This window comes from Salvelinus sp. IW2-2015, linkage group LG26, assembly GCF_002910315.2.
Source record: "Salvelinus sp. IW2-2015 linkage group LG26, ASM291031v2, whole genome shotgun sequence".
In the NCBI taxonomy this organism is placed as follows: domain Eukaryota; kingdom Metazoa; phylum Chordata; class Actinopteri; order Salmoniformes; family Salmonidae; genus Salvelinus; species Salvelinus sp. IW2-2015.
This window is the reverse complement of record NC_036866.1, coordinates 41,643,113-41,715,201: the sequence shown is the minus strand read 5'-3', so window position 1 is coordinate 41,715,201 and position 72,089 is coordinate 41,643,113. Positions and strand designations below refer to the sequence as shown.

The 72,089-nt window shown below is 42.0% G+C and overlaps 1 protein-coding gene across 1 annotated transcript; it reads left to right on the top strand.

Moving 5' to 3' along the window:
• The first annotated feature begins 16,664 nt into the window (after nucleotides 1–16,664).
• On the top strand, nucleotides 16,665–66,919 carry LOC111952355 (terminal nucleotidyltransferase 4B). Its single transcript, XM_023970941.2, has 12 exons — nucleotides 16,665–17,541; nucleotides 35,401–35,524; nucleotides 47,658–47,704; nucleotides 47,804–47,933; nucleotides 48,387–48,494; nucleotides 48,628–48,756; nucleotides 50,366–50,579; nucleotides 50,917–51,043; nucleotides 58,699–58,802; nucleotides 58,956–59,125; nucleotides 59,425–59,571; nucleotides 64,427–66,919. Exons 1-12 carry the CDS (start codon nucleotides 16,961–16,963, stop codon nucleotides 64,610–64,612), a joined length of 2,067 nt encoding a protein of 688 aa, XP_023826709.1. The 5' UTR covers nucleotides 16,665–16,960; the 3' UTR covers nucleotides 64,613–66,919.
• The last annotated feature ends 5,170 nt before the right edge of the window (nucleotides 66,920–72,089 follow it).

Genomic DNA, 72,089 nt, shown 5'->3' with positions numbered 1-72,089 from the left:
GACATGGCAGGAGATTTTTTGAAACAATTACTCCTTCGCATATAAGCCATATAATTATATGCGTTACAGCTCGATGAGTCAACAGACGTGGCGGGTCTGGCACAGCTCCTGGTACAGCCTGTTACGTTTATGGGGGGTCAATTAAGGAAGACATCCTCTTCTGCAAACCATTGGAAACCAGGACAACTGTCACGTTCCTGACCTGTTTTATGTTATTTTTGTATGTGTTTAGTTGGTCAGGGCGTGAGTTGGGGTGAGCATTCTATGTTTTGTGTGTCTATGTTTAGGTCACTTGTAATTAGCCTTATATGGTTCTCAATCAGAGACAGGTGTTTGACGTTTTCCTCTGATTGAGAACCATATATAGGTTGGCTGTTCACACTGTTGGTTTGTGGGTGATTGTCTTCCGTGTCTGTGTATGTTGCACCACACGGGARTGTTTTCGGTTTGTTCGGTCGTTTGATGTAGTCTGTTCCTGTTCGTGAGTTCTTCGTGTCTTTATGTAAGTTCCATGTTCAGGTTTCGTCTACGTTGTTTTCTTATTTTGTAGTTTGTTGAAGTGTTTTTGGTTTTCGTCTGTACTTTAATAAACTTAATTATGTATTCACAACCCGCTGCATTTTGGTCCTCCGATCCTTCTCTCCTCTCCTCGTCCGAGGAGGAGGAAGATCTAGACACCCGTTACAACAACACGGACTCTCCGCAACTATATTCAATGTGCGGGACAAAATTGAGGCTATGATTAAGAAATTTGAGCTCTTTTCTGTCTGCATTAACAAGGACAACACACAGGTCTTTCCATCATTGTATGATTTTTTGTGTGCAAATGAACTCAAGCTTACGGACAATGTCAAATGTGATATAGCGAATCACCTGAGTGAGCTGGGTGCGTAATTACACAGGTACTTTCTAGAAACGGACAACACAAACAACTGGATTCGTTATCCCTTTCATGCCCTGCCTCCAGTTGTCACGACTCCTACCGAAGGTGGCTCTCCTTCCTGTTCGGGTGGCACTCGACGGTCGTCGTCACCGGCCTACTAGCTGCCACTGATCTTTTCCTCCCCCTCCTTGTCTCTTTATTAGTTACACCTGTTTTTAGTTAGGTTAATTAGTTGGGCTTTATTATCCAGCCGGCCTGCCTACTGGGTGTGCGGGATTGTTTTATGTGTACTCGTGTACACGCCTGTAAGTCACGGTTGTTCATGTACGTGAGTTATTTTCGGGACTGTTTAGTTCCCCTGTGTTTTTGGGTATTTGTTTTGAGTGGCGTCGTTTTCACCTGTGTGGTGAATAAAGAAGTAGCGCTACTCTGAACTCTCTGTCTCCTGCGTCTGACTTCTTCCTCCACTACACCCCGGGCATTACACCAGTCCACTTACCAATATCTGAACAAGAGAGCCTCTGACATTGTAACAAGCGGTTGTGTGAAAATGTAATGTAATCAGAAGCCACTGCAAGATTTCTGGATAAGGCTGCGCTCAGAGTTTCTTGCCTAGGCAAACAGAGCTGGGGGGGTTATCTCAAGAAGAAGAGATCACTATTGGAATTTTAGCTGCCACCCTCGCCTTCCTCGCCATCCTCGTTGCATGGCGCTACGAAGGCCAGGTTAAGTAAGCAGGCGGTTACATGTCCCTCTCTATCGGAGAATACAGGTTTAACACTAATGTGTTATACAGTCACTAAGCCTGGCCACCTAACTTGACTCTTTCATCATTTAACAATAATTGTTTCCCTCTGCATTTTTAAAGAGCTGTATGAGTGATTAACACATTATCATCAATGTGCTGTCTTTTGGCAGATTTATTTGAATGATTGTCTTTTCAGGTGTCTTCCAGGGGCCCCTCCAGCAGTCAAATCAGGGGAACCCCAGTGCTATTCAAATGAACTGAAGAAAGAGTGTGATACTGTCAGCCGAGGAAGAGTAGGACCTGCAGGGAAGAGTGGTGTGCCAAGAGGTGAATATCTCATCCAATATATTTCTAACAAGGTAAATGTTGTCTAGGTCCTATTTAACCCTATGGTGTGTGTTTAACCTGCAACTGGAGGGGACAGTGTTCTCCTTAAGTTCAGGTGACCTTCAGCTCTATCAGTCAGGTTGCTTACTGTAGCAGTAGCACAATGTGTCTCCCCATCAAGCTGGGTTGTTACAGTATGATAGCTTCAACTCTGCACATTTACGACAGGCAAGTTTTAAAAACACTACTTCAAACGAATCATGGTCTAGATCAGTGGTTCCCCTTCAAACATTCAACCTCCAGCAACGTACCCCCTCTAGCACCAGGGTCAAAGCACTCGCAAATGTTGTTTTCTGCCATCATTGTAAGCCTGCCACACACACACTATACGATACATTTATTCAACATAAGAATGAGTGTGAGTTTGTCACAACCCGGCTCGTAGGAAGTGACAAAGTGCTCTTATAGGACCAAGGCACAAATAATAATATAATAATAATCAATCATGTTGCTCTTTATTACATATAAAACCTTATTTGTTCATCAAAAATTGTGAATAACTCACCACAGGTTCATGAGAAGTGTGTGTTTGAAAGGATGAACATACAGTTGAGGTCGGGAAGTTTACATACACCTTAGCCAAATACATTTAAACTCKGTTTTTCACAATTCCTGACATTTAATCCCAATAAAAAATCCCTGTTTTAGGTAAATTAGGATCACCACTTTATTTTAAGAATGTGAAATGTCAGAATAATAGTAGAGAGAATGATTTATTTCAGCTTTTATTTTTTTTATCACATAACCAGTGGGTCAGAAGTTTACATACACTCAATTAATATTTGGTGGCATTGCCTGTAAATTGTTTAACTTGGGTCAAACGTTTCGGGTAGCCTTCCACAAGCTTCCCACAATAAGTTGGGTGACTTTTGACCCATTCTTCCTGACAGAGCTGGTGTAACTGAGTCAGGTTTGTAGGCCTCCTTGCTCGCACACGCTTTTTCAGTTCTGCCCACACATTTTCTACAGGATTGAGGTCAGGGCTTTGTGATGGCCACTCAAATACCTTGACTTTGTTGTCCTTAAGCCATTTTGCCACAACTTTGTAAGTATGCTTGGAGTCATTGTCCATTTGGAAGACCCATTTGTGACCAAGCTTTAACTCCTGACTGATGTCTTGAATGTTGCTTCAATATATCCACATAATTTTCCTACCTCATGATGCCATCTATTTTGTGAAGTGCACCAGTCCTCCTGCAGCAAGCACTCCACAACATGATGCTGCCACCCCCGTGCTTCACGGTTGGGATGGTGTTCTTCGGCTTGCAAGCCTCTCCCTTTTTCCTCCAAACATGACGATGGTCATTATGGCCAAACAGTTATATTTTTGTTTCATCAGACCAGAGAACATCTCTCCAAAAAGTACGATCTTTGTCCCCATGGGCATTTGCAAAGCGTATTCTTGCTTTTTTATGACGGTTTTGGAGCAGTGGCTTCTTCCTTGCTGAGCGGCCTTTCAGGTTATGTCGATATGGGACTCGTTTTACCGTGGATATAGATACTTTTGTACCTGTTTCCTCCAGCATCTTCACAAGGTCCTTTGCTGTTGTTCTGGGATTGATTTGCAAATCTCGCAACAAAGTACGTTCATCTCTAGGAGACAGAACGCGTCTCCTTCCTGAGCGGTATAATGGCTGCTTGGTCCCATAGTGTTTATACTTGCGTACTATTGTTTATACAGATGAACGTGGTACCTTCAGGCATTTGGAAATTGCTCCCAAGGATGAACCAGACTTGTGGAGGTCTCCAATTTTTTTTCTGAGGTCTTGGCTGATTTCTTTTGTTTTTCCCATGATGTCAGGCAAAGAGGCACTGAGTTTGACGGTAGGCCTTGAAATACATCCACAGGTACACCTCCAATTGACTCAAATGATGTCAATTAGCCTATCAGAAGCTTCTAAAGCCATGACATCATTTTCTGGAATTTTCAAAGCTGTTTAAAGGCACAGTCAACTTAGTGTATGTAAACTTCTGACCCACTGGAATTGTGATACAGTGAATTATAAGTAAAATAATCGGTCTGTAAACAATTGTTGGAAAAATGACTTCTGTCATGCACAAAGTAGATGTCCTAACTGACTTTCCAAAACTGTAGTTTGTTAACAAGAAATTTGTGTAGTGGTTGAAGAACAAGTTTTAATGACTCCAACCTAAGTGTATATAAACTTCCGACTTCAACTGTAACTATGCAATGATGGGTTGTATTGGAGACAGTCTCAGTCTTAAGTCATTTTCCACACACAGTCTGTGCCTGTACTTAGTTTTCATGCTTGTGAGGGCCGAAAATCCACTCTCACATAGGTATGTGGCTGCAAAGGGCATCAGGGTCTTAACAGCTCGGTTTGCCAAGGCAAGAAACTCTGAGCGCTGCCCTATCCAGAAATCTTGTAGTAGTTTTGATTAAATTCAATTTTCACAGAACCGCTTGTTGCAATTTCGATCAAATCAAATCAAATCAAATCAAATTTTATTAGTCACATACACATGGTTAGCAGATGTTAAGCGAGTGTAGCGAAATGCTTGTGCTTCTAGTTCCGACAATGCAGTAATAACCAACAAGTAATCTAACCTAACAATCCACAACTACTACCTTATACACACCACAAGTGTAAAGGGATAAAGAATATGTACATAAAGATATATGAATGAGTGTTGGTACAGAACGGCATAGGCAAGATGCAGTAGATGGTAAAGAGTACGGTATATACATATGAGATGAGTACTGTAGGGTATGTAAACATAAAGTGGCATAGTTTAAAGTGGCTAGTGGTACATGTATTACATAAAGATGGCAAGATGCAGTAGATGATATAGAGGTACAGTATATACATATGAGATGGGTAATGTAGGGTATGTAAACATTATATTAAGTGGCATTGTTTAAAGTGGCTAGTGGTACATTTTACATAATTTCCATCAATTCCCATTTTAAAGTGGCTGGAGTTGAGTCAGGTATGTTGGCAGCGGCCGCTAAATGTTAGTGGTGGCTGTTTAAACAGTCTGATGGCCTTGAGATAGAAGCTGTTTTTCAGTCTCTCGGTCCCTGCTTGATGCACCTGTACTGACCTCGCCTTCTGGATGATAGCGGGTGAACAGGCAGTGGCTTGGTGGTGGTGTTGTCCTTGATGACTTTATGGCCTTCCTGTGACATCGGGTGGTGTAGGTGTCCTGGAGGGCAGGTAGTTTGCCCCCGGTGATGCGTTGTGCAGACCTCACTACCCTCTGGAGAGCCTTACGGTTTGTGGGCGGAGCAGTTGCCGTACCAGGCGGTGAGTAGCAGCCCGACAGGATGCTCTCGATTGTGCATCTGTAGAAGTTTGTGAGTGCTTTTGGTGACAAGCCGAATTTCTTCAGCCTCCTGAGGTTTGAAGAGGCGCTGCTGCGCCTTCTTTCACGACGCTGTCTGTGTGGGTGGACCAATTCAGTTTGTCCGTGATGTGTACACCGAGGAACTTAAAACTTTCCACCTTCTCCACTACTGACCCGTCGATGTGGATAGGGGGGTGCTCCCTCTGCTGTTTCCTGAAGTCCACAATCATCTCCTTTGTTTTGTTGACGTTGAGTGTGAGGTTATTTTCCTGACACCACACTCCGAGGGCCCTCACCTCCTCCCTGTAGGCCGTCTCGTCGTTGTTGGTAATCAAGCCTACCACTGTAGTGTCATCCGCAAACTTGATCAGGCTCTCTTGTTCAGATATCGGTCAGTGAACTGGAGGCAGGGCATGAAATGGATAACGAATCCAGTTGTTTGTGTCGTCCGTTTCGGGAAAATACCTGCGTAACTGCGTACCCAGCTCACTCAGGTAATTCGCTATATCACATTTGACATTGTCCATAAAATTTAMTTCATTTGCACACAAAAAATCATACAATGATGGAAAGACCTGTGTGTTGTCCTTGTTAATGCAGACAGAAAAGAGCTTCAATTTCTTAATCATAGCCTCAATTTTGTCCCGCACATTGAATATAGTTGCGGAGAGTCCCTGTAATCCTAAATTCAGATCATTCAGGTGAGAAAAAACATCACCCAGATAGGCCAGTCGTGTGAGAAACTCATCATCATGCAAGCGGTCAGACAAGTGAAAATGATGGTCAGTAAAGAAAACTTTAACCTCGTCTCTCAATTAAAAAAAAAAAGGTGTCAATTCTTTGCCCCTTGATAACCAGCGCACTTCTGTACGCTTTGAAAGCGTTACATGGGGGAAAAAGCWAGATTTTTTTTTTTAATGCTAAACAATCCAATAGTACCGACATCACAAAAACGTTCTGCAGAAAAATCCACAAAAAATGCCTACGACTGTGAAGCCATTACCGTTAAACCTGCGTAGACTACAGCTAACCAAGTAATGTTTTTCTTTTTAGCTGAACTTTGCGTCAATCAGAGAATTGTGTAATTGTCTAATATAAACCTTTTTATTCATATGGTTAGCCAAATGGGCATATGGTATTTGGTCCGTCATCCACTTGTTGGTGGCATTAAGTTGAAGACTTTTGTATGGTTGGACATTGGCCTACAGTAGGTGTAATTAGTACTGTTCTTAATAACAATTACAGAGGTTAACAAATACTAACATATGTGCTATTGTTAATTATCATAAGTTATTGTCACACCCTGATCTGRTTCACCTGTCCTTGTCTCCACCCCCTCCAGGTGTCACTTATTTTCCCTGGTGTATTTATCCCTGTTTCCTGTCTCTCTATGCCAGTTCGACTTGTTTGTTCAAGTCAACCAGCGTGTTTTTCTATTCTGTTTTACTAGTCCTCCRGGTTTTGACCTTTGCCTGTTGTTCTGGACTCCATTCCCGCTTGCCTGACAATTCTGTCTGCCCTGACCTCGAGCCTGCCTGCCATTCGTTACCTCTGGAACTCTGAACTGGTTTTGACCTTTTGCCTGTCCACGACCATTCTCTTGCCTACCCTTTTTGGATTGTAAATAAACATCTTGGACTCTAACCATCTGCCTCCTGTGTCTGCATCTGGGTCTAGCCTTGTGTCCTTATAGTTATATTAATAGACATAGAACAGAAGTAACCTCGCATCAGTACAATAGTATTTCTCACTCAAGCTTATAGAAAATAAATATTGATAAGCGTTACATAAATGGTCCACAGGTAAGACGTGTGTGATCTTAATGGTTATTCGCTGTTGTGATGGACAGTGTGAGCAGTCCTTATGATCAAAAACAAACCAATCGTATTTGATAGTTTGCCAAATTCAAAAAGGCCTATTCCGAAGAGTTGCATTTTCCCCAAAAGTTTATTTTCACTCTGAAAAGCTGGAAAAGAACTTGTCCTTGACACATAATATAATATTAACTTTCTTGATAGGTTTGACATTTTCAGAAATGCGCAGTCGCAGAGTAGACCTGCTCGTTCCAGGACAACGCAAAGACGAAATGTAACCGTTACATTTAGGGTGAGTTTTCTTAAAGCAGGAGTCCAACGCTTCACTGCTGCAGGCGGTAAGAATATTTTAGTGCTATAGATTCATTTGCCACTGTTGTTGTTGTTGTTGTTACATTCGTATGCAGTATGCCCTTATTCAAAACCATATTTTTTTTATGAACATTTGCCTTTTAGATGTCACTACCGCTCAGAGACTAGTGGTCCCAAGAGCACAATCTGATGAGCTGATGAGGGTGGTCCCTCAAGAGAATTTCTCTGGCTGCTAATGAGTGCCATCCATTCCTCTGCAATATTTGAGGGACCTGATTGGCAAAAATGCCTTTCTTGCAACTCTCAAGGTGAGTTACACTTTTACACCAACAAAGGCACGTTTGTTTATGGCAATATGTAGGACTTGAGTAAGACATGATTTTTGTATGTTATGTAATGTGTCCTTTATTTACTGTTTGTCTTCTGTGTGACAGCACTCTATGATGGCGTATACAAGCAGGTGGGCCGCATGATTGCTGTCTGTATGATACATGGGGTGTAGAGCCACAATTTTGTTCATAGAGGCTATACAGGCAGGTGTGTGGCCTACAACCTCCTGTGCCAGAACTGAAAGAAATTGTGGAATATGACTTCAGAGAGAAGTTGGAGAAGGTAAGTCACTTTATACTGTGATGGATGTTATGTTACCGTTAATTTGCAGTAAAACAAAATATTAGGGTTGTAGTTGTTTATGAATACTTTTCCACATTGATTTGGTTTCCTTTTGTTGGCAGTCAATCTTTTTAAGGATAGTGTTAATCAGTTTAGTGTTTTGCTAATTTGTCAAAAACACTGTTATTGAACTATCGAAGATCCCGTTTGCACAAACTGTTGACGAGCCACAGGAAGCGGTCATGGAGGCCTCCGAACAACTGGTCATGTTGGGTTCAGTGCGATACATTTGTACATTGGAGGAGAGGGATGCCCGAGTGGAGTCAGCCACAAAGTTCTACTTAGAAAGCAGGCTCCGGAATGCTCTTGAGCAGTGAGTTTCCATATATCTAAGGAATCTCATAAGCTGAGTGAAATTCTTCAGGGCAAATTCATTATGTGACTTTTTTTACTTTATAGATTCAAAGAGGGTCTGGAGTGTCTAGGGCTCCTGCCTTAGATGAATAGACACTCAAGCCTCTTCAGAGAGGTTTTCATCTACGCTGAGAAACCTCTTTTGGCCAAAGACATAGCTACTCTCTGCAAAGCAGACCTCTCCCCACCTGGTAGCAATCAAAAAGCAATAGAGAGCAGAGTCATATGTTTCTGGAGGGAATGGCTGCTGGAGGTGGAAGGTTAGATGCAAAACCATGATCATTAACGGCCCACGTCAATAAAGTGTATCACCTAATCACTCTCACAGCTGTGGGACAGCATTTTATAGCCTTGTCCTTTCATGGGCCCCCTAAGAACGTAATAGATTAATTAAATCCCAAACTACTTTCACTTAGAGTATCGTGTTCTCCAATAAGTGTTACTTATGGACTTTAATGTCCCCCCCCCCCTTCTTTTTTCAGAGGGGAACGCATACCATTTAACGTTGGAGAAGGTTCTCATTTTCACTTCAGGGGCTTTGGCCATTCCTAGGCTGGGATTCCCAGTGGAGCCACAGCCACAGTTCTTACACAAACAAGAGAGTGAGGCTGCCAGGATCTTCCCGGAAGCAAATACATGCAGCATTGTTTTAAGGCTGCCAATACACCCAACTTACGCAACCTTCAGGGAGAAAATGGAGATTGGAATTCTACAGTCACCAGCATTTGGTGTCACTTAAAGGGAATTAATTTAAGGGGAATTATCCTAAATGTTTATTGCATGACTACCTAGTAAAGTTCGGAATACTGCAGCCAATGTTAATTGGTGATGTGTCCCAAGAGGATTGATATATTATGAAAGTTTCAGACAGGATCGGACATCAGCAAAAGAAAGTTGTTTAGCGAAAGTTTTTAAAAACATTATAACCAGCCAGAATCAATTGGACACAGTAATACATAATACAGCTTTAATATTTTCTTCAAAGAACCCTTTATAATGGATCCTCAAAGAACCTTTTGAAGAACATTTTGGAGTAATTTTTTAAATACCCCACCAGCCCAGTTATTATTATGCATAATAATATGCATAATAATAACAACAACACAATCTTTTAGATCTCAGTGTTTGTTATGATTTTAGTAGACATTTACATTTAAGTCATTTAGCAGACGCTCTTATCCAGAGCGACTTACAAATTGGTGCATTCACCTTATGATATCCAGTGGAACAACCACTTTACAATAGTGCATCTAACTCTTTTAAGGGGGAGGGGGGGGTTAGGAGGATTACTTTATCCTATCCTAGGTATTCCTTAAAGAGGTGGGGTTTCAGGTGTCTCCGGAAGGTGGTGATTGACTCCGCTGACCTGGCGTCGTGAGGGAGTTTGTTCCACCATTGGGGTGCCAGAGCAGCGAACAGTTTTGACTGGGCTGAGCGGGAACTGTACTTCCTCAGAGGTAGGGAGGCGAGCAGGCCAGAGGTGGATGAACGCAGTGCCCTTGTTTGGGTGTAGGGCCTGATCAGAGCCTGAAGGTACMGAGGTGCCGTTCCCCTCACAGCTCCGTAGGCAAGCACCATGGTCTTGTAGCGGATGCGAGCTTCAACTGGAAGCCAGTGGAGAGAGRYBAYGAGCGGGGTGACGTGAGAGAACTTGGGAAGGTTGAACACCAGACGGGCTGCGGCGTTCTGGATGAGTTGTAGGGGTTTAATGGCADAGGCAGGGAGCCCAGCCAGCAGCGAGTTGCAGTAATCCAGACGGGAGATGACAAGTGCCTGGATTAGGACCTGCGCCGCTTCCTGTGTGAGGCAGGGTCGTACTCTGCGAATGTTGTAGAGCATGAACCTACAGGAACGGGTCACCGCCTAGTAGTACAAGTAGTAGCAAAGCAGAATAAAAAAAATCTAAATATGAGGTAAACTCCCAGCAGAGCCCCAAGTCCAATAGGTATATCCTCTGGCATGTTGATGTTCTCCGTATCCATAGTCTGAATGATTTTGCAGCGAATGGTGATCGAGCAGGTTTCCTGTTATATTCATCAGAGGTGTAGGTATATGCCTCCTTGTCTGTATACCTGCAGACACAGACACAAAAGTAAGCATTTTTMGCAAAAAAACGATACCGATAACCGATATTTAAAATTTTAAGCATTCTAGTACAGTTAAATAGTTAACACACCCACATGGACGCAGCGGTCTAAGGCACTGCATCTCAGTGCAAGAGGCGTTACTACAGTCCCTGGTTCGAATCCAGGCTGTATCACATCCGGCCGTGATTAGAAGTCCCATAGGGCGGCGCACAATTGGCCCAGCGTCGTCTGGGGTAGGCCATCATTGTAAATAAAAATGTGTTCTTGCCTAGTTAAATAAAGGTTACACACACACACATACACACACCAAAAAGTTATTTTGTTGGCATTTACCTATGTCCCCATTACCAGTAACACATAATCAAAACCTATTTCTTTCACTTACTTGCTGTGCTGTTTCGTTGTTCATTTGTTCAGTCGTTTCATTCTCAACCAGGATGTCTATGGAATGCCGTTTGGGTCTTTGCATGTAAAAAAATATACTATAACACTATTGGACGTGTCAAATAACYCTATTTGGTGTGTCAAATAAGCTTGTTGATCAATCAGGACATGAATATAGTTAACTATACAAAATAGGTGTCATCATCTAAAATAGCCCTAATTTACAAGACAGTTCTTATTTGATTAATGGTGGTCGGACCCGTCTATGTGAAGCTAGCCACAATAAGGATTAGCCACAATAATGGACTTTGCGGTTYGCCTTTAAAATAAAAGTATGGCATAATTCTACTATTTGTATTCATTTGCATCACTGTCAATGACATACTTTTATTTTGAAGGCAAACCACAAATTCCACTATTGTGCCTAATCTTTATTGTGGCTAGCTTCACAACACATAACACGGTCCGATCGAGCATCACTAGCCAGATGACGCAAGCTGGCTGCTTATTCGGGTTAGATTTGGGCAACAGGGTTAAGTAGCTGGCTAGCTTTTTATTTTCATGAACTGAAGTTCAATTTCAATAGGTGAACAATAAGTGGCAACCTAGCTAATACTTACAAGGATTCTGAAATCATTGCTAAGAATAATGAAAATGACTGCAGTTCCTACTGGTCATTGTTTTCAGGCTGGTTGTATTGGTACTAGCTAGGTACCAAGCTAAAGCTAGCTACCCCAGAAGTTGCGGTCGAACAAATGATGCTTTATTACCAACGCGGTATTGTAAACACATAGTTCGTGGCCAGTGTTTGCAGACTTTTTTGTACAGCTTTGACAGTGGTACTGTATCTTTTTTGACACGCAAAGACCCAAACGGCGCTCCATAGTATGTATGTTGTGAAGCAATTACTGTGTAACTCCGGTAGGGCAACATCTGAAAAATAGCGCACTTGGTAGTGTGTACCTGTGCTCGACCAGTCGGTGAAAGCCAACATCACCCACGACAGAAAACGGTTGATTGTCAAGGGCAATGAATTCCATTATCTTGGCTTTAATGGATTTTGCCTTTGAGTTGTCTCGCTGAAAATGTGTTCCTTTTTCAAAAGACTGCTTGACTTGTTGACTACTCGATCCACACAGCAGATATTGTGGGCTAGTTTAGGAATGCTGGATTTTGCACATCGGCGTTAAACTAGATGTCCACCGATATAGCGTGCATCCCTAGTTCAGAGATCTGCATGCAATACAGCTAGCCTTCAACATATTCTTATAGCCTACATATTCTTACCCGTTGATATCTGTTGAATTGTGTCCATTTTCTGTTTTAGAAAGATTGGCACAAATATGAAAAGATAGATGGTATCATATTAAACAATATACATTTAGATTTAGGACAAACCTGATATTGAAGAGATCTTTACATTTTTCAGTTAAGTGCCTGCACCTGTTGTCCTTTCAAGATGCGTCTGTTACTTGCACTCTGTGAAGCATTTATTTGGGCTGCAATCTGAGGTGTAGTTAACTCTAATGACCGTATCCTCTGCAACAGAGGTAACTCTGGGTGTTCCTTTCCTGTGGTGGTCCTCACGAGAGCCAGTTTCATCATAGCGCTTGATGGTTTTTGCGACTGCACTTGAAGAAACTTGCAAAATTCTTGACATTTTCCGCATTTACTGACCTTCATGCCTTGACACACGCATACCAACAAACGGGTGAGATTATTCTACAGTGGTCCCTGCAGCYTACGCTCAAACCGGTGTGGTTAGAATGTCAAGTTTCYGTTGATGCAACAATCAGCATTTGAGCTGGCCACACTTTTTTCACAGAAACATTTTGCACAAACACAGTCCTTACAAAGTTATGTCCAGAATGTGACCAGTTTATTTTTGGATGCAATGTTCAGACATTCACAGAAGTAGCTACAGCATAACACAATCATCCAACCTGGAAAATATAGGCTACATTTGTCCTAGCGCTAACTGAGAAAAAAATTGACTTAACAAGTGGTCATAACTTTCGTCTGACAGAAACTACAATATGAATTAGCTAATAGCAATTACTATTTATAATTAATCACATCACGGGTGAGCTCACCATTGATGTAAATAATTGAGTAAAACACTTTCTAGAAATCGAAAGTAATCCGACGATGGGTAGTTTGTGTGTGCCACCATGTTTGTTTTTTCGCATCAACCAAAGATAAGAGGAGACAAGATGAGTTTGGTCTGCTTATAGTATGCATGTTGAATGGGGTGTGTCTTCTACGATCATTCACTTCCCTTCATTCACTTCTGGAAGTTTACCCGAAAGATGAGTGAACCATTCCTTCAACTCATTATAACATCTTTGCTCTGACAGATGTTTACGTGACACCCAGAATGGATTGTATAATGTCAACAAACATAGCACCACACATAGCTGGCAAATAGCATAGCATTATCTCATTATAATCAGTACAACCTAAAAAAGTATTTTGCACACATCATAGGTGTCCATTACAATCTATGCAATAATCAGGATGCATTATTTGTCACAAGTACTTGAAAACATGTGAATAAAACTGTAAATACATTATGCTACATACATATATACTGTATACGCCTACAGTAGAAATGACAACACGATATACAGAAAATAAGGAACTTACTGTGATAGGAACGCACACGTATCCAAAGTTATTATTTGTAAGGAAAACAACAAGGAGGGCAATGTGAGTGCCAGCCAGAACATTTTCCAATTTGTGCAAGACTGTGCAAATGTCTGCAGACTTGATCTGCGCAAACATTGGTGAAGTGCGTGGGCTCTCATCGAAGAGAGAAGTTTGTCCTGCTCAGTAAAAGCCTCAAACATAAATTGTCCGTAACACTGAAATGGGCTACTTCTATGTGAATTAATGAGGAGGCGGAACACACCTTAATTCAAACTGTTGTTAGAAAATACAACTGGTTAGAAAATATTTTGAAATTGACAAGTTGAAACACAGCTTATAGATAATTAGCAGGCAGCGCGTGTTAACTGTCCTGTTGCGTAATAATCACAGTTTGGAACAGTGAGTGCATTCTGACATCACGTGCATAAAACAACTCACGCTGGGGTGACCGTTAAAGATATTTGGAACTCACATATGAAAAGGTTAAAGTAGGGCTATCTTCTGTATACCACCCTTTATCTTGTCACTACACAACTGATTGGCTCAAATGCATTAAGAAGGAAATAAATTCCACAAATTAACATTTAACAAGGCACACCTGTTAATTGAAATGCATTCCTGGTGATTTCCTCATGAAGCTGGTTGAGAGAATGCCAAGAGTGTGCAAAGCTGTCATCAAGGCAAAGGGTGGCTACTTTGAAGAATATAAAATATTTTTCGATTTGTTAAACACCTTTTTGGTTACTACATGATTCCATATGTGTTATTGCATAGTTTTGATGTATTCACTATTATTATACAATGTAGAAAATACTAAAAATAAATGAGTGAGTAGGTATGTCCAAACTTTTGACTGGTACTGTACATAAATACAGTCTACTATCAATGAGGAGTGCACGAACAGCAAAAACACTGCAACAAAACCGGGACACAGTGCCCTTCGCTCCTGCTTGACAAGCCCTACTGTCTGGCAACGGCATGGGAAGTAGCTAATATCAGGGTGACAGTCACGGTAAGCACACGCATAAAACACATGAAGCAACAGTACACCTATCAACAATAGTTTTAATAAAAAATTGCCAGTTTTATAACTGAAAATGTACAATTATTTGTGTAAAACTAAGTGAAATAGGACTCAGAGTCATCCTCTGGCTTAAAAACTTAAGTCCAAACTGTCGCGGTACCGTAGCTCAATTTATGGTAGGTGCGTGGTAAGAAACGGAAGAAAAAAAAGAAGCTCAATCAAAACCGTCTAACTATAGCAGAGCGCGCCCACATTACATTCAACACTCCCACTACTTTCCCTAAGATCTTTATAACTAAACCAAGATAGACCACAGCCCGTCGTTTCAAATTTGAAGAAATTAGCCATAGTGGGCAAAACAATTAAGGAGGTGGGCAGAGCCCAGCACGAGCTAGCGTGATCCTATTGGCGCGTTCTAGCATATATTTTCATATTTCCGTTAGGGAACGCCTACTCTGTGAGGAGCGAGTGTGCTGTCTAGCTCCCGCCTATCCTTTCTTTGGATTGGTGGATACTTCTCATTATTGTATCTTGTTTTTAATATTCGATGAGGGTTGTTATTTAACTAGGCAAGTCAGTTAAGAACACATTCTTTACAATGACGGGGGCAAGGGGCAGAACGACAGATTTTTACCTTGTCAGCTTAGGGATTCGATCCAGCAACCTTTCGGTTACAGGCCCAACGCACTAGGCTACATGTCGCCCCCATTTTCAGGCAAAACCTTCTCAAACCTCAGTAACACTGATAAATTTACACTTCTTCCTATTTTCTACAGATCAACCTTTTGGCCTCAATCACTATGCCTACCTTCACATTTGCTTTGATACCATAGTGTGACGGACCCAATACTCGCTCATTTCCACTATATATATATATATATATCTATAAATTCAGACTCTACCAATCGATCGAAGATTTATCTTTGCAGCTCTCACATTGGAGAGGAAGTTACCACTATAGATACTGATCTAAAATAATTTTGCATGTTACTACCACACGGTGAAGGTTATGATTTCTGGAGGTAATCTGATCTGTGTCTAAAGCCCTATTCGCACGGGACTAGTATTACTAAATCATTTTGGTTATGTAATTATAACTCAGGAATGTCCGTTATTCGAGAGCACGATTCGGACGGGACAATTTTTTCCAAACTGCCACCTCTAATTCTTTCTCTTTTTTTCAATAAACTGACAGTTCTGTCTGAAGCCTGGAGGTTCCATCAGCCTTCAGATGTGAGCCAAACAGCGCACTTGCACTTGATATGCATTTTTAGGCTATGGATGAGATAGCGAACTTGTCATTTCCAAACGTTTAGCTGAGTTGTATGCTGGTTTACGATCTATTAACAGCAAGGGTTGCATTAAATAGACGCAATATTTGTTTATGATGCATTTGGCTATGTTCAAATCATTCGCACAAAACGTATTTACACAAGCATTCACTGTGAAAGTTGATACATGTACTATAGGCCCTTCATATATAGACTATATGCAGCACTTCGTTTAATTTATCGAATCAGTTACTGTTTTCTTACTCAAACCGCGAGCAACACCTGTCAAACTCAGACATTTCTCAGGGATGTCGATTCGCACGGGACTAGTATTATCAGAGGACTTTGGAGTTTGCCAAAAAAACAGTAGGTTATTCTGTCTGGAATTGTTACTCTCCTACCATGTAAAAATTACTGACATGGCAAATTCGAACGGCACTAAAATTACAGATGTACTGTTTTGTGCTTGTGCACATAATTACGTTACCCCAGTAAAACGAATCCCGTCCGAATATGGCTTTAAAGCTTGGTAACTACTCCAAGTAGTGGAGAAATGAAATGGTTATTGCCATTATTGGCACAGCCAAAACAGATAGCAATAAATAGTTGTGGAAATATTCAATAACGTCAAATATAAGATTAAACATAAATGTATGTCTATTTTGTTCATATTTTAAGTAGATATATTGTTTCCCAGCAGCCAGAGTGATATAATTTGTCAAGCTCGGTGACTTCGGAAACACCCCTCTCCGCCCACCTCCAGTCTACTGTCCCGAGAGTGGAGTTTGCGCAATGTTATCAGCTCCGCCATTGACGGAGTCGCTGGAGAAAACTGCACATAGCCTGTCACGTTTTGTTCTTAGTAAGTATTCGACGTCTAGATAATGTATTCTCACAACTGAATTTAGTGTCGTTAATACATACGGTTGTTTACATCTACATGATTGGATTTGCATAAATTGTACGGCAGAAGTTGTCAATCCTCCTGCATCGRTAGCTAGCTTACGCACACCTAGCCAGCAGCGAGCGTGTCGTGCACGGCTGCGTCGCCCGTGTGCTCCACTCCATGGATCCAAGAATCGCCTGGTTCCAGCCAGAACAGCTCGGCCCTGCCAATAGCGCGTGGATGAATATTTGGGAAACGACACAAGGTCTGGGCAATTTGAGTTTGAGTAATCATAACAACCACGGCTCTGCTGTGTGGAACACGCCCACCACCAAGACGAGCCCTAGTACAACGGTATCCGTGAACTGTGGCACGGGAAACGTGATTCAGAACGGAGTCCCCGACGCTGTCACGAGCYGCAGTGAGACGAGGATGCAAGGGACGATCAATCCAAAAGGCGATAATGAAATAGAACATAAATTRGACTTATTGGAAGCAAATATCAACCAACATCCTGCGGGGAGGGGTAGTAGTGGACCTTGGGTTGTGGGTGGCACTGCGTTCGGTAGCTGGAGAGAACGAGAGKGAGAATGTGGACTTGGGAACAGACGGAGAAGAGACAACCGAGCGAGCACTTTCGGATTTAACCGCAGTTTATTGAGTATTGGCAGTAACTCTGCAGTGGACGACGCTGGGTGCCGTGGAGTTGGTTACACAGGCACGCCTTGGAAAACCAGGAACTACTCTGCAGGGATTTTGGGGTAAGGAAGGATGCCTGGGGCAGCAGACCTCCTCTACACACACGTGTCATGTTTGAACTGGCAGGATGTCAATGTATTACAGAACACAGGGAGGGACATTGGTGTGTGTTGCCAATACGTTGATCTACATGAGGAGATTTCTCACACAGAATGATCACACATTGCCTGTCTTTTCTAGCTTGTCAGTGACAAAGATGACTTTCGCTGAACATCATATGTACTATTCAGCAGCAMTTGTTTAGAATATGTGAAGTCTTATCATAAGACTCATGCAAACACACATTTGGGATCATGTGAGTTGAAAGAGTAGGGGTCCACATTGGACTAGACCACTATTATTAMCCTCKGTMTGGTTTCCTTCCTCAGAACATGACCAGGTAGATCTGAACCCGCACCACACAAGGCTAGCTCAGCTCTGTTACATTCCAATGACTCATCTGGTTCAGACRCTACAAACTCCTTCCTACTTGACATACTGAGAAGTTCGTGGTACATGTGTTTTTCAATGAGAGACGTGCATTCCTCAATTTTCCATTTATGATTTTATAATAGTTTGGGCACCTTGAATTATGAATATTTCATTGCTGTCCTCTCCGAAACTATTAAAATGGCTAAGGGCCCATTCTATGAGCTMTTCAGTTAACCCCACGACTGATCTGAGACCTGTACATGTAGAACTTTAACCAACCTTTTCATTTTAATCTTATCTCCTCTGCTGTATTAATAGCCTAGCGCAGGGGTCTCCAACAYTACCAGTAGCTCGCAGCACACCTATGAGTAGCTTACCAAACAATTCTGTTCCACTTGCAAACTGTCATAAAGAAATCTCACAAGTATCAGACCCCGCAAGTTCCCAGCTACTAACTAATCAATGCAACACTGACATTATCCAGGGCTTGACATTCACTTTTTTTTAGCCTTTGGGCAAGTAGGACTGATTCTTTACTTGTCTGYCAGCTCAAGTCACTTGTCTCCTGCTGTTGTGYCCTTGAGCAAGGCACTTAACCCCCCACAAATTAAAATACTACACTGATGGGCAACTGATTCAAAACCATGTGGGCTGTCAACCCTCCATTTGGAGAGCTACTATCCAACCCTGCTCAAACACACCAGTCAGCTTATCAAGGTCCAGTTGATTGACAGATGTTTTTTTGTTTTTTTATTTAAAAAAATTATACAATGTGATGTTACCACAATCGTTCTCCTTAATGCTGAGAGCTAAACTGAGATGCGTCATGTCCCATTTTTACAGTCTGACTCACGACCTTCCAATCTCAGGGCAGACACTCTAACCACAAGGCCACTGAGTTGGTCAGTTAGGCTGTTCTAATATATATATATATATATATGTAGTTTTTTTTATATATATATATATATATATATATATATATATATAAAAAAAACTTTGTCAGAATTACATGGCCAGTATTGAATAGAGGAGAATCCTAGCCAATTTTGAGTGCTGCCCTATATGCACCACCATCAAGCAGCTTAGGGAAGAGATCCTCTGTCTSTTAGCTCAGCTYRGAAAAAGGATAACCTGKTTTCTAAGTACACCTACCTTTCTGTAACCCAGGCAAATCGAATCTCAGTTTTAAATGCCCCCTATAGCAAAGCTGTTGCTGAGTCGGGCGACGTTGATCTGTCCCWYTCCAACGGACGGATGTAAAAGCTCAACTCCGCGGCCCACGGGAGACTGGACACTTGCAAGGCGTAGAAGATTGGGGAGGCCACACTTTCATCTATCCGATAAGATCCYATCCATCTATCTAACAGCTTTGCCCCTCTTGAGACGGACCTACCAGCCCCAGGAGTCTGCACYGATCCTGGGTGTATACTAACAGCRGGCGGCTGCCCAGTGGCACCCTCCCTAACAGCCACCACTGTTCGGCAGATCGCTTCCCCATCAGATTCCATCACCACCATTATTGTGGGCAGCTCGACGGTGAGCGATTTTGGCCTGCTTACGATCTGTGGACTGACCAAGGTCCACTGTCACCCAGGAGSCTGTGTCCATGACATCAACTCCCTCCTGCCCACGGTTCTGGCRAACTACTCCAATATTGACACCATCGTCACTCACACCGGTTTTAACTATCTTTTTTCCTAGGCGATCTGAGAAACATTTTCGAAACTCCCTCGCTGGCACAGGGAAGATAATAATTATCTCTGGCCCCCTCCCGTGTTGCCGAAGGGGTTCGTAACTTTTCAGCCGACTCTTTGCCCTGAACGAGTACATGAAGAAACTTTGTAATCACAGGAATGTTTATTTTTGTGACAACTTTGATTTGCTGTGGGAGCAACAAGCACTTAAAAAAAAAAAAAACAGACAAGATTCGCCCTAACCGCAGCGGTTCCATGATTATTTCCAGCAACATCGCAAACTGTTTTGAGACTGACGGACAGAGTCTATTAAGTGCTCCAGTTCGCCCTGTCAGAATAAGCAACAGAACTTGGAAAGCATATCCACTCCTGTTGAAATGGCACTATGGTTATTGTGAGTAACCTAATTTTATGTGCCTTTTAACTTTGCCTTCTAGTGAGTGTATACACTGTCATCTCCTACCATTCTGATAGAWAAGAGACTGTCAGAAAACATGGTTGTAACGTTAATAAGTTATTCCAACCCACCCCCCCCCCCACCCGGACTACAGCTTTTCATACTCCATCAGAAAAGGGAAAATGGGTGGGGGGGACAGCCTCTATTTTTTTCTAATGCTCTCAGCTGTAAGAGCATTTTGTTTGGCGACTTTGAGTCTTTTGAGCATCATGCTGTATTGTTTAAATTTCAGCCACCCGTGCTTGCCATAACCCTGTATAGGCCACCAAAACACAGTGGTGTTAACTACTTAAGTAGAAATACTTTAAAGTACTACTTAAGTAGTTGTTTTGGGTACTTTACTATTTATATTTGACAACTTTTACTTCACTACATTCCTTAAGAAAATATTGTACTTTTTACTCCATACATTTTCCTTGACACCCAAAGTACTCGTTACATTTTGAGTGCTTAGCAGCACAGGAAAATGGTCCAATTCACGCACTTATCAACAGAACATCCCTGGTCATGCCTACTGCCTCTGATCTGGTGGACTCGTCAAACACACATACTTTGTTTGTAAATCATGTCTGAATGTTGGAGTGTGCCCTTGCTATCCGCAAATTAAAAAAAATTACGTTTAGTGCCGTCTGGTTTGCTTAATATAAGAAATTTAAAATTATTTTTACTTTTACTTTTGATACTTATGTAAATTTTAGCGATTACATTTTCTTTTGATACTTAAGTATATTGAACCAAATACATTTAAACTTTTACTTAAGTAGTATTTTACTGGGTTACTTTTACTTGAGTCATTTACTATTACTGAAGTATGACAATTTGGTACTTTTTCTYCCACTGCCAAAACACTGCRCCACTTTTCTTTACTGATTTAACTGAACTATTGTCTTAGAACTATGWTAAAATAACTGTTGGGTGCTTTTAATATTCATGTTGACCAAGATACTGACTCCATAGCCATTTKATTTCTGAATCTTRTGAGCTCTATGGACTTTATCCAACATGTTCCTAGGCCCACCCATAAATGCAGCCATACTCTGGACCTGGTTATTACCAAAGGGCTTTCTACTGACATATCCTCTATTGTTGATGTTGCTTTATCTGATCACCACTGTGTATTTTTTACTACCTTGTTGCTTATTGCACAGGGTAATACTGAACGCATTATTAAGAAARGCTATCTTACCTCTGAAGTTGCTACAGATTTTGAGTGTATGGACAATACTCCATCACCTATTCTGCCTTCCTCTTGTGATGATTTAGTTGATAACTTTAATTGCAAAATATGGGCAACTTGGCATATATAACAAGGCAATTTAGAAATGCCAGACGGGCTCATTTTTATAACTTGCTCACTATCAGAATAATCAGAGAGCGCTCTTCTCGACCATTGATGGCTTGATAAATCCTACCCCCGCGAACCTTTGAACTTTCCTCCACATCTAAATGTAATGAGTTTGCGACATATTACAGAGATACCCAGCCTAATGTTAGTTATCAGTCAAGCAAGACCCGGTGAGAATTTTGATGTGTCCCAGGCTACCACGCAAAAAGGCACTATGGATTTATTTTCTCTGGTTGGCACAGACGTGCACCGGAAAGGGATATCACAACTTAAGCCTTCTACCMGCCTTCTCGAGGCTATCCCCACCACCTTCTTCATATCTGAAGAAGTGCAAGCTGTTGTTAATCTCTAACTGTTCACAGGCACTTTCCCCACTGCACTAAAAACTGCTATGGTGAAACCCCTTCTGAAAAAAGTAATCTAGATTCTTCTGATTTTAGCAAATTTTCAGCCAATTTCCAACCTTCCATTGTTAAGCAAAAAAAATCTGGAGAAATTTGTTATTTTTAAGTCCGAACTTTATTTTAGAAAAATTCCAATCTGGTTTTCGTAACAACCACAGCACAGAGAAAGCCTTAGTTAATGTGATCTTAGAGCCAACACAGATGCCAAACAGCTATCTAGTTAGTCTTGTACAGTGCATTCAGAAAGTAGTCAGACCCTTTCACTTTTTCCACATTTTGTTACATTACAGCCTTATTATAAAATGGATTAAACCGTTCTCAGAAATGTTAGCAAATTTATAACATTTTTTTTTTACTCTCAAATTTACATAAGTATTCAGACCCTTTACTATGAGACTTGAAATTGAGCTCCGGTGCATCCTGTTTCCATTGATCATCCTTGAGATGTTTTTACAACTTGATTGGAGTCCACCTGTGGTAAATTCAATTGATTGAACATGATTTGGAAAGGCACACACCTGTGTGTGTGTGTGTATATATATATATATATATATATATTACACACACACAAGGTCCCACAGTTGACAGTGCATATCAGAGCAAAAACCAAGGAATTGTCCGTAGAGCCTAGAAACACGATTGTGTCGAGGCGCAGATCTGGGGAAAGGTACCAAAAAATGTGTGCAGCATTGAACGTCCTCAAAAACATATTGGCCTCCATCATTCTTAAATGCAAGAAGTTTGTAACCACTAAGACACTTCCTAGAGCTGGCTGCCAGGACAAACCGGGCAATCAGGGGAGAAGGGCCTTGGTCAGAGAGGTGACCAAGGACCCGATAATCACTCTGACAGAGCTCCAGAGTTCCTCTGTAGATATGGGAGAACTTCCAGAAGGACAACCATCTCTGCAGCACTCCACCAATRAGGCCTTCATGGTAGATTAGACAGATGGAAGCCATTCCTCAGTAAAAGTCACCTAAAGACTCTCAGACCATGAGAAATACGATTCTCTGGTCTGATGAAACCAAGACTGAAGTCTTTGGCCTGAATGCCAAGCGAAACATCTGGAGGAAACCTGGCACCATCCCTACGGTGAAGCAAGGTGATGGCAGCATCATGCTGTGGGGGAATGTTTTTCAGTGGCAGGGACTGGGAGACTAGTCAGGATCAAGGGAAAGATGAACAGAGCAAAGTACAGAGAGATCCTTGATGAAAACCTGCTCCAGAGTGCTCAGGACCTCGGATTGYGGCGAAGGTTCACCTTKCAACAGGACAACAACCCTAAGCACACAGCCAAGACAACACAGGAGTGGCTTCAGGAAAAGTCTCAATGTCATTGAGTGGCCCAGCCAGAGCCCYGACTTGAACCTGATCAAACATCTCTGAAGAGACCTGAAAATAGAGGTGCAGCAATGCTCCCCATTCAACCTGACCGAGCTTGAGAGGATCTYCAGAGAAGAGAAACTCCCCAAATACAGGTGTGCTAAGCTTGTAGCGTCATACCCAAGGAGAGTCGAGGCTGTAATCGCTGCCAACGGTGCTTCAACAAAGTATTGAGTAAAGGTTCAATGGAAAGGGTCTCAATACCTACTGTTGAAGTCGGAAGTTTACATACACTTAGGTTGCAGTCATTAAAACTCGTTTTTTTTCAACCACTCCACAAATTCCTTGTTAACAAACGATAGTTTTGTCCAAGTCGGTTAGGACATCTACTTTTTGCATGACAGAGTCATTTTTCCAACAATTGTTTACAGACAGATTATTTTCACTTATAATTCACATTTCCAGTGGGTTAAGAAGTTTATGTACTAAGTTGACTGTGCCTTTAAACGCTTGGAACATTCCAGAAATTATGTCATGGCTTTAGAAGCTTCTGATAGGCTAATTGCATAATTTGAGTCAATTGGAGGTGTACCTGTGGATGTATTTCAAGGCCTACCTTCAAACTCAGTGCCTCTTTTGACATCATGAGAAAATCAAAAGAAATCAGCCAATACCTCAGAAAACAACTGGTTCATCTTGGGAGCAATTTCAAATGCCTGAAGGATACACGTTCATCTGTCAAACAATAGTACGCAGTATACACCATGGGACCACGCAGCCAGACCGTGCTCAGGAAGGAGACACGTAATGTCTCCTAGAGATGAACGTACTTTGGTGTGAAAAGTGCAATCTATATCCACAGTAAACGAGTGCTATATCGACATAACCTGAAAGGCCGCTCAGCAAGGAAGAAGCCATCCTCCAAAACCGCCATAAAAAGCCAGACTACGGTTTGCAACTGCACATGGGGACAAAGATCGTACTTTTTGGAGAGATTGTCCTCTGGTCTGATGAAACAAAAATAGAAATTGTTTGGCCATAATGACCATCGTTATGTTTGGAAGGAACCCAACATACGATGGGTCTTAGGCAACAATTCTATTTTTGCTCAGTCGAAGAACACCATCACGTGAAGCACGGTGTGGCAGCATCATGTTGTGGGGGTGCTTTGCTGCAGGAGGCCTGGTACAGGAGGAAAATGATGTGGATATATTGAAGCAACATCTCAAGACATCAGTCAGGAAGTTAAAGCTTGGTTGCAAATGGTCTTTCAAATGGACAATGACCCCAAGCATACTTCCAAAGTTATGGCTTAAGGACAACAAAGTCAAGGTATTGGAGTTACCATCACAAGCCCTGACCTCAATCCTATAGAAGATTTGTGAGCAGAACTGAAAAGCGTGTGAAAGCAAGGAGGCCTACAAACCTGACTCAGTTACACCAGCTTGCCGGGTCAATTTTGGCCATTCCCTCCTAACTTATTGTGGGAAGCTTGTGGAAGGCAACCTGAAACATTTGACCCAAGTGAAACAATTTAAATGCAATGCTACCAAATACTAAACTTCTGACCCACTGGGAATGTGATGAAATAAATAAAAGACGAAATAAATCACTCAACTATTATTCTGACATTTCACATTCTTAAAATAAGGTGGTGATCCTAACTGACCTAAGACAGGGAATTTTTACTAGGATTAAATGTCAGGAATTGTTAAACTGAGTTTAAATGTAATTGGCTAAGGTGTATGTAAACTTATGACTTCAACTGTATGTTTTTAAGGTATTACTGTTATAAAAAGAAAAAAAAAGAAATTAGCAATAAATTCGTAACCTGTTTTCGCTTTGTCATTAATTGGTCTAGTATGTAGATGAATTTAAAAAATCTTTAAATGTATCCTTTATGTAACTAGGAAAGTCAGTTAAGAAAAAATACTTATTTACKATGACGGCCTAAGAACAGTGGGTTAACTGCCTTGTTCATGGGTACAACAACAGATTTTTACCTTGTCAGCTCGGGGATTCGATCTAGCAACCTTTRGGTTACTGGCCCAGTGCTCTAACCACTAGGCTACCTTCCACCKCTTGTATTGATGAGGAACATCTTTTTATTTAATTCATTTCTGAATAAGGCTGTAACATAACAAAATGTAGGGAAGGGGTCTGAATACTTTCCGAATGCGTTTTAAATGTAGGTATTAGAGGTCGACCGATTTTTAATCGGAATGGCCGATTTTTTTAATTAGGGCCGATTTCAAGTTTTCATAACAATCGGCATTTTTGGACACCGATTATGGCCGATTACGTTGCACTCCACGAGGAGACTGCGTGGCAGGCTGAATACCTGTTATGCGAGTGCAGCAAGGAGCCAAGGTAAGATGTTAGCTAGCATTAAACTTATCTTATAAAAAAAACAATCAATTTAAACATAATCACTAGTTAACTACACATGGTTGATGATATTACTAGTTTATCTAGCTTGTCCTGCGTTGCATATAGTCGATGCGGTGCCTGTTAATTTATCATTGAATCACAGCCTACTTCGGCAAACGGGTGATTTAACAAGCGCATTTGCGGGGAAAAAGCACTGTCGTTGCACCAATGTGTTCCTAACCATAAACATCAATGCCTTTCTTAAAATCAATACACAAGTATATATTTTAAACCTGCATATTTAGTTAATATTGCCTGCTAACATGAATTTCTTTTAACTAGGGAAATTGTGTCACTTSTCTTYCGTTCTGTGCAAGCAGAGTCAGGGTATATGCAGCAGTTTGGGCCGCCTGGCTCATTGCGAACTSTGTGAAGACCATTTCTTCCTAACAAATACTGTAATTTGCCAGAATTGTACATAATTATGACTTAATATTGAAGGTTGTGCAATGTAACAGCAATATTTAGACTTAGGGATGCCACCCGTTAGATAAAATACGGAACGGTTCCGAATTTCACTGAAAGAATAAACGTTTTGTTTTCGAGATGATAGTTTCCAGATTTGACCATATTAATGACCTTAGGCTCGTATATCTGTATGTTATTATATTATAATTAAGTCTATGATTTGATAGAGCAGTCTGACTGAGCGGTGGTAGGCAGCAGCAGGCTCGTATAAGCATTCATTCAAACCGTACTTTCCTGTATTTGCCAGCAGCTCTTCGCTGTGCTTCAAGCATTGCGCTGTTTATGACTTCAAGCCTATAAACTCCCGAGATTAGGCTGGCAATACTAAAGTACCTATTAGAACATCCAATAGTCAAAGGTATATGAAATAGAGAGAAATAGTTCTATAATAACTACAACATAAAACTTCTTACCTGGGAATATTGAAGACTCATGTTAAAAGGAACCACCAGCTTTCATATGTTCTCATGTTCTGAGCAAGGAACTTAAACGTTAGCTTTCTTACATGGCACATATTGCACTTTTACTTCTCCAACACTTTGTTTTTGCATTATTTAAAACAAATTGAACGTGTTTCATTATTTATTTGAGACTAAATTGATTTTATTGATGTATTATATTAAGTAAAAATAAGTGTTCATTCAGTATTGTTGTAATTGTCGTTATTACAAATGTGTATATATAAAAAATCGGCKGATTTAATCGGTATCGGATTTTTTTGGTCCTCCAATAATCGGTATCGGCCTTAAAATCATAATCGGTCGACCTCTAGTATGTATGTCTCTCTGGGTTTATCAGCCCTTTCCTTGCTGTGTTCGGTCCTCTCCTTCCTGCCTCCGTCTGTCTGGTGCAAGCTGCAGCCACCTTATGACCAACTTCTCCATCTTGTAGCCTTGAATGTGAAAGTGTTTCTCCTAACAGCATCTTTTGAATAACAGAAAAAAAGTTACAACAATTACTACAATTTTGACTCCACACACAAATCCTTGGAATCACAATCCAGACCTGAAATGGGAAGCACATCAACACAAAAACCAGAGGTTTTTAAATTCAAAACTGAGTCAAACAGATCAAGAGATGTGCCTATTTGTAGCGCCACCGTGTGTTCAATCTGAATGTGCTTGCATGTGTTGAATCTTGACAGGGTTTGGAACTTGTACCAAGTTTGGTTACAATACAAGTATCTGTGTTTGATTTTGTATGCATTTATGTGCCAGACCACGCCCACATGAATGTTTATTGGTCAGTTTTGACATACTAGCATGGAAAATATTGCGTTGAAAGACCTTGGTCAAGTTTCATCCAGATCGGCCCTGTGATTCCGGAAGAGATGTCATTTAAGTGTTTTTCAAAAATAAAAAATGGCGGAAAATCCATCATGGCAGACCTTGAGGGTCCTTGAGGTACATTTGTTCCTTGTGAGAACAGGGACCGATGCACAGAATTTCAGGACTCTAGGTCGAGGATGGGCAACTGGCGGCCCATGGGCCACAAAGGCCTCGGATCATTTTCCCACTGAAAAAAGTATTCTCTGTGATCTATTGTCAGGCTATGTTATAATAGTATCCTAATTCTATGGTCAGGCCACTGTCTGTCTCTCACACCAGTCTTGTGTCCCCTGCCCAGTATTCATGGCTAAAGCTCTCAGGTGATAAACATATGGTCCGTGCTATTCAGAATCCTTTGGACTTCCCTACCCCATTTGAAGTTGACATTTTTCAAGGGTTAGGGTTATGATTTAGGGTAGGGATGTCCCAAGGATTCCAGATAGCACTGACCATAAACATGTAGYAGCTATGGATGCAAGGACTGGCTAACCATTATATACAAATGCTAGTTTTAACCATGTTTTCAGTTAAACAAGCTTATGTTTGGTTCTGATGCGGAAGAACAGTTCAACTAAGCTCAACATGCATTTATAACTTATCTTCTTCAAGAATCAATGGGTTTACAGTGCCTAGTGAAAGTCTACACACCCTTGAACAGTTTTCACATTTGAGATGGACTCCTTTACTGTCCAGCCACACCAGCTGAAGCTCAGGGTGCCAGCCTTCAGATTCACATTTTGAGTATTTTTGTCGCACGGTGGTGGAAGGTAGAGAGAGTCCATCAGAGAGGCTGAGGGTGGAGAGACGGTCTGCTGGCAGGAAGACAAACAAGAAGACATGTATTGTGGGGCACATCACTTTACGTGGGGTTCAAGTGAGGAATGGGGTCAGCTGGAAACACTACTCATTCAACCTATAGAATGTTATTTTACAGTATACTTATAGTATTTTTTTTTTTTTTTTTATAGATTTGCTTTTCAATGAAAGAAGACAGCAGCTGATTGACCCATTGGCTGTATAGGGTCAACCATGAATAGTTTCACAAAACTATTTATTGTTTTGTGGTCGACCACTACTGTAAGCTAACGCACTTCTGTACATCGCGCTGTAACGTACATTTGACCTTTTATTTTAGAGTCCCAAAAAACGTAATACTTCCAGGTCAACTGTAAWATGAATACCATTGTAAAGCACAATCAATGACGAGACCATCATGCTGCCCGTCTCTGCATGATTGAAGAAGGCGATGAGCTCCGTCAGGTCTTTTTAACAATGGAAGGTGGGGAAGCGAAACCTACTGCGTGATAGGGAAAGGGGGGAAACTGCATTCTTCACCCGATCTGTCCAACTTATCTCCTCTAAAATGTAAATAAAACACTAAAGAGTTTATATAATGTGTCATTACATACCTACAGTTGAAGTCGGAAGTTTACATACACCTTAGCCAAATACATTTAAACTCAGTTTTTCACAATTCCTGACATTTAATCCTAGTAAACATTCCCTGTCTTAGGTCAGTTAGGATCACCACTTTATTTTAAGAATGTGAAATGTCAGAATAATAGTAGAGAGAATGATTTATTTCAGCTTTTATTTATTTCATCACATTCCCAGTGGGTCAGAAGTTTACATACTCAATTAGTATTTCGTGGCATTGCCTTTAAATTGTTTAACTTGGGTCAAATGTTTTGGGTAGCCTTCCACAAGCTTCCCACAATAAGTTGGGTGAATTTTGGCCCATTCCTCTGACAGAGCTGGTGTAACTGAGTCAGGTTTGTAGGCCTCCTTGCTCGCACACACTTTTTCAGTTCTACCCACAAATCTTCTATAGGATTGAGATCAGGGCTTTGTGATGGCCATCCAATACCTTGACTTTGTTGTCCTTAAGCCATTTTGCCAAACTTGGGAAGTATGCTGGGGTCATTGTCCATTTGGAAGTCCCATTTTGCATTTACCTTGCTCATGATGCCATCTATTTTGTGAAGTGCACCATCTCCCTCCTGCAGCAAAGCACTCCCACAACATGATGCTGCCACCCCCGTGCTTCACGGTTGGGATGGTGTTCTTCGGCTTGCAAGTCTCCCCTTTTTCCTCCGAACATAACGATGGTCATTATGGCCAAGTAGTTCTATTTTTGTTTCATCAGACCAGAGGACATTTCTCCAAAAAGTACGATCTTTGTCCCCATGTGCAGTTGCAAACCGTAGTCTGGCTTTTTATGGGGGTTTTGGAGCAGTGGCTTCTTTGCTGAGCGGCCTTTCAGGTTATGTCGATTTAGGACTCGTTTTACTGTGGATATAGAAACTTTTGTACCTGTTTCCTCCAGCATCTTCACAAGGTCCTTTGCTGCTGTTCTGGGATTGCACTTTTTGCACCAATGTACGTTCATCTCTAGGAGACAGAACGCGTCTCCTTCCTGAGCGGTACGTGATGACGTGGTACCTTCAGGATGAACCAGACTTGTGTAGGTCTGCAATTTGAGGCCTAGCTGATTTTTTGATTTTTTGATTTGTTTTCCCATGATGTCAAGCAAAGAGGCACTGAGTTTGAAGGTAGGCCTTGAAATACATCCACAGGTACACCTCCAATTGACTCAATGATGTCAATTAGCCTATCAGAAGCTTCTAAAGCCATGATAACATTTTCTGGAATTGCCCAAGCTGTTTAAAGCGCACAGTCAACTTAGTGTATGTAAACTTCTGACCCACTGGAATTGTGATACAGTGTATTTAAGTTAAACAATCTGTCTGTTAACAGTTGTTGGAAAAATTACTTGTGTCATGCACAAAGTAGATGTCCTAGCCGACTTGCAAACCATAGTTTGTTAACAAGAAATGTGTGGAGTGGTTGAAAAATGAGTTTTAATGACTGCAACCTACGTGTTTGTAAACTTCCGACTTCAACTGTGTTTGCAGGTTTGTGTCGAATTGAATCAGGTTTTTAGGGCGGTGCTAAAGTTGTCTTCAGAAGTTAACAGCGGCTTTTGAGAGTCATGATGGCTTGCAGTGATGACGCAAGAAATGTATGCAGTCAGTTGTACAATTGACTAGGTATCCACCTTACCCTGTCCCTTCTTTTTTTAAACTGCGAAAGAAGTGCAACACCTGGTGGAAGAGGCTGTACAATACAGATGAGTTGCATTATGCGTGCTGTATTACGTCATGACACGCCACAATTTAACGTACAGCGTCGGAGGGGTGAGTTTCCCCCCCCCCCCCCACTTTTCTCCAATACTATCGGGCCATTACATTTCAATCAACGCTTGAATAGACACGTAGTTCACACCCCAGATTTTGATTACACATAACCATTGGGACCATATAAACAAACATATATACATATTTTATGTGGTACTGTAATTCAGCGTTTAGCTGCCATAGTACACATGAAACTAAATAAACTATTACCCTTGAATCTTGGCGCGTTCTTTGCCAGTTGGGGTCGCGCAAGTCCTTTGACTCACTAGACATAGCTAACTAGCTAGCAAGCTAATGATAGCTAGCTAACTGTCACTGTTAGCTAGCTATGTTAACCATGTGCTTTCCTAGTCTTAGCTAGACTACCAATGTTTTACAAATAAAAACACTAGCTAGCTTAATTAGCTACATAATATCACATAGGCTAGACACTAAACAAAATTGACTTAGCTAGCTCGCTCTGCTCTAACAGTTAGCTAAGATAGCCAGCTGGCTAACATTAACATTATCTGACATTAACGGAGAAACTTTGACAACCATGACCAGTCCAGAAATTAAGCTAGCTACAATGTCACAAACTAATTAGCGACAGCGACGAAATACACTGCTACAAATACAATAGCTACAATTACCTATTTTGAACTTTTTTGGTATCTTTTCCGGCTCAAGCAGCAGAGGCTCAAGCAGCAGAGGCCACCGCTGCTGCATCGTGTGTTTTTGGTTCCTTTCGAGGTAATGCTAGTTACCTATTAAGGGTACTTCAGCAAGCATTGATGAGGGCAATTGACGATACATGTATGCTGCTATTTTCTATGTTGAAAATTACAATCACAGATTTGTAAAACAGACAGGAAGTAGTAGCCTATTGTTGACTTGGTGATGTGAGGTCTCAATCTTGAATTAAACTTTGTCTATGTTCAGGTTCAGCAAAAATGTGGCATGCAACCTTGGGTTATGACAAAGAAACACTGTCAAAGTTACACAGTTGGTGATGCAATTCATAACTTACCCTGTTTAGATACAGTTATATTTTCTTCTGTCTTCTCAGAAAGCGCAGGCAACCCATAACTACTGTCCAAAGATCCATGCAGGAAATTGTTCGATATCTCACACATGAGGTGTGCAAAAGTAATACATGTGACATTAAGCAGACACTTTTATCCAAAGCGACAGTATGCATGCATTCATTTTCAGTTCGTGGCCCCGGGAATTGAACCCACAATCATGACGTTTCGAGCGCCATGAATTTTTCCCATTGACTGTTATGGTCGTTATTTATTTGGCTATTTTAATAGGCTGTAGACTACAGTAATTTGCAGTAATTCAACATGCATGGTTGAAGGGTCCATCACTCTTTCAGCCAAGGTAACAGATGATCAAATGGAAGATTTTGGCCTACGTTTTTAGAAAATAAAATTATTCTACGTCCTAGGCTACAACAACCCAGTGTAATGAGGAATGTATTATTGTTAGTACACAATTTGTCTAGGCTGTAAACTGCAGTGATGTAGGCTAATTTGAATAACCGCTCAAATGTCCTTTTGTGTTTCATGCCGAAATAAAGCCCTGATTTTATACAACCATTTGGTCAGTTATGGGTTTATTCTCGACAGTTTACAACGTCCAGAAAGTTACACTAGTCCACTCATATGGTGTATTTTGTCAGGATGTATCAGCATTTACAGATGGGCCTACCATAGAAAAATAGGCTATAGCCTATGACATTGTGATGTCTGTCGTGTATCATGTCGTCCTATAATTAACGTGGCCTCCAGCATATGCATAAAAATTGTCAATGSCATTTCATATTAAGCCAGCGTTGGCTGAATGACTGAAATTAATAGAATTGGTGTGAGTGGGGTTCCAAAAAACATGTGTAGTAAAATCAAATTCATTTATATCAGATTCTCTAGGGGCCTTCTCCATCTGATAGCCTATAGGCTGAACATTTGCTAGCAAATTTGACTTGAGATTATTACATTAATTCGTTTTTTTGTTATTCTTCCATCACCTGCCGAATAAAAACCTCATATGGCCCTACTATTGTAAACGTTAATTGTGCTGATGTGGACTTGGCCACGAGTACCATAAGTTGGAACCAAGAGTAATATGATTCTGCCGTACTCGGGAAGAGCTCGGACCGTATGAAGCATGCCAAGTCGATGCAGAGTCCCACGAGTCTCAAACAAAATAGGCCCGAACCCACCAGGTTGATTGGGTATTAATGCCCATGATTTTGGAATGAGATGTTTGACGAGCAGGTGTCCACATACTTTTGGTCATGTAGTGAATTTCATGACTAACTTTAATGCCTTAAAGTATTCAGCCCCCTTGACTTTTTCCACATCTTGTTACGTTACAGCGTTATTCTAAAATGGATATAAAAAATGAAATACTGCAATCTACACACAATACCCTGTAATGGCAAGGCGAAAACAGCTTTTTAGACATTTTTACAAATCTATTTAAAATCAAATACAGATACCTTATTTACATAAGTATTCAGACCCTTTGCTATGAGACTTGAAATTGAGTTCAGGTGCATACTGTTTCCATTGATCATCCTTGAGATGTTGATACAACTTGATTACCACCTATGGTAAATTCAATTGATTGAACATGATTTTGAAAGGCACACACCTGTCTATATAAGGTCCCACAGTTGACAGTGCATGTTAGAGCAAAAACCAAGCCATGAGGTCGACGGAATTGTGCGTAGAGCTCAGAGACAGGATTGTGTTGAGGCACAGATCTGGGGAAGGGTATCAAAAACATTTCTGCAGCATTGAATGTCCTCAAGAACACAGTGGCCCCCATCATTTTTAAATTGAAGAAGTTTGGAACCACCAAGACTCTCCTAGAGCTGGCCACCTGGCCAAACTGAGTAATCGGGGGAGAAGGGCGTTGGTCAGGGAGGTGACCAAGAACCATCTGTGGAGATGGTTGTCCTTCTGGAAGGTTCTCCCATCTCTGCAGCACTCCACCAATCAGGCCTTTTATGGAAGAGTGGCCAGACAAAAGCCACTCCTCAGTAAAAGGCACATGACAGCACCTAAAGACTCTCAGACCATGAGAAACAAGATTCTCTGGTCTGATGAAACCAAGATTGAACTCTTTGGCCTGAATTCCAAGCGTCACGTCTGGAGGAAACCTTGCACCATCCCTACGGTGAAGCATGGTGGTGGCAACATCATGCTGTGGGGATGTTTTTCAGCGGCAGGGACTGGGAGACTATTCAGGGTTGAGGGAAAGATGAACGGAGCAAAGTACAGAGAGATCCTTGATTAAAAACCTGCTCCAGAGTGCTCAGACTGGGGCGAAGGTTCATCTTCCAACAGYACAATGACCCTAAGTACACAGCCAAGACAACGCAGGAGTGGCTTCAGGACAAGTTTCTGAATGTCCTTGAGTGGCCCAGCCAAAGCCCGGACTTGAACCCGATCGAACATCTCTGGAGAGATCTGAAAATAGCTGTGCAGCAACACTCCCCATCCAACCTGACAGAGCTTGAGAGGATCTGTGGAGAAGAGAAACTCCCCAAATACAGTTGTGCCAAGCTTGTAGCATCATACCCAAGAAGACTTAARGCTCTAATCGCTGCCAACGGTGCTTCAACAAAGTACTGAGTAAAGGGTCTGAGTACRTATGTAAATGTATATTTTATTTTTTTGTATAAATTAGCAAACATTTCTCAACCTGTTTTTGCTTTGTCATTATGGGGTATTTTGTGCAGATTGAGAAACTATTTAATACATTTTAGAATAAGGCTGTAACGTAACAAAATGTGGAAAAAGTCAAGGGGTCTGAATACTTTCCGAAGGCACTTTTGTAGCATTTGTACCTATTATTTGTTGTTTGATAACTTTGTCATGAAATGAGCAGCAGCAGTACAGAGCCATTGCTAGACTGACACATTACTCACTCGCTAGATATGCAATTAAATGGCCAAATCAAAAAAACTTTTTTTTCCAGATCTAAAACAAATTGTGTGCTGATGTGATTTAAGCATTGACATGGACTCAACATTCCAATTCCATTGTTTCTTTATGAACAATTGTCATTTTGAAAGTGAAAAACAGAAAATGACAGAATTTGGGGGGAAAATCTCAGATTTTTACAGTTTATTAACCATTATTTTCCCAGGTATATTGACAGAAAACAACAGTGCGCTACTTTCTCTGGGGAGGAGTTGCAAGGGAAAGGATAAGAATCTGCCTATTTGAAAGAAATTTAAAATATGTAAAAAAATAAAAAAAATAAACTAGCTCTCATGCTAGAAAAGGTTGGAGACCCATGGCCTAGCGTAATGCAGCAGATAACCTTTCCTGGTACACCATGCAGAAGAGGGTTATTCTAAAGTACGTTATTACTCTGGATGACATATTGAAAAGCAGCTGGCTGGGCTGGCGCACATTACATGTCCCCCTGGGAATACACACTGCTGCTCTTTTGGTATAGTTGCATGTGTCCACTAGAGTGTATTTATAGTAACTCCCTGCTCTGTAATCACAGGCTTCATAGCACACTGACAGACTGAAGGCCACTTCTAATCTACATACTGTAGTGCTATGGGATTAGTTGGCTATAACAAACATATCAAATGTAATGGGTGTCTAGCCTATTTGTTTCTCAATAAGCTCTAGACTTGATATTATAAACAAATTCAAATGAATGAATCGTGTGAAAAGTTGTAGGTTGTTTGTGCTTTTTCAGTTTCATAGCTTTGCCAGGGAACCCCTGACTGCATTACTTTTTAGGGATTTCACACGTGTTCTAACCACGGTGTGTGTCTCTGACTTTGTAGGCTCCATGAGGAGATCCAGGATTTCTATGCCTACATGTCTCCACGGCCAGAGGAGGAGAGGATGAGGAGGGAGGTGGTGGAGAGGATAGAGCGGGTCATTAAGGACCTTTGGCCCACTGCTGACGTAAGTCAATCACTTTCACTGTAGTAAAACATGTAAACCCCTTGACCATTGACTTCCTTGTCCAGTTATTTATTGGATTTGAAATGGTGTAGTATTTCTGATTACATTTGGATACAAATGGATACCAGTATGATAATGTTATAGCTTATGGTTGTTGTTAGGGATGTAACGATTCACCAGAACGCATTGGTCTCCGGTTCAAATGTTTAAAATGCGAGTGCATCGGTCCGCGGGAGCCTAAAACGATCCAAATGAAGCATACATCGGTAAGAAAACCAACTAAAACATTAGGAATCACAGGTTCGCAAATGTTTTTTACTCATTATTACGAAATACCTCTAATCTGTTGTGACTGAATTCATGCGTCCTCTCCTTCAGCCTATCACATTTTTATGTATGTTAACACCGTATGACATTGATCTACAAGTCAGATGAGAAATGTGCGCACAGTGCGGGAGACTCAGCTGCTCTCACCAACGAGAGGTAGGCTTACCCTATCCCTGTTTTATATTCGTAGGCTACATCTGCGCGGKACCTTCAGCATTCAGATGTTTGTCAAATGGCTTTTGTAATATTAAAAATAGGCTTTATTAATTGAGGGGCAACCCCATGTAAGTTGTTGGGCCATTGTTACCAAATGCGCTGTGGAAAATTGTGTTTTATCGGCAGAGCTGTGTAGACTACCGGAATGAACACAACTCACGTCTTGCTGATTGCACATCTAACTGCTGATTGGGTCTTTTCGATTGTCAGGTTCACCGTACAAAATATTTTTGGTAGTTCTGCTTTAAAGAGTCATTGCATTTGGTAACGTTTACATGAACAGTGTAAAGGTGGAATTTCATAACAAGGACAGCAATCATTTTTGCAAGCAGGACTGGTCGGAACGGGAGAAGCAAGCAGCTCTCCTCAAAGTTCCAAACGGTCAAAACCATTCGCTCTGAGACTGGTGAAATCCAAAGCTGTGTTATATTAATTGCCTATGTTTCCATAGCTAATTTCTAAAGATAAATATTGACAGATTACTAGCTCAAAACATTTTAACCCTTTCCAGCCCGTCCATTAAAATATCTTAAACATGCTTCCGATGGTTGTCAATATCACCCCCTAAAAACTCACCCCTATGGAACAATCCTTGGGTAGCTTTTCACAATTCACCAATAAATTGGTCCACATGGAAAACTAAAGGCATAGAAGTAGTACATTACTTAGTAACAGGAAATACATTAATTTCCATGACAATATAAAAAAAATGATAATATTGGAACCAACATTTAAAAAGAACTGTTGGCACAAGATGGAGGGAAAGTTGGCGTATAACTAACAAAATAACGGTTAACTGCTTAATCCAGTATAAACWAATTTATAGAATGTGTTATACAAGAGACAAAAATCACAAATTCTACAGCATAACGGCAGAGTCATGTATCAAACTAAGAATGACTCAATAGGCCATGCTTTCTGGGAGTGCTATAAAGTCCGGAAGTTGTGGGCAGAGGTAGGAAGTTGGCTGTCAGAAGTATTACAATGTAAACTTACTTTTAATTCGTCTGTCTGCATATTTCGAGACATGGCATATGGGGGTATAGGGACTAGAATGCTTTTCCAACAGTCTTGAAGGAGTTCCCAGATATGCTGGGCACTTGTTGGCTTCTATTCCTTCACTCTGCGGTCCAACTCATCCCAAACCATCTCAATTGGATTGAGGTCGGGTGATTGTGGAGGCCAGGTCATCTGATGCAGCACTCCATCACTCTCCTTCTTGGTCAAATAGCCCTTACACAGCCTGGAGGTGTGTTGGGTCATTGTCCTGTTGAAATACAAATGATAGTCCCACTAAGCGCAAACCAGATGGGATAGCATATCGCTGTAGAATGTTGTGGTAGTTATGCTGGTTAAGTGTGCCTTGAATTCTAAGTAAATCTCAGTGTCACCAGTAAAGCACCATCGCACCTCCTCCTCCATGCTTCACGGTGGGAACCACACATGCGGAGATCATCCGCTCTCCTACTCTGCGTCTCACAAAGACACGGCGGTTGGAACCAAAAATCTCAGATTTGCACTCATCAGACCAAAGGACAGATTTCCACCAGTCTATCTATTGCTCGTGATTCCTTTCGTAGTGGTTTCTGATTCACGCCGGGCCTGATTCACGTAGTCTCCTCTGAACAGTTGATGTTGAGATGTCTGTTACTTGAACTCTGAAACATTTATTTGGGCTGCAATCTGAGGTGCAGTTAATTGCCGATTTCTGAGGCTGGTAACTCTAATTAATTAACTTATCCTCTGTAGCAGAGGTAACAATGGGTCTTCCTTTCATTTGGCGGTCCTCATGAGAGCCAGTTTCATCATAGCGATTGATGGTTTTTGCGACTGCACTTGAAGAAACGTTCAAAGTTCTTGAAATGTTCCGCATTGACTGGCCTTCATGTCTTAAAGTAATGGACTGTCGTTTTTCTTTGCTTATTTGCGCTGTTCTTGAACTGAATGGCTCAAACGCATTAACCTCTACAAAATGCCCCAAATTAACTTTTAACAAGGCACACCTGTTAATTGAACTGCATTGTATGTGACTACCTCATGAAGCTGGTTGAGAGAATGCCAAGAGTGTGCAAAGCTGTCAAGGCAAAGGGTGGTTACTTTGAAGAATCTGAAATTTCAAAAAATATTTTTATTTGTTTAACCATTTTTTGGTTACTACATGATTCCATGTGTTATTTCATAGTTTTAATGTCTTCACTATTATTCTACAAAGTATAAAATAGTAAAAATAATGAAAAACCCTTCAATGAGTAGGTGTACATAAAACCCCTCTTTTGATAGGTTATAATGTCTGCATCAACGATATGATTGGTTTAGGGGTTCATGGGTGGGAATTAGGCTTTCTCTCAAGGTTAAACTCAACACGAAAATGGGTCATTTGACGCTGCTGGCACAGGGAGGCGTTTCTCCCCCACTCAATCGGATAGGTTATGACCAACTTTGGCAGCGCCATCATTCCGATTTGGACAACAATATCAAGGTAAGAAACTGTATATAATTTGTTTTATGTTAATAATGATATTTTCATTTTAGAGTACTTTTCCGARTGATAAGATGTTCGTCTGCAAAATGAGCTTTTGACGCCTGGTGAGCTAACTAGCTACCAAGCCGAGTAGACTTGAAAAGTAAAATCTGCTTGAAAGTGAGTTGTCTATTTCTATCTGAGGTAACGTAAACTCACTCACTTTTGTACATCGCCTTGGTCCGTACAATTGACATTTTATTTTAGCGCTCCAAAAGCGCTCGCAAAACTAATGCGTGATAGTGATATGTGTGGCAAAATTGCATTTTTTTCACTCGATCTGTCCAACTTATCGCCTCTAAAATGTAAATAAAACACTATAAAGAGTTTATATAATGTGTCATTACATACCTATTTGAAGGTTTGTGTCGAATTTGAATCGGGTTTTTAGGGCTGTGCTAAAGTGATCTTCATTTCAATCAACACTTGAATAGAAACGTAGTTCACACCCCAGATTTTGAAGTCGACACAGTCGCTACAGTCCCATTAGTTTTCTTTGCAGCATCGTTTGAGTCGCGGTTGCGCACATTTGTACAGAATGGGGTGAGTTTACGTTAAAAGTTGATATCTGCTCAATGACGTCAATATTTTTGAAGTACATGAAAAGCTTTATTGAGTGAATCAAAYCTTTTAAAACATATCTTCAGATAAACTAGGTGGCTAACAAGCAATCTAGCTATAACTATGATGACTAGTTAGCCTGTGTTGTTCTAGTCAGTCACTCAAGATGGAATGGAGCAAGGTAGCCTAACAGTACTTTATTTATCTCTCCTCTTGCCTTCTTGATGTTCATGTTTTCTTTCATAACTGTACAAAATAAAATGCATTTCTCATTCGGTATTAGAGCTTAACTAACTGGCTAGTGATTATATTTTGGCCGTAGCTAGCCAGCCAAACGAGAGAGGGGTGCTGAGAAGGAATGTACAGTGTTTTCGGGAAGTATTCAGCCTTATTCTAAAATGTATTAAATTGTTGTTGTTTTTTCTCATCAATCTACACACAATACCCCACAATGACGAAGCAAAAACTGGTTTTTAGAAATGTTGGCTAATTTAGAAAAAGAAGAAAAACTATCACATTTTACATAAGTTTATTTATTTAGTCCTTTGTTGAAGCATCTTTGGCAGCGATTACAGTATCGAGTCTTCTTGGGTATGACGCTAAAAGCTTGGCACACCTATATTTGGGGAGTTTATCCCATTCTTCTCTGCAGATCCTCTCAAGCTCTGTCAGGTTGGATGGGGAGCATTGCTGCACAGCTATTTTCAGATCTCTCCCAGAGATGTATGATCGGGTTCAAGGCCGGACTCTGGCTGGGCCACTGAAGGACGTGATGCGACTTGTCCCGAAGCCACTCCTGCGTTGTCTTGGCTGTGTGCTTAGGGTCGTTGTCCTGTCTCTCTGTTCTTTGCTCCATTCATCTTTGCCTCGATCCTGACTAGTCTCCCAGTCTCTGCCACTGACAAACATCCCCACAGCATGATGCAAGCCACTACCATGCTTCACCGTAGAGATGGTGCCAGGTTTCCTCCAGACGTGACACTTGTAATTCATGGTCTGAGTCTTTAGGTGCCTTCTGGCAAACTCCAAGCAGGCTGTCATGTGCCTTTTTACTGAGGAGTGGCTTCCGTCTGGCCGCTCTACCATAAAGGCCTGATTGGTGGAGTGCTGCAAAGATGGTTCTCCTTCTGGAAGGTTCTACCATCTCCACAGAGGAACTCTGGAGCTCTGTCAGAATGACCATGGGGTTATTGCTCACCTCCCTGACCAAGGCCCTTCTCCCAAGACTGCTCAGGTTGGCTGGGCGACCAGCTCTAGGTAGAGTCTTGGTGGTTCCAAACTTATTCCATTTCAGAATGGAGTTCACTGTGTTCTTGGGGACTTTCAATGCTGCAGAAATATTTTGGTGCCCTTCCTCAGATCTGTGCCTCGACACAATCCTGTCTCGGAGATCTACGGACAATTCCTTCAATCTCATGGCTTGGTTTTTGCTCTGACATGCACTGTCAACTGTGGGACCTTATATAGACAGGTGTGTGCCTTTCCAAATCATGTTCAACCAATTGAATTTACCACAGGTGGACTCCAATCAAGTTGTAGAAACAGGATGCATCTGAGCTCAATTTCGAGTCTCATAGCAAAAATGTCTGAAAACATTTTTTTCTTTGTTATTAATGGGGTATTTTGTGTAGATTGAGGATTTTTATTTAATCCATTTTAGAATAATGCTGTAACGTAACAAAGTAGAAAAAGTCAAAGGGTCTGAATGCTTTCCGAAGGACTCTGTATGTATGTATGTATGTATGTATGTATGTATGTATGTATGTATGTACTGGCATTCTCAACTTTCCTAATATTAAGCGCGATGTTTATTTTTACAACAGGAGTTTAGCCTACCTGGCTGGCATGAAATGATAATGGTCCATTCCAAATCAAAACACATTTCACACATCTATAATGTATATGTAAAGACAAGATTAAATCAAGAATAGTCTGATGGTTGACAATATTAGCCAATCGCTTGTGAATTATATATTATCTCTTGCCCAGAATAAGAAACTGCCATTTTCTTGCATATTTTTCAGAATCATTGTAACACACCTCTTGTAGCCTAGCCCATAGGCCTATATGTTTTGATAAGGTTTTTATCACAAATAACTTTTTAAAAATTAAGCACATTAGTCTGCTTTACAAGGTTTAGAGCCTAACTGGCATACATAAGCAGTGCACGAGTTTTAAGTTTGGGGAAGATAATTGTCACCATAAAAATGCACCTTTTATAATAAAAGCATTACGTGCCTTATCGCATTTGCGTTCACTTTTGATAATGGTGTTTTACTGCTAATGAAACATTCGCGCTTATAGCCTACTGCAATGTGTGCATAGCTGCACTTATAATGTGAAGAAATATACTCTTAGGCTATCAACATTTTAGGCTAAATGTTCTGATCTGTTGCGTCAGCCACATTGCGTTTTTTATGCTAATCATTGTATTAATTAGGGATCTATTACTGTCCCAGACCTATGTTTGGAATATTTATTTCTCGCACAGAATAGAATAGGTTGACTTTTGTACTATGCGGGATAGTAGATTGACATAGGCTAGTGGGTTTGTTGGCTGACGAAAAGTAAATGTGGACAGTTCTTTCAATATGAACCTCGGAATTGGATAAGGGTGCGCGCAGTTACGTCCCTGATGTGTCTGTCTTCACTTGTAGCCTGTGAGAAAGACCCGATCACGTGATGGAGAGCCTTGTGAGTGAGAGGTGCTTAGGAGCGCGCAGCACTCGGGGAGAAGGGCACAAAGCAGCACTCTGGGCCAAGGGCATGGATTGTTTTGGTGTGAATTATGGCCACTATCAAGTGCTTGTCAAATTGTAAATGAGAGACGAATGAAGTGTGTAGAGCCTGCGCGGAGCTCATGCCTTTTCAAGCAACTTTTTTCAGATGATCATTAGTCGCACCATGCAGCCTTACATTGTATTAAAAATCAAAACATATAGCCTTAAGTTTACAGAACTGCAGGAAACCTGGCACCATCCTTATGGTGAAGCATGGTGGTGGCAGCATCATGCTATGTGGATGTTTTTCAGCAGCATGGACTGGGAAAATAGTCACTTTAATGCATTTTAGAATGAGGCTGTAACTTAACAAAATGTGGGAAAAGTCAAGGGGTCCTAATACGTTCCGGCTGGCTGGCTGGCTCCATAAACAAACATTGGCAGTAGAATGGCCTTACTGAAGAGCTGTGACTTTCAATGTGGCATCGTCATAGGATGCCACCTTTCCATCAAGTCAGTTCATGAAATTTCTGCCCTGCTAGAGCTGCCAGTCAACTATAAGTGCTGTTGTTGTGAAGTGGAAATGTCTAGGAGCCACAACGGCTCAGCCGTGAAGTGGTAGGCCACCAGCTCACAGAACAGGACTGCCGAGTTTTGAAGCGCGTAGCGTGTAAAAATCGTCTCCTCGGTTGCAACACTCACTACCGAGTTCCAAAATGCCTGTGGAAGCAACGTCAGCACAAGAACTGTTCATCGGGAGCTTCAGCCGCACACAAGCCTAAGATCATTGGACTTTGGKGCAGCGGAAACGTGTTTTCTGAAGTGATGAATCACGCTTCACCATCTGGCAGTCCGACGAGAGAACGCTACCTGCCCTAATGCATAGTGCCAACTGTACATTTTGCTGGAGGAGGAATAATGATCTGGGGCTGTTTTACATGGTTCAGGCTAGGCCCCTTAGTTCCAGTGAAGGGTAATCTTACTGCTACAGCATACAATGGCATTGTAGACGATTCTGTGCTTTCACCTTGGGGGGGGGGGCCCCTTTCCTGTTTCAGCGTGACAATGCAACTGTGCACAAAGCGAGGTCCATACAGAAATGGTGTGTCGAGATGATACGTTTGGAAGAACTTGACTGGCCTGCACAGAGCCCTGACCTCAACCCCACCGAACACATTTGGAATACGGACTGTGAGGCAGGCCTAATCGCCCAACATCAGTGCCTAACCTCACTAATGCTCTTGTGGCTGAATAGAAGCAAGTACCCACAGCAATCTTCCAAAACCTGATGGAACGCCTTCCCAGAAAAGTGGAGACTGTTATAGCAGCAAAGGGGGGACCAACTCCATATTAATACTCATGATTTTGGAAGGAGTAGCTAGTTATATCCCCATAGCCATGTATTCGTCCCCTGATGACATTTGAGAAATTTACCGGACCCATAAATGTTGGGTGCGTAACCTGATTTAGGGTGTCCACCCACAGTGCTTAGACTGACAGAAAGCACATTTAGAATATGGTAATTATTTATATTAACATAACTTAACAAATTCTGATGTGCACTTTGGACATGTTAGAATAACTGTCCACATTTACTTTTCCTCAGCCAACAAGACGAGTAACGAATAGCAAAATCACTAGCTTATGTCAATCTATTGTAGAGAATTTTAGGCTACCTATTCTATTGGTCAGCTTGTTGAGAAATAAATGGCCTTTTCCAAACAGACTCTGGGACAGTTGTGGGACGATAGAGCCCAAATTCATACAACCTGTAGGCCTAGGCTACAGTACATTAAGTAAAATAACAACTTTAAAAAGCAACGAGTCTGCAACAGATCAGAACCTTTGCCTCATATGTATTAAAACATTCAAGTTTGAAACGTTGCTTATTGCAAAGTGGTGTGTGACGTACTGATGAAGCCTGCCTTCCATTGCCGTTTGATGCATTCAAAACTGGGAAAGTTCGTTCAAAGATAACTGGGAAAAAACGAGCACCGACAGGGGAAAAGTCTTTTTGAACCGTCATCCGACTCGGAATTTCAACTCAGGAACTCTAGCCTCTTTTTAGAGCTCAGACTTTCTGACCTGCAGAACATCAGAACATCATGATTTGAGTTCCCAGTTGTCCTTGCGATTGATAACTTGTGGATACACTAATCACTTTCATTCATGATTCCCATTTTTATGTATTCTGAATATAACTTTGTCAATCTTAGGCTATTCTTCGGAGGGGTTGTCACTGATTTTACATTTGAAATGTACATTTTCCTTGTTTGTCTTTTGAGTTTTAGAAATGGACAGAGGGGACCAGTACCATCGAATAATGCAGTCCCTGTCTATGAAGAGGACACTGATGGCAAATGAGCTGCGGGTCATTGCCGCGCAAGGCCTGTAGGATGAGGACGACAATGAAGGCATGGCCTTCTTAAAGGAAGATACCTTATGATGCTGAGCTACTTGGAGAAGACGAGGATGAAGAGAATGAGATCAAGGAGCCAGAGGAAGTGGAGCCACCAGCTGAGGCCTCAGCCAAGCTCTTCAACTGGAAGGTAACTATAGATGTGTTACAGACTTGTAAAAAGCTGTATCAGCCAAAGCGAAGTGTAGACCTAGATGAGTGCATGTTCAAATCAAAGGGGCGATCAGGATTCGAGCAGTATTTGAAAGGGTGGCCAACTAGGTGGGGATTTAAATGATGGGTCATTCATCTGACACAGGCTACACTTCAGGCTTTAAAGGTTTACATATGGGGATATGTGTTGGCGTAGGATAGGGGGCAATGTATTGGCCATACAGTAGAGACACACGTACTGCTACTTGCCTTCCCAATTTTTCACAATGCAAATGATTCCACTCAAGTATCGGAAAGTGGTCCGCCAGCCTGCTGTAATCCACGATTACAATAGACAATACGGGTGGGGTTGACAGGTTTGATAAGTTGAAATTTGATCAGTTGATCAACTACTCCAATGTGTTACAGAACACCCAGAAGTGATGGAACCCCCACCCACTGTGTTGACATTGCAGTTATCAACAGTTAACTTTTGTTCCAGGAATGGCAGTGTAATCACGCAGCACCTGGCAAGGAAAATGAGCAAATTGGTTCCTGCCAGATTACATTCAGAGACGCTTTCTCATCAGTTCGGCGGTATTGGTGTTAATGACAGGTATCTTTTGACAGACCTTTGTCTGTGAAAACTGTAAGCTCATCTTTTCACACACAGCACATGCCCAGTCTACAGGCGCCCTCTATAAATTGTTGGCCGTGTTTCCTGTGTAAGGAAAGATAAAAGAGAACAGGACCCAGTTTGTTTGTGTGGCATATGATTTTGCATCGTGGAGGACCGACATTGTTTTAGGTTGTGGCACTCATCTGAGTGCGACTCATAGCAGAAATAGGCACTAGTAAAGGGACTCAGATGTAGCTCAGATGTTCACCAGTAATTTTTCCTCTCATGCATGTTTCCCTTTCCTGCATGTCCCTTCACCTGCATGTCCTTTCTTCCTTGGATGTTTTCCCTTTCTTTTCCGAGACATCCTGCATGCCAGCCTCGATTTGTTTCATTCATGATTCTAATGGCCTCGGGGWTGTAAAGGACTTGTAAATTGTAATGAGTGTAAAATAATGTTGCGCTTTTGGAATTGTTCCTGTACGGACTATTTGTGTAATAGATTAAATGCTAGTTGAATGTAGAAATAGAAGTTGTAAAAGCTAATAATTATTGTTAAATGCCTTATTTGTTCATATTTTGTCATTCCAGTTAAATTTTGATGAATGTAGCCCTGAAATGAATGTTGTATTATGTTATGGTTATGATAGCGGTTTTACATTTTCAGGTTTGAATGAGATAATGTATTCCGCTAAGATTATTCTTTCAATAAAGTTCTTGTTTTATTAATATTGTATCACTTGTTTTGTCTTTTCTTATCATATGTAAGACTAAATGCTATTTGTAATTTTTGGTGCAGATACAGTTGAAGTCGGAAGTTTACGTACCCAGGTTGGAGTCATTTAAAACTCYTTTTTCAACCACTCCACATATTTRTTGTTAACAAACTATAGTTTTTGAAAGGCGGTTAGGACATCTACTTTGTGCATGAAACAAGTCATTTTCCCAACAATTGTTTACAGACCGATTATTTCACTTATAATTCACTGTATCACAATTCCAGTGGGTCAGAAGTTTACATACACTAAGTTGACTGTGCCTTTAAACAGCTTGGAAAATTCCAGAAAATGTCATGGCTTTAGAAGGTTCTGATAGGCTAATTGACATCAGTCAAGAAGTTAAAGCTTGGTCGCAAATGGGTCTTCCAAATAGACAATGACCCCAAGCATACTTCCAAATTTGTGGCAAAATGGCTTCAGGACAACAAAGTCAAGGTATTGGAGTGGCCATCACAAAGCCCTGACCTCAATCCCATAGAAAATGTGTTGGCAGAATTGAAAAAGTGTGTGTGTGAGCAAGGAGGCCTACAAACCTGACTCAATTACACCAGCTCTGTCAGGAGGAATGGGGCAAAATTCACCCAACTTATTGTGGGAAGCTTGTGGAAGGCTACCCGAAACATTTGACCCAAGTTAAACAATTTAAAGGCAATGCTACCAAATACTAATTGAGTGTATGTAAACTTCTGACCCACTGCAAATGTGATGAAAGAAAAGCTGAAATAAATAATTCGCTCTACTATTATTCAGACATTTCATATTCTTAAAATAAAGTGGTGATCCTAAGGCAGGGAATTTRTACTAGGATTAAATGTCAGGAATTGTGAAAAACTGAGTTTAAATGTATTTGTCTAAGGTGTATGTAAACTTCTGACTTCAACTGTATGTGTTTAATATACTATCCAGATAAGAAAGTGTCTGATCACAGAACATTTCATAGAATTTGAGAAAAATACCATCGGTCACTAAAACGCCTGCAACCCATTCACAGTTAAATGTATTTTGATTTTGATTTCAGATCAATCCTTACAAAATAAGGAAGACTCAAATTTCGGCAAGTTCTTCCTCTATCGTCATGAGAGAATTTTGTAAATGGCAGTTGTTTTGYAGAAAAGCATTGATTTTTGTGTAGTTTTTCTTGACTGATTTACAGTTTGATTGAGGTGGTGCTATTGTATATCATACCATTTGAAATAACTGTTTGTCAGCTTTGAAATATTGTAACATGTTTTAATATAATGTTTGACACCAGAAAATGTTTCTAATTTATGCACACCGAGGGCATGGTCCAGCAAAATATAGAACATTGCGCTGGGCAGGAAATGATTTTAATCTGCTATATGACAAATTAATCAGTGGTGCATTAGAATTTCCGATAAGTTTGAGGACAAAAACAAATTGCCCAACCTAATCAGATAGGGCAGAATGTGAATCTATCGCTCAGCTCACACGCTACGTCATTCTGTCTCACACACACACACACACTGAGCTCAGACAGATCCAGCTGAGCTCCATCAGATATTAATTTAGAATGTAAAATGAACGTGTTAATGCAGCAACTGTTAGTGCATCGTATCAAACCGAATGGCATCAATTCGCTCCACCGATCAAATCGAATTGTTTCAAACTCGTTCTTGTATCGTATCGGAGCCCATGTATCTAGATGCATATCGAATCGAATTGTTTCAAACTCGTTCTTGTGTCGTATCGGAGCCCATGTATCTAGATGCATATCGAATCGTGCTTGTAAGGTGAGATGCACATCCCTAGTTGCTGTCATGGAGTTTTATATGCAATGTCACAATCTAATTGACTAATGCTGTGGACAATGCTTTGCAGGTTCAGGTATTTGGGAGTTTCAGCACAGGTCTCTATCTACCTACCAGGTCAGCTGTCCTTCCATTTCAAGTCATTTGAAAAGTTTTCATAACCGTTATATTCCACCTTGGCATGAGTTTGTAATCATGTGATTCTTTGTGTTGCAGTGACATTGACCTTGTGGTGTTTGGGAAGTTCAGGGAAGGAGACAGCCTCCCTCTGTGGAGGTTAGAAGAGGCCCTGAGGAAACACAAAGTGGTGGAGGAGAATTCTGTCAAAGTGCTGGACAAGGCCACGGTTGGTGTAGTGTGTGTGTGTGTGTTTTGTGTCCTGTCTGTGGAGGAAAGCCTGTTAAGTGTGTGTGTATGTTGTGAACTTCGTAATAATTCCGTGTCCGTATGCCTTTTTTATTTTATTTTACCGTTATTTTACCAGGTAAGTTGACTGAGAACACGTTCTCATTTGCAGCAACGACCTGGGGAATAGTTACAGGGGAGAGGAGGGGGATGAATGAGCCAATTGTAAACTGGGGATTATTAGGTGACCGTGATGGTTGAAGGCCAGATTGGGAATTTAGCCAGGACACCGGGGTTAACACCCCTACTCTTACGATAAGTGCCATGGGATCTTTAATGACCTCAGAGAGTCAGGACACCCGTTTAACGTCCCATCCGAAAGACGGCACCCTACACAGAGCAGTGTCCCCAATCACTGAAATGCCTGTCAAATCTGATCTCTCCTTGTCTTCAGGTGCCAATCATCAAACTGACAGACTCTCTCACGGAGGTCAAAGTTGACATCAGTTTCAACATGAAGAATGCTGTCAAAGCTGCTGCCCTCATTAAAGATTATAAAAAGGTACAATGCTCCCAGTGTGTGTGCTTACACACGCATACGTGTGTACGTACGTATTTGAGCTCATATCTGTATTCGAGCACAATTCTCCTGGTTTGAACTGCTGTTCTAAAGTTCTCCCTCGCTCTCTCCTCAGAAATATCCTGTGCTTCCATACCTGGTGCTAGTACTGAAACAGTTCTTATTACAAAGAGACATGAATGAAGTGTTTACAGGAGGAATCAGCTCCTACTGCCTCTTCCTCATCGCTGTCAGCTTCTTACAGGTGGGTAGGTGGCCTTCCTCTCTATACTGTACATAAGTATTCAGACCGTTTGCTATGAGACTCGAAATTGAGCTCGGGCATCCTGTTCCCATTGATCATCCTTGATGTTTCTACAACTTGAATGGAGTCCACTGTTTGTAAATGAAATTGATTGGACATGATTTGGAAAGGCACACACCTGTCTATATAAGGTCCCACAGTTGACAGTGCATGTCTGAGCAAAAACCAAGCCATGATGTCAAAGGAATTGTCAGTAGAGCTCTGAGACAGGGTTGTGTCGAGGCACAGATCTGGGGAAGGGTATCCAAACATTTCTGCAGCATTGAAGGTCCCCAAGAACACAGGGGCCTCCATCATCCTTAAATGGAAGAAGTTTGGAACCACCAAGACTCTTCCTAGAGCTGGCCGCCCGGCCAAACTTTGCAATCGGGGGAGAAGGGCCTTGGTCAGGGTGTTGACCAAGAACCCGATGGTCACTCTGACAGAGCTCCAGAGTTTCTCTGTGGAGATGGGAGAACCTTCCAGAAGGACAGTCATCTCTGCAGCACTTCACCAATCAGGCCTGTATGGTAGAGTGGCCAGACGGATGCCACTCCTCAGTAAAAGGCACATGACAGCCCGCTTGGAGTTTGCCAAAAGGCACCTAAAGGACTCTGACCATGAAAACAAGAGTCTCTGGTCTGATGAAATCAAGATTGAACTCTTTGGCCTGAATGCCAAGCGTCATGTCTGGAGGAACCCTGGCACCATCCTTACAGTGAAGCATGATGGTGGCAGCATGGGAATGTTTTTCAGCGGCAGGGACTGGGAGACTAGTTAGAATCGAGGGAGAGATCAACGGAGCAAAGTACAGAGGTCCTTGATGAAAACCTGCTCCAGAACGCTCAGCACCTCAGACTGGGGCGAAGGTTCACTTTCCAACAGAACAATGGCCCTAAGCACACAGCCAAGACACCGCAGGAGTGGTTCGGGACAAGTCTCTGAACGTCCTTCAGTGGCCCAGCCAGAGCCCGAAGCCGATTGAACATCTCAGCAGAGACCTGAAAATAGCTGTGCAGCATCGCTCCCTATTCAACCTGACAGAGCTTGAGAGAATCTGCAGAGAAGAATGGGAGAAACACCCCAAATACAGGTGTGCCAAGCTTGTAGCATCATACCCAAGAAGATGCTGCCAAAGGTGCTTCAACAAAGTACTGAGTAAAGGGTCTGAATACTTATGTAAATGTGATATTTCAGTTTTTTATTTTTAATACATTTGCAAAAATGTCAACCTGTCTTTGTGGGGTATTGATTATATTTAATCCATTTGGAATAAGGCTATAACGTACTTTTGATTTTGAGAGTCAAGGGGTCTGAATCCTTTCCTAATGCACTGTATCATAATTATTATACTCCCAATCTAGTATTCTAGTGAAATGATTATATGAAGGATTTTCCCAGCCTTTTCTCAACCATTGAGAGCAAGGAGTAATTACTTCTGTACTGTTGACTAAACTTTATTGATCCCCAGAGGGGAAATTGGAATTGTCACCTGCAGCATAGTGTTCTTACTAATATGTGTTAAGGTGGAAACAAGTTATAGAATGTATTGTGTGTGTGTGTGTTTCAGCTCCATAGCAGAGAGGACGCCTGCAGTCCCAACGCCAATACTGGCGTCCTGCTCATAGAGTTCTTTGAGCTGTACGGCCGCCATTTTAACTACCTGAAGACGGGGATCCGGATCAAAGACGGGGGCTGCTACCTCTCCAAAGACGAGGTCCAGAAGAGCATGCTGGATGGATACAGGCCATCCCTGCTCTACATCGAGGATCCACTGCAGCCAGGTGAGCCTCGGCTCACACACACCTTTAGTTTGTCTAAGATTGCTTACTGCAGTGTTTCCCAAACTCGGTCCTCGGGACACCAAGGGGTGCACGTTTAAATTTTTAGTCAATTTAATTTAGTCAAAATATGGTAGCAAGCTAGCTAGCTATGATGTCTCTGAAAAGTACACATTGAATGAAGTGTCTTGTGCTTCATAACTAAGACATCAGATGTAGTTGTTTTATAGAGATGTTTGAGAACTCTTATGGTAGGCCAGATGCAATAAGCAGCTGCCAAGTTTGTTTGTACCTGACCGTGAATGTTTGGTGTATGTCCTGTGTTCCTTGTGTTGCCCAGGTAATGATGTGGGCCGTAGCTCGTACGGGGCCATGCAGGTGAAGCAGGTGTTTGACTATGCCTACATGGTGCTGAGCCACGCTGTGTCGCCCATCGCCAAGTACTACCCCAACAACCACAGCGAGAGGTACAGGGCAGGGCAGGGCTGGGACTCATGGGGGAAGGTTACTGTCACATAATCAGTAGTGATGGCAGAAATAAACGATAGTTACATATCGCAGTATTATTTTTGGACAATATTGGATCGATATTTGACTCCCATCCTGTAGCTTGCTCTCCATCTTCTTTTTAAATAGTGAGCCAACATTTTTCAGCACTTTTATTTCCCTGACTGATCAAAACGTGTATTTAATTTTTTTTTGGTGAGGGTTTCAAATCACAGACAGGCAATCATCTTCAAAAAGTACATTGATCCACCACCCCCTCCCGGCGACCAGAAGAAAAAAAACTCTCCCCATACCACCCTTTCCATGTGGGCCAGAAAGCAAAGAAAGTAAAAAATATAAAAATAGGTGTATAATGTGCCTTCAGATCGGATTCACGCATGCGCGTACCGATAGGGGAGTGAGTAGCTCTGTTTTGTACCGATAAAACTGTGGTTATATGTAGCAGCCAAACAAGAGTTCAACTAGCGTCTAAAATCGCTAGATCAATATATCCATAAGCAACTGGGAGCGAGTGAGGTGTCAGTTATGTACAACAGCGAACCAATCAGTTGGTAAAGCGATGCGGCGACAAGAGCCCAATAAGCCATTGCTTTCCTCAGAGGAACAGACCAGGAACAATCTGGAGACACAAATGAGAGTAATGAACAGCTAAAGGAAATCCAGAAAACATAGCTAAAATGCTCCCAATGCTCATCAAAACACACTGTTACGATCTGTTGTTAAAAAAGATTTGTTCGAAAGGAAAGTGGAGTCTATCATGTCAGACATGCACATACAAGGCTTGCGCGTAAACGCCAGACAACTATATTAGCCTTCTGGAAACAAGGTTGCAAACTTTAGGATATGAACTGGAGCAGAAAGAAAACAACATGAGAATATTGTCCTTCCCGGAAGACGAGAACAAAGGAGACCTTTCCAGCTACGTGGTCAAACTGATATCAGAGGAGCTTGGCGTGGATATATCACCAGAGGATCTGGAACGATGCCATCGGATCAGTGTGAAACAGAAGAACGCTAAATACCCACGRATGGTCATCTTCAAGCTGTGGAACTATCAGACCAAAGTCAACATTCTGATGGTACGGGGGGGAAAGGAGATCAAAATCCACGGCCAGTCCGTTCGATTCGTCCAGGACCTGTCTGCTAAGCTGAGAAAAAAACGCAAGCAATACATTCCCATCAGACAGTCACTGGAGGAAAAGGAATCAAGTCTCAACTTTGCTTCCCGGCAGTGCTGTGGGTATGGAAGGGAACACAAAAGCTGGAATTCACAAGCGCCGATGAAGCCCTAAACCGGCTGCAAGAGACATATACAGTTGAAGGAGAGCCCACTGCCCTGAGGAGAGGACAACGCTGGAAAAAGCAATAAGCACATACAGTGATGTCTAAAACCAGCTTATCGTAAATTGAGACTATTCTTTCCCCCTTCCCCAAATACAATCTAAACTCTACTGTCCCCAAGTAACTGTTCTTCTCTAGGAAGTAATGATAGAAGTACCAATGCCAATGGACTATATGGACACAGAAAAGACAATACAAAAGAGAAAATATAGCACATATGTCAATAATTGTTCTGTGTGTGTGTGTGTGTGTGTGTGTGTGTGTGTGTGTGCATATGAATGGGAGTGTGAAGGAGGGTGAATATGAGGGTGGGAGAGAATGGGTGGGTGGATGCGTAGGGTATATGTTGTATGTGAATAAAGGAGAATGGATAAGTCGATGGGTGTAAATGTGTCTGAGAAGAGGAGAAGGGGAAAAGATGGGAGGTTGGGATAAACTTTGCCGGGACGGGTAAGGGAGGGCATGGTTCGGAGGTGTTGGGGCAAGGGTGTGTAAGGGTGAGAGGTTGGGACAAGGTTAGCTTGGGTGGGGGAAAGGGAGGTGGAGAGGGAAGGGTTGGCTTGAGAGAGAGAGAAGGAAGGATTTAACTATACTACAATGTAATTTTATTTATTTTTGTGACTTGCAAACCTGCTGTAAAATGAATGAGTTCTGGAGAAATTAGCAGAGAATGTTGAGTCATTATTAGTCCTTGTTTGTCATTATAGCTAAGATTCAATGGTGGTTATTGGTGAGAGTGTAGAGGGGCTCTATCCACGGTATTGGGATGGGGTGACTGGCAAGGGCATCAGACACTTCTCTGACGTATGTGTGGGGCTCTACTCATCCCACCGTCTCTCGGTGGACCCACACTTCAGTCTCTCGGTGGACCCACTTTCCCCAAGTAGACCCCCACCAGCCACTATACTTTTAATTTACAAGGTAATACAAACTGACCACAGTACTTATGTGTCAGTGTTCCTCCAATGTATGTACAATGACATAACCCAGTCTTTTGGAGCTTGAAAGCCCTAAAACGGCYTAACGCCACAAAGTACAAAGAAGTACTTTGCTTTATGTTTCTTGTGTGTTCTCTGTTAAATGGCTGCTCAGCCCACAGGCTCACACACTATATATGTAATGTATATAATAACTATGTATTCATACTATGACTATCCCATTCCATGGAATGCCCACAGCCCTCCTATGACATGTCGGCTAAAATGTTTTATCTGGTTCGTCAATGATAGGCGGAACAGACAAGGTTAACTTTGATTCTATACAAGTAAAAATCCAACTTACAACTTGGAAAGGTCACAGGCTTCATGATAGGAAAAAAAGCATATGGTTCTTGAACACTTAGAGATTGTCAGCAGATGTTTTTTTTTGCGAGTCATATTTCAAAAAGGAGAAATGTAATATTTAAAGAGGAACCAGGTTGGAGAGACCTACGCTGCCACCTGCTGTAGTAACAGCAGGTGGCAGCGAATACGAATACACCCTTTTTCCTTATATCCCAGCAAACGGACTAAGAAGGCCGTTTTCTAATGTTGACTTGTACCTTACATGGTGAAGAATACACATTGTTTTCATTGGAAGTGAGTAAATGTTTTACTCATGTTGGCCACGGTGAAGGAGAGCCCACAYGCTTTGGTAGCGGGCCGTGTCAGTGGCACTGTATTGTCCTCAAAGTGAGCAAAGAAGTTGTTTAATTTGTCTGGGAGCAAGACGTCGATGTCCACAACAGGGCTGGTTTTCTTTTTGTAATCCGTGATTGACTGTAGACCCTGCCACATACGTCTCGTGTTTGAGCCATTGAATTGCAACTACTTTGTCTCTATACTGGCGCTTTTCTTGTTTGATTGCCTTGCGGAGGGAATACACTGGAGGGAATAGCTGCACTGTTTGTATTCTGTCATGTTTCCGGTCGCCATGATTAAAAGCGGTGGTTTGCTCTTTCAGTTTTGCGCGAACGCTGCCATCAATACACTGTTTCTGGTTAGGGGAGGTTTTAATAGTCACAGTGGGTACAACATCACCGATGCACTTGCTAATAAACTCTCTCACCGAGTCAGCGTATATGTCAATGTTGTTGTCTGAGGCTACCCGGAACATATCCAAGTCCACGTGATCGAAGCAATCTTGAAGCGTGGAATCTGATTGGTCAGACCAGCGTTGGATAGACCTGAACACGGGCTTTTCCTGTTTTAGTTTCTCTCTATAGGCTGGGAGCAACAAAATGGAGTCATGGTCAGCTTTGCTGAAGGGAGGTTGGGGGAGGTGAAGACAGGATTTGTCTAGGATATTATAGTTTACACAGGTTCCACCACTGACATTCAACATTATGAGGGGCTTGGGGTGTCCGGGGCCATGGTGATGACCATGCTGGCTCCTCATCTTGGCAAGGGACACACTTTGTTTGTGGACAACTGGTACAGCAGTCCCACACTCTTCTAGCATCTGCTCTCCGACAGCACAGGGGCCTGTGGCACAGTCAGGTCGAACAGGAAGGGGATGCGCCGGCATTCGGATGCGGAGAGGGGAGGTGGAGTTCAAGGAGAACGGTCAACAGCTCGCAGTAAAGTGGCATGACAAACGGGCCATGTCCTCTRCACTGTCCAATCAGCAACCATGCCGGCCACAGGGAAGGTGGATCACCTGACTGGAGTGAGAAAGATCAAACCAGACTGTGTGCTTGACTATAACCTCAAAATGGGGGCAGTGGATAAGGCGGACATGATGAACTGCTTTGTGGAATGCACTTGGAAAACTACCAAGTGGAATAAGAAGATATTTTCCCATCTGATCGACACTGCTGCCCTCAATGGCCACATAGTTCACCGCCAACTGACAGGTGAGATGATTACTGAACAAGGTATTTTTTGTAATTGGACGTAGTTCACATACAGTTCCATTATGCAATTACAGTGACAATATCTCACCCACCTACCCACTGCCTCATCATCCTCTCCCTTCCCTCATCCTCCCCACTCCCTCATAGATAAAGTAATTACCTACCAAAAGTACAGAGAGAACCTAATGAGAGCGCTGCTGGAGGAGCACCCCTCGGCGTCCATCCACTAGGGGCTGTCCTGCTGCAGACAATCCCTACGCCTCACTGCACGGCATTTTCCCTGCAAAGTCCCTCAAACTGCTGCTCAAGGTAGTCACACACGGAGGCACTGCAAAGTCTGCCTGTCTGGCACCAGGAGAAGGAAGCAGAGGAAGATGACAAAATACATGTGTTCAGCTTGTGAAACACCTCTGTATTTCACCATGCTTTGAGGAGTATCATATGCTCAAGCACTACTGAGCACATCTGCAGCAATTAGTGACTGACTGACCTGACAGGTGACTTGACAGGTGACCTGCCATGATACTATGCCTTTAGAGGTGGGGGGGTGGAAATGCAGTTGTTGTTCAATCACAATATGAAATATGGGTTATGCATATTCATAAGTTGTCAGTCTTTTCTTGCAGTTTTTTTCCCTCTAGCAAAACCAGTTGTTGTTCAACCGCCACCAATACTTCAATAAAATAGACGACTATTACATATAGGCCTATGTGTTTTCTTGCTTTGTTTTCATCCATTAATACTGTTGAGCGTACGCTAGCATACAAAAGCTGTCCTCAATCTTCACCTCAAAAGATGTCCGTCCGGTTCCATTTATGATATTGGCAAATAATGTTCAATACTGTTTGTGTGGGTGGTTTTTGAAAGTACAGGAATTATTTGTAATTAGAATACAATATCAGGAAATAGCAATACAACAATATTACAAAGAAGTAACGTAAAATAATAAATTGTATTGACAAAATCCTAAATATGAGTTATATAACAGTAAGAAACAGTAGCTGTTGAGCTCCACAATTGTGCAGGACAGAGCTATGCTAAACAGGCCGAATGATAACAAACCATAGTCATAAGGCCAGGGTAGCTTCAAAAGACAACACAAGCTAATACTTCTGACGCAATTATCATTTTTTTCCAGAGCTAATAGAAGAATGTAGCTAGCTWCATAAGCACAATTGAGTATAACACCATAAAGGTTATGAAATAAGTAACGTTACCTCGCGTGTCCGATGTTATAAGGAATACACACATTAAATGATGCTCCTTACATACAGTAGAAACGACATAACACGACATGCAGAAACTATTATAACATAATAAGGCACTAATTTTGATAGAAACGCACACATGTCCAAAGTTCTTATCATGTAGTAATGAAAACAACAATGAAGGCAATGCGGGCACCAGCTGGAAAATTTGAAAAAGTTTGTGCAGGTCCTGTTCTGACTGGAGATGCGAAAATGTCTGCGTACTTGATCTGCGGAAACAATGGGGAAGTYCTTGGGGATATTTGTCCGGCTCAGTAATGCCTAAAAAATGTATTGTCCGCAAAAGTGAAATGGCCTACTTTTATACGAATTAATGAGGAYYCAGAACACACCTCAATTCAAACTGTTAGAAAATAAAACAAGTTAGAAAAGCATTTGAAATTGACAAGTTGAAACAGCCTATAAATTAACGCAGGCAGCGTGCCTTAGTTTGAGGGCATGACACATTCCATGGCACATGGTTTATGAACTGATATGCAAAGCAACGGCAGATTCAAAACTTAAATTATTATACAAAATTCTTGCAACCAATAGAATGTTATATACAGTAGCAGTCAAAAGTTTGGACACCTACTCATTCAAGGGTTTTTCCTTTTACTATTTTCTACATTGTAGAATAATAGTGAAGACATCAAAACTGTGAAATAACACATGGAATCATGTAAGTAAAAAAGTTTTAAACAAATATAAATATATTTTATATTTGAGATTCTTCAAATAGCCACCCTTTGCCTTGATGACAGATTTGCACATGCTTGGCATTCTCTCAACCAGCTTCATGAGGTAGTCACCTGGAATGCATTTCAATTAACAGGTGTGCTTTTGTAAGTTCATTTGTGGAATTTCTTTCCTTAATGCATTTGAGCCAATCAGTTATGCTGTGACAAGGTAGGGGGGTATACAGAAGATGGCCCTATTTGGTAAAAGACGAACTCTATAGTATGGCAAGAACAGCTCAAATAAGCAAAGAGAAACYACAGTCCATTACTTTAAGACATTAAGGTCAGTCAATACAGAACATTTCAAGAACTTTGAAAGTGCAGTCGCAAGAACCTTCAAGCGCTATGATAAAACTAGGTCTCATGAGGACTGCCACAGGAAAGGAAGACCCAGAGTTACCTCTGCTCTAGAGGATAAGTTCATTAGAGTTACCAGCCTCAGAAATTGCAGCCCAAATAAATACTTCACAGCGTTCAAGTAGCAGACATATCTCAACATCAACTGTTCAGAGGAGACTGCGTGAATCAGGCCTTCATGGTCAAATTTCTGCAAAGAAACCACTACTAAAGGACACCAATAATAAGAAGAGACTTGCTTTGGCCAAGAAACACGAGCAATGGACATTAGACCGGTGGAAATCTGTCCTTTGGTCTGATGAGTCCAAATTTGGTATTTTTGGTTCCAACCGTCATGTCTTCGTGAGGCGGATTATCTCCGCATGTGTGGTTCCCACCGTGAAACATGGAGGAGGAGGTGTGGAGGTGCTTTGCTGGTGACACTGTCAGTGATTTATTTAGAATTCAAGGCACACTTAACCAGCATGGCTACCACAGCATTCTGCAGCGATATGCCATCACATCTGGTTTGCGCTTAGTGGGACTATCATTTGTTTTTCAACAGACAATGACACAAAATACACATCCAGGCTCTGTAAGGGCTATTTGACCAAGAAGGAGAGTGATGGTGTGCTGCATCAGATGACCTGGCCTCTACAATCACCCTACTTCAACCCAATTGAGATGGTTTGGGATGAGTTGAACTGCAGAGTGAATGAAAAGCAGCCAAGTGCTCAGCATATGTGGGAACTCCTTCAAAACTMTTGGAAAAGCTGGTTGAGAGAAGCTGGTTGAGAGAATTCCCAGAGTGTGCAAAGTTGTCATCAAGGCAAAGGGTGGCTACTTTGAAGAATCTAGAATATATTTTGATTTGTTTAACACTTTTTTTGGTTACTACATGATACATGATAATGTGTTATTTCATAGTTTTGAGGTCTTCACTATTATTCTACAATGTAGAAAATAATGAAAAACCTTTGAATGAGTTGGTGTGTCCAAACTTTTGACTGGTACTGTATATATTTTTTGTTACAATATTAAGTGGGGAAAAAAGATTYCCCATGTACGTGTGTCCCCTTTCCAACCTGTGGTAACATTGTTTGTTGTGTGTCCTGCAGTATACTGGGCAGAATAATCCGGGTGACTCAGGAAGTGGCAGAATACAGGGACTGGATCACCATGAAGTGGGCTGATCTATCACTGAACTCCCTGACCTTAAACGGTAAGGAGATGAGACGTAGAGACCATTTTATTTTATTTTATACAATCGTATTTTAATAGATTTTCACAGTTATCCAGTCCAAGTACAGCACTATATCAAAACAGTGTAAACTTGTCTAGCCCCACATTTCTTACCGTTTCCCCTATGTCACAGGAAATGATGTCACGTTGCTGGTGGAGCCTCAGCAGACGTACGAATGCAACAACAATCTCTCTGAGGAAGGAGCGGAATCACCAAGCTCCTCCTCTCCTCCTCCTTCCTCTCCATCCTTCTCTTCATCATCCTCCTCGCCGCAGTCTTCATCAGCTAGCTCCAGCGATGCTGTGGGTGCCTTGTGAAACCGATCGTGTTCTCTCCACACATTTTGCACCTTAAAGACCAGGGGCTGTATGTGTCAAGTGATTCTCTGAGACGCTTAATACCTACAGCCCCAGTGCTGACCTTTCCTTAGCAACCATGATGTAAAATCTCTAAAGATAGCTCTAAAATATTTMTCTAACTAGTAGTTAGTCTATCAGAAAGGTCCCTTAGGCAATCTACCCTTTCATGTGTTAGAAGTTTGAGATACCTGTCGTTAAACTGTATTTTGCCCATGTTTGATTGGATGCTCTGAACCCTCCAGGATTCGGACGGAAGCCCCTGTAAAACGGTGTTGTCGCGTGGCAGGCGGGGCTTATCCGCACACAGAGCTGCCCCCCTAGGATTGACCAATCACAGGGCTACAAGTTCCTCTTCCGGAAGCCACGTGAGCCACTCGAACAAGAGCAAGGTAGGTGACTAACTATAGCATTGGTCACCAACCTGTCGGTCGGTCGCGATCGACTGGTCGATCTCCAAGGCATCCGTAGTCAATCACCTAACATTTCTGTAAAAAAACAACGATAAAACCTTGCATTCCTATTTTTTWATATTTTTGTTTAGCGCTGTTGGCGGTATGTGCACTTGATTCAGCAGCCCTAGTGCCAGGAAGGGAAAGTGTTCCCATTTTGAATCATGTCATGTGTCTGACGGTAGAACTCCGCTTACCCTGCAGGCCTACCGTGTCCAATCCGGTAGCTCAGATCACTGTGTCTGCAGTTTCCTCAAGCCATTTGTTGTAAAAAAAAGAAGCCTCTAGTGCACAGCAAATTGAGACTGAGATTTCAAAACTTGACTAGAGAGATTCAATGAATAGAGCAAAGAGCTGCTTTTAAAAAAAATGAAGTTCATGTTTAAGTTGTTATTCATTACCGTCATCTTGTTCAACACTTTTATAAGCCATGAAATGTGTGTTCTCCGTACTTTCAGTCATGCTACAACCACTACTGAGTGAGTATAGCAAAGTGTTTCGATAAGCTTGCGTTGTTATTATTAGAGGCAGAGGCTTGTCTTTTTTTAGTATCAAGGAATATTTCACTTTCTCTGTTCATAAGAGTAGCAACTTGAACTGGTGCACGAGGTCGAAATAATGCAGTGCGTCTTGAGTTTCGCCATCAGCTGGAAGACTTTTTCTCAGTGAGAGCAGAGGTACGGTGAGTCGGGTGAGAGGCAGCCTCACCGTTGTTCTCCTCTCTCCCTCCCCTCAGACTGACCATCAGATGCAGGCCATCACACCAGTAAAATAAAAAAAATGCAAATGATTATGCTCARTTAGCTCTGCCTCACATTCTTTTTAAAAAATGATTTCAAAAAGGTCTGGGAAGAACAACATTGACAGGGCAAAGATAAGAATAGCCAATATGCAGTGATAATGTATTGGGCCTATAGCCTACTGCACAAACTTCATTACTACAGAACTGTTTTTTGTAAGTTAATGTTGCATAGGCTAGTGTTTTTTAAGTCATGTTAAAAAAGAATCGGAGCGGTAGATCTCAGCTTTCTTTTGGACTCAAAGTGATCTTGACTCAGAAAAGGTTGGTGACCACTGAACTATAGGGTCGTTCCCCTAAATAAGGGCCTTTTCGTCCCTTTAATATCTTAAGTAATTCTGCACCAATATAAGTTTCCTAATCACAAACAATTAGTTATTCTAATTGCTTGGCCTGGTTTTAGCAGTAAGTAAGATGGCTAATGCCACTGAAACGACGAAGGCAAACAAGCTGGGTTTGGGTTCGGGTTCACGAACATACCCCAATGAATAGAAAGATACTCACGTTTGTTGTCTTGTATGTCTCGTGTTGAAATCAGTTTGTGTGTGAGACTAGGGGATGTCTGGCACTGTTCCCCTACTAGTCCGCGGTCCAGGTTCTGTTGACAATCGTGAAGCATTCTTTAGGGGCCTTGGTGTTTCCGATAGTGACTTTCTCTCCCGGATGCCCGTACCTCGGATGAGTCGGTGTTGCGGAGTCTGATGTCGGGTCAAATGTCTCCTGGCTTCTGAGGGCGACCAGGTTCTGTGGGTATCCCCCCCCGCTGCTTGTGTCTGCCTTGGTTAAGCAGCACTTGCCTCTCTTCCCAGAAGGGTTCAGGTCCCACCTCTGTGATCCGGTCCTACATAGACTTACGAGACCAGGCTAGCTAACACATGCTGCATAGCGTGCTAGCTTGGTTAGCTAACTTGCCAAGGTGAGCTAGCTATTACTAGCTATTCCTGCCTCCCCCCGGTGGAGTTGCTTGGGTAGCTCTCTAGTATAAGTAACGCTATGTCGATTTAGTTATTCTAAATTTACTGTGCTGCGGTCAGAGGCTAGCTATTCTAGCTTAGACTAAAGAGCCTCCTGACTAACTTTGGCTATCATGCATAACTTCCAGTGAATTAAGCTTACTAGCATTCCCCCAGTGCTATGGCAACCCCATCCCTATTTTATATTCCTGGAGTTGGGAGGGGTAGACAGAGCGGGGCTTGCATGCTCCTCCGATGAGGAAGTAGCCCCTGAGCAGCTGCACCACAAAAACATTGCTATGACGACAGTGCTCCCACATTTTGCTAGGGCAAACAGGATACTACGTCAGTCATTGCCAGAGTCCTCTATGCCCATAAGAGCTGGGCTTTAGGCAAACCTGGGCACATAGATTGTGCTAGCCACTCACCTGACGCATCTTGCAGCCTAAGCCGCTCACTTCAGGTGTCCCTGTCAGGCATATGGGCCATGTCCCAGTGGTGGAATCCTCTGCTATTGTCAGGGAGCTCTCATGGGCTGAGTTGTATTCCGCAAGGTGATCACATCAGACGCGTCCTACGAAGGCAACTCTGCTCATCTGCGTGAACGTGCCTTAGGCATGCTGCAAGGAGCATGAGGACTGCATATGTTGCCAGGGCAATACATTGCAATGTCCATACTGTGAGACGACTAAGACAGCGCTACAGGGAGACAGGACAGACAGCTGATCATCCTCGCAGTGGCAGACCACATGTAACCACACCTGCACAGGATCGGTACATCCGAACATAACACCTGCGGGACAGGTACAGAATGGCAACAACATATGCCCGAGTTATACAAGGGATGCACAATCCCTCCATCAGTGCTCAGACTGTCCGCAATAGACTGAGAGAGGCTGGACTGAGGGCTTATAAGCCTGTCCTCAACAGATATCACCGGCAACAACGTCGCCTATGGGCACAAACCCACCGTCGCTGGACCAGACAGGGCTGGCAAAAAGTGCTCTTCACTGACGAGTCGCAGGTTTGTCTCACCAGGGATGATGGTCAGATTTGCGTTTATCGTCGAAGGAATGAGCATTACACCGAGGCCTGTACTCGATTTGGAGGTGGAGGGTCCGTCATGGTCTGGGGCGGTCTGTCACCTCATCATCGGACTGAGCTTGTTGTCATTGCAGGCCATCTCAACGCTATGCGTTATAGGGAAGACATCCTCCTCCCTCATGTGGTACCCTTCCTGCAGGCTCATCCTGACATGACCCTCCAGCATGACAATGCCACCAGCTATACTGCTCGTTCTGTGCGTGATTTCCTGCAAGACAGGGATGTCCTTGTTCTGCCATGGCCAGCGAAGAGCCCGGAACTCAATCCCATTGAGCACATCTGGGACCTGTTGGATCGGAGGGTGAGGGCTAGGACCATTCCCCCCAGAAATGTCTGGGAACTTGCAGGTGCCTTGGTGGAAGAGTGGGGTAACATCTCACAGCAAGAATTGGCAAATCTGGTGCAGTCCATGAGGAGGAGATGCGCTGCAGTACTTAATGCAGCTGGTGACCACACCGACTGTTTGATTTTGACCCTCCGCATTTGTTCAGGGACACATTATTCAATTTCTGTTAGTCATAAACGCAGTTGACAATGAGAGGATGTTTATTTCTTTGCTGAGTTTAGCAGCAAGAGGCAATGGTTACCTAGCAGTGTACGCGCCCACTCCACCAGGGGTCTGTCAGCGTCTTGGGCATTGTTTAAAGTGTTGACTGTAGGAGATATTTGTGATGCGGGGAGTTGGGCATCACCACACACTTTCAGGTTTTATCACTGGYATGTCACTGCTCCCAGTGTAGCCCACAGCATGCTTACGGCTGGGTCAGGGGAAAGTCACTAGGCAACGCAATACCCAGACTTCCACATCTGGCAGGGTCAGGTCTGGGTGGTCTGCCATGGGGCGTTTTCATTTAGTATCTGTTGGCGTTCGTATGGGGAGTGATTTATATTTCCCCATAATATGTGGTACCGACATTGAATGACTGAAAGGTAAAGTAACGTTAAGACTATAACTACTTTTCCCTGAAGGAGGGAATGAGGTACATCTGTTTGGCCCCGCACCGCCCGTTCCTGGGCTCGATGAAGAGCGGTATTAAATTGAAGGAATGAATCCGAGCCTCACGCTTATCACCTGTGGAAGGCGGGGACTTCCAGCGAGGCGCGGACTTCACTGGCCTGGACAGGTGTTATTGTAGATACTTCAACAGAAGTAGTGAGAGTGCAACTCCCCATAGTATGTTGTATGTAATTTCCCTACTTCAGGGAGCAGTAGTTATAGTCATAACATTGTTTTTACCATCATTGCAAAGCCATAGTTTTGCTTTGACAAAGTCATTTCTGAATGTTATTTATTTCATGACATTAGTGATTTATTTACAGCTGTCCCTCATTTTAAGGTCAACCCTGTTATGTGAACTGAACTTTCATTTTAATATGGTATTTTTTTCAAAAGCAACATTGAACATCTAGTCAAATTATAGTGTAAAAGCAGGTGAGCTGGTTCTACTCTTTTTGGCCCTTTTCTCGTGTTTTGTGGTGGAAAATTGAGTGTCAACCCCGTTACCCATAGATAGACAGGCTATAATGTTTTAACAATTAAACATTACGCTTGCATTCAATTGCGTCTTTTCACAAGTGGATTTATGGCTGATTTAAGATGAAATCGTCAACCTGTTACTTTATTTGCCATTTAATAGGCACTTATTATAGTATTATTTTTTATTTAACCTCATCAAATGGGAATATGAGTTTTTTGAAAGTTTAACATGTGCTCTTTATGACAATATTAAAATGTGGTGATATCCCGTTTTWAATTTTTTTTTTAACCAAGTTACACGTCTCAAAAGGCACCAAATTGGTGGAACGACCCTATATCATACAAGCTTTAGTGTTAACTTACCACACATCCATGTATGTCACACTAAATGTTATTCCAAGACAAATTTCCCATCAGGGGACAATACAGTTAATCTTGTCTTATGTTTTTTCCTGGCAACAGGTGGACAGAGAAAGTTTAACGTCTCGTCAGAACAGCCATGCCAACACACAGCCAAGCGCAGAAACAGGACAGTCGTCAGGCAGGAACCACCAAGGCAGCAGGCGGAGCTGTCCTGGCAGGAGGAGGAAACCCCAGCCTCAGCACCAACGCAAACCTGCGCCTGCAGTGGAGGACCTCTGTAGATAGGATGCGCCATGTCACAGAACTCCACTCTCTGCCGCCGAAACGGAGGCGATCGAGTTACTCTTACCAGGGCTTTTGGTAGTGATATGTTTAAAGCCAAGTTGGAAGGAGATTTCTCCTTTTTCTGTTAGTTGAATGGGCAGATTGACGCTATCCTCGTCTTGAGGGCATAGTCTTTCTCTATTATGAACACACTGCCCATTGGAGGAAGGAGGAAGGTCGTCGAGCCTGATCAGTTGTTCCTGTACTTTATCAGTGGCAATACACCCTGGTGCATTGGTTGGGTCTATAACTTACTGGCAATTAAACTTTACAACATAAATGACAAGGGAAAATGTATGGTATAAAACTATGGATATTATTGCTATATTGGGCAAAATGCTTGCACTGACAACACGAGTTGTTGAAAATGTACGTATTTCAACAACTCATCTACATTTGCAATGGAAAAAGTAGAGCAAAATGTTATTTAAAAAGGCGAAATGGAGGTTAGAGGGAGACAAAAAACATTACAATGGATAGGGATTGTATATTTATCACCAGCTGAATTAAAATGAATATCGATTTGCCATCTCTCCTGGACTGGGCCAAGTGTGGGTTCTAAGTGCCAACTCCAACCATCAGCAAAATAGATTACTACAGTACCATGTATGAGAGCACAAGATCACGAAAGGATCAGGCCAAGGGATCATCCCAAATGGACCAGTTTCCGTGCATAAAGGGGATGATTTTTGTAATGATCTGTTCAATGGCTATTTCACAATACTGTTTAATCAACGTAATTGCTTACAGTCTAATGTACCTACTGGTAGAATACAAAATGCCACAATATCTGCAATTTGCAAACTTCCTGTACATGAAAACATCAATACTCCACTATTTTGCCTATTACAAAATGATTTGTATTTGTTTATGTATTTATTTTTTTAGTATATTTATATGAATCTATAAATGTTAAGCCCTATGGATGGAAAGCTTAGGAATAGCCTGTGTGCGTGTGTAAGAGATGGTTCAGAAGCACATTTTGTGCCGAATATCTCAGATGCCTGTGTTCTAAAAGTCTTACACCCCAGATGATAGGTTTTGGAAATAGTGTCTAACACTTTGCTTTTACTCATCCAGTGCTTTCAGACCACTGATTGAAAGTCATTGGCTTTGTTCAATTTCTGTCTCTTGCCCTTTTCACTAGCTCTTACTTCTTCCTGTCTGGCTTTTATATAAAAGGAGTGGACTGGATGTTAACAATACGGTGATAGTTCCGCCAAGCCTTTAAAGAGGGTGAGTGCAGCTTCTTCCAAGTTGCTTTCACCCATCTAATCCTTTCAGATCCGCCAAAAGAATATAGGCCTAACTTTGACAGTGCAAATAAATTGTGCTACTGTTAATTGAGAACATTATACAAATTACACTGCATTCATTTTAAAGTTACGTAAAGTTTCAACAAGAGCACTACTTTTGACGTTATCAAAATGGCAGGTTGAGCTGGAGGCAGATCAATTTCTGATGAGGTTAGCAGTGTGGTTGGGGTTAGGGTTAAAATCAGATGTTGACTGTGGCTGTGCCAGCTAGTGACTAGCCTGCAGTGGCCTCCAGTACATGAGTCATCCCAATAAATTCCAGCATCAAAATGTCATTAAGGGTTGGGCCACTGTTAGTCCTAGCATTTTCTTTTGTTCACAAAATTGGTCCTCACAAAACATTTTGTGTGCAGTCCAGACATTTGTTCCAACCTTCAAGATAGCTCATTGTTTTACAAGTGATAATATATTGTAAAAGAAATGCATATTTCCCATTGCCTGTTCTTTATTATATGTGATTAGAATATAACAAAATTCATGACTAAGGAATGTTTTTTTTTTCCTGTTTGTCTTTCACTGCAAATGTGTTCATGTGCTCACTGCTCAATAATTTCAACACTGAATTGGTTTTTCAAGCAGACAAGCCACCATCAAACATCCTAAAAGTCAACAGAATTATTATTTACATTCAGTATGCCATTGTCAATTCAATACCAGTCAACATTTCTCTCCACTTTCCAACCATGAATGAATTTGAAGTGGAAAAAGGTTTTATTGCTGTGAACAMTAAAGCTGTTTTGTTGAATGGTAATTTCTTTATTTTGTCTTAGCATTGTCTACAGCAAATGTACAATCCCTGCATTGAAGTTGTATTTTCATATGATTACTGATATTATTTAGCTAATTATATTTTTGTGGAAGATGAATAGATATAAATGTCAAGACCCTGAGGGTAAAAGTGGCAAGTGGGAAAATGTAAGTCTCTCATTATTAAAATAAACTTTTGAAAGAACTGCTGGTCTGTCTGCATTTACATGTCCCATTTAGCACTCTTTTGAAAARGTTCTCCCCAGTTGAAGTTTTTCCACAACTCTCCCATTGACATAAAATATATAATATAAATTGTGCACCAAAGAACAGTATCGCGAGTGAGAAGAGCCGAATGAGATACCATTGAATGCCTACCATTGAACGTCTGACTGACATGGCGTGATACCAACAACTGACTAACGTCTGCGTGACACCTGCATCTTAAATAACATTGAGCTATATTGTTAATCTGTGCAAGCTATTATAATACTGTAAAATTCAACTGCGTGAGGGTCTACTCATACAATTAGATTGTATTTATACTGAAAAATATAACCACAACATGTAAAGTGTTGGTCCCATGTTTGAAATGTTCCATAAGCACCAAATTATTTACCTTAAATGTACATCCTGTTAGTTAGCATTTCTCCTTTGTCAAGATAATCCATCCACCTGACAGGTGTGGCATATCAATAAACTTATTAAACAGCATGATCATTACACAGGTGCACCTTGTGCTGGGGACCCTAAAAGGTCACTCTAAAATGTGCAGTTTTGTCACAACACAATGCCACAGATGTCTCAAGTCTTGAAGGAGCGTGCAATTGGCATGCTGACAGCAGGAATGTCCACCAGAGCTGTTGCCAGAAAATGTCATGTTAATTTCTCTACCATAAGCTGCCGTCAACGTCGTTTTAAAGAATTTGGCAGTACGTTCAACTGGCCTCACAACAGCAGACCACATGTGGGCGAGCGGTTTGCTGATGTCAAAGTTGTGGAAATACTGCCCCATGGTAGCGGTGGGGTTATGGTATGGGCAGGCATAAGCTACGGACACTGAACACAATTGCATTTTATCCATAGCAATTTGAATGCACAGAGAAATAATGTGACGAGATCCTGAGGCCCATTGTGAGGCCCATTTTTTTCAAGGTATCTGTGACCAACAGATGCATTTCTGTATTCCCAGGCATGTGAAATCCAGGGGCCAGTAAAATCCTTGAAATTGTTGCATGTTGCGTTTATGTTTTTGTTCYGTGTATATATAAAACCTTTTGTTCAATTCAAAATGTAACTGCCATTGCAATTTAAAAACCAATTGCCAATTCATTCCGGCATGACAACACAAATGGACAGGGATTGAACCAACTTCCAAGTAAGCAAAGTTGGTTATTTAATTTAAAATATATGTAGCCAAAGTCATATGATAAACTATAGGCTAGATAAATAAAGTTTCAATGTTATTAGAATTTTAGCACATTTGTAAGCTAGCTGCTAACTTAGCTATCTAAACAGAAAAGGCTACTTTAATTTGCCACTTTAGAAGCTGGCCAGCTAGCTAATTTTTTTATTAAGGGATACACTAAATAGAATTACAGACCCAGCCAGACATTGGCAATTAGCCAAGTCTTTATTTCAGGGCGCAACTTTCACTGGGGACCGGGGGGACATGACCCCCCCCCCCCKCACATTCCTTTTGGTCCCCCAGTTTTATCATTGCACTGTGATAAACACGGCAATGTTGTGATTTAGGACTAAGTGGACGACTCCGAGAGGTCGGGTAGGCTGTTTTCCGGTTTCAGCCGGCTGGATTTAGGACCACACGGACACAACAGAGCAGAGCGTGCAGACAGGCGGTGTGAAGGCAAAGCTTCAGTGTAGGACCAGCACGGGAGAGATGAACAGAGGTAGCTGCTGTCTGTTGCACCTTTTCTCAGAGTTTTAAAAGCAAGCAGAGCAGAAACTGGCTACTCTTTGGTTGACTGATCTAGCTGGCAAGATAACTACTGTTTGACAGAAAAGAAAAAAAGTATTCCCAGTGCTGAGCTAGTAGTGTACAAGTGACATGTTACATTAGCTAATGTTTCACCCCCTCTGGACTGAAGTGAATGAACTACAAGCAGCTAGCTAATAGCTACTACAGCCAGTTCAGCTCTAGCTAGCATCTACCTATCTGCCGGGTAGCAGTTTCTAACAGCTGTTGTGTGTATGGAAATGTTTTGTAGCCTTTTTTGTCCGGTTTTCAACAGAAGTAAATTTGATGTACCACTTAGCTAGAGCTAGCCAAAAGTTGGCTAACTTTAGCTTGCTAGCTCACTAACTTTAGCTATAGTTTTTGCCTCAGTCACATGTCGTGGAAAATTGCAAGATTATGTTATAATGCTTGTATTGCATTATAATGGTTGTTTTATTCGACAGAATAGAGTATTCTGTTAACTATTGTGTGTGTGTTCCACTGATGGGCCTCTATGAGATAGCACTGACAGAGGAGATTTACGATGTCTTTGGGTGATAAAACCTAAAGAGCATTCCAGATAACATGAGGTAATGTTTTTGTGCTATGAAGTACCAGGAACGAGATTAGAACCTCGTTTTAGGGACCAAACTGAACGATAATTTATAGCGAATGCTATCTCGCTATGGGATACTCCTCTCTCTCAAGTAAAAGTCTTTCTTTGTGAACAGTTCCTAAGATCTGTGGTTCGTCATGTAAGTTGAGAGGGGTGTATCTTGGTTATAAGAGATCTTTGTACTTTTCTGTTAACACTTTCAATGGTTCATTAGAGATAGCGCATCATTGAAAGTCAAAGGCTATTGCAAAGCTCTTATTATTAAAGATGTAGTTTAAGTATAACTCTGACTGGTGTGTGAAGCTTGTAACTCTCCTCATTTGGTAAAGCAGAAATATGCCACCACACACACTAGACCTGAATCAAACCAGCAGCCAAATGAAACCAGCAGCCAAATGAAACCAGCAGCCAAATGAAACCAGCAGCCAAATGAAACCAGCAGCCAAATGATTGAAGACCTATATTCTGATGTTTTTTCAGTACAATGTGAGTTTTATTAGTCAGTATTGCAATGTAACGTTATCTGTCAGTTTCCCTAGCTAATTCCCTATTTTTCCCACTAACACCGTATAAACAGTGTCGCTGTCCCAGCTATTTTCAAGTATCTTCAGAGATGCTCAATCGGGTTCAAGTCCGGGCTCTGGCTGGGCCACTCAAGGACATTCACAGACTTGTCCCGAAGCCAATGCTGCATTGTCTTGGTTGTGTGCTTAGGGTCGTTGTCCTGTTGGAAGGTGAACCTTCGCCCCAGTCTGAGGTCCTGAGCGCTCTGGAGCAGGTTTTCATCAAGGATCTCTCTGCACTTTGCTCCATTCAGCTTTCCCTCAATCCTGACTAGTCACCCAGTCCCTGCTGCTGAAAAATCCATACGGATTACCAGGACGTATACTACGAGCATGCACTGACCAACTGGCAAGTGTTTTCACTGACATTTTCAACTTGTCCCTGACCGAGTCTGCAATACCAACATCTTTCAAGCAGACCACCGTAGTCCCTGTGCCGAAGAACACCAAGGTAACCTGKCGAAATGACTCCCAACCCGTAGCACTCACATCTGTAGCCATGAAGTGCTTTGAAAGGCTGGTCATGGCTCARATCAACACTATTATCCCAGAAACCCTAGACCCACTGCAATTTGCATACCGCCCCAACTGATCCACAGATGACGCAATCTCTATTCCACTTCGCACTGCCCTTTCCCTCCTGGGAAAAAAAGGAACACCTACATGAGAATGCTATTCATTGACTACAGCTCAACGTTCAACACCAGAGTGCCCTCAAAGCTCATCACTAAGCTAAGGATCCTGGGACTAAACACCTCCCTCTGCAATTGGATCCTGGACTTCCTGGTGGGCCGCCCCCAGGTGGTAACAACAAATCTGCCACGCTGATCCTCAACACGGGTGCTTCTCGYGGGTGCATGTCAGTCCGCTCCTGTACTCCCTGTTCACCCAGGACTGCATGGCCAAGCATGACTCCAACYCCATCATTAAATTTGCCGACTATACAACAGTGGTAGYCCTGATCATCGGCAACGATGAGACAGCCTATAGGGAGGAGGTCAGAGAGCTGGCAGTGTGGTGCCAGGATAACAACCTCTCCCTCAACATGATCAAGACAAAGGAGATGATTGTAGACTATAGGAAAAGGAGGACTGAGCACGCCCCCATTCTCATTGACATGGCTGTAGTGCAGCAGGTTGAGAGCTTCAAGTTCCTTGGTGTTCACATCACCAACAAACTATCATGGTCCAAACACACCAAAACAGTTGTGAAGAGGGCACGACAATGCCTATTCCCCCTCAGGAGACTGAAATAATTTGTCATGCGTCCCAAGAGCCTCAAAAAGTTATACAGCTGCACCATCGAGAGCATCCTGACTGGTTGCATCACCGCCTGGTATGGTAACTGCTCGGCCTCTGACCGCAAGGCACTACAGAGGGTAGTGCGTACGGCCCAGTACATCACTGGGGCCAAGCTTCCTGCCATCCAGGACCTCTATACCAAAATTGCCATAGACTCCAGCCACCCTAGTCATAGACTGTTCTCTCTGCTACTGCACAGCAAGCGGTACCGGAGCATCAAGTCTAGGTCCAAAAGGCTTCTTAACATCTTCTACCCCCAAGCTATAAGACTCCTGAACACCTAATCAAATGGCTACCCAGATTATTTGCATTGTAGTCGTCCCCCCACCCCCATTTTTAAACTACTGCTTCTCTCTGTTTATTATCCATGCATAGTCACTTTACCTCTACCTACATGTACATATTACCTCAATTACCTCGACTAACCTGTTCCCCCGCACATTGACTCTGTACCGGTACCCCCTGTATATAGCCTCGCTACTGTTATTTTTATATATATTTTTTTACTTCAGTTTATTTTAGTAAATACTTAAACACTTTTTTTCTTAACTGCATTGTTGGTTAAGGGCTTGTAAGTAAGCATTTCGCTGTAAGGTCTACCTGTTGTATTCGGGGCATGTGACAAATACAATTTGATGTCTTAATACTTTATTTGTACTTTATTTGTAAGTTGTTCATTTGTTAGGCTGTTAAAACAGTTACAATACTGATTCAGAGGGGTTGGGTTAAATGGAAGACACATTTCAGTTGAATGCATTCAGTTGTACACCTGACTAGGTATCCCCACTTTCCCTATTGATTATTGTATCATTGATTTAGTTCAGTCTTATCAATCACTTAATGGCAACTGGGCGCAAATGGAGGCCAGGAAAAGCAGTCCAGGAGGCAACAGCAGCCCTCAGACATGCTMACATTGTGGGTCATGTTCAGCAAGGGAG